The 72,089-nt window shown below is 35.4% G+C and overlaps 1 protein-coding gene across 1 annotated transcript; it reads right to left on the reverse strand.

Moving 5' to 3' along the window:
• Window positions 1-6,330: 6,330 nt before the first annotated feature.
• Window positions 6,331-48,440, reverse strand: pudp (pseudouridine 5'-phosphatase). Its single transcript, XM_056475105.1, has 4 exons — window positions 48,380-48,440; window positions 47,858-48,076; window positions 47,451-47,680; window positions 6,331-7,700 (listed from the first exon to the last, which is right to left on the reverse strand). Exons 1-4 carry the CDS (start codon window positions 48,432-48,434, stop codon window positions 7,524-7,526), a joined length of 681 nt encoding a protein of 226 aa, XP_056331080.1. The 5' UTR covers window positions 48,435-48,440; the 3' UTR covers window positions 6,331-7,523.
• Between the last annotated feature and the right edge of the window lie 23,649 nt (window positions 48,441-72,089).

The following is a 72,089-nucleotide window of genomic DNA, read 5'->3' on the forward strand; positions in this document are numbered from 1 at the left end:
AAGGGTTTTAAATAAAAAAGCTATTGTCTGTCCTATGTTGACATCCTCATCAGAACACACCATTTGGTTTTGTAGATTGTGGACATTTTTTAATGTAAAAAATTGAACACTTATAAGATTAGAATATTCTAACATTTCTAACATTCAATAGGACAGCTGTGTTACTTACTTTTGTGATGCAACATTATTGTAGGATCTAATATAGCTGGCACAGCACAGCTATACTGAAAACCCATTTGTTTTAAACCAAATCTGCAGTAAAATATAGTGAACAAAGAACCAAGTTCTCACTGAGGCGGTCTGGAACTGCAGTGCAAATAAAGTTAATCCACTTTTTCCTGATATCAGAAAGAAGGCAATTACTGTATTTTCCACAACCTTGTCTTCCAACATTGGCTCATTCTGAAAACGTAGCCCTATTTACATTTCTGGAAATCTGGAATTATGTAGCCAGAGGAAAGTATGGCTGCACTCCATCTTTAAAACGATTGCTACGGGTTGGTATGACACTGTTCCTTTTTGTGCTTACCAGCTCACTGCTTACCTCTGTGTGGACGGCTTTTCTGCGGTTACCAGTTTGTCCAGTGGCTCGCCGCATAAGTTGTAGGATTTGACAGGCAGAATGGAGTTGACAGTGATGACAGGGTTCGATTTTGGTGAAGAACGGTTCCAGAAAGCAGTTAAGACAAAGACAAAGACAAAAGCCAAAAAATAAAATAATCAAGCAATTAACAGGGTGAGAATGTGGTAAAATCTGAAAAACATGGTAAAAATCAGGCTGTCGCGAGGGCTTTTCTTCTTCTTCTTCTACTTTTGAGAACACTGTCAGTTGGTCAAGGGAAGTGGGTGGGTCAGTCAGTGTTTGTTAAAACACTATCGATTGGGTTTAGGAAAGGGGGTGGGTGGGGGTATTGGTCGGTTGATCCGTCAGTCAGTCAGTGAACAGTGGCATTTGATGGATTTACGCAAGAACAGCAGGCGCGAATCACACTTGCAAGAGAAATTTGAGATCTCAAAAAGCATACTCAGCAGCCTCTAGCAGATTCGCGAAAACAAAAACTGCAAAAAAAAAAAAAAAAAACATAACTTCTTGCCGCTCTCTGGAAATGTATATAGGGGTATGTAATCAGAATGAGCCTGAGTTGTTGTCTTCATAAACCAGATTTCAATCTTAAAATGAATCAACTCATTTCAAAGTTTGTAAAAAAAAAATTTCTAAAAAAAAAATCCCATTTGTGAATTAGTGTTTCCATGAAGTTGTTTATTGGACTTGAAGTATTGGTAACAAACCAAATGACAGCAAATCTATGCCCAAACCAACGTATCGCACTGGTGATTTTTAGGTATTCCATGAACTGAACAGATCTAGATGTGAAAGAACAGGAGTTTGTGACTTAAAACGAGTTTGGGGATTCCTGATCTTTGCGTCGTGGCAGTTCAGTTCACTGTAGGCATGGGCCGGTGTAAGATTCTGACGGTATGATAAAATTGGATAAAATTGTATAACTTTTTTCCGCTTTGAACACAATATATTTTGTTTTGAGAATCTTTTAAAATATTTTTGGAACATTAAACATGTCAGGCTAAATAATTCAAATGAATCATTGATTTCTGCTGTCTTCATTAGTTTCAAAAACAGCTTTTTTAGAATTTAAATCAGCATCTTTGGATATTTTTTTTTTTCTGCTGAGATACTGTTGTTCTAAAAAAAGTAAAAACAAAATGTAAAAAAAAATAGATAAACATACATATACTGTAGGTATGGTATAGCAGACAATTTTGGCAGTTTTAAGACCTTGACTTTACCAAACCGCGGTACCTTAAAAAACGGTTATCGTCCCATGCCTAGTTCACTGCATATGTAAACATGACCTGTGCATAAGGGTTAAAACAGGCTCACAGGCTCCGGTTTCCTTGCGTTTAGATCTGGTATACTCTCGTTGTTCAGGTCACTGCATGCGTAAACATCACCGGTTCTTTTTTGAATACATTAGCAAGAGCAGTCGTCAGAGGTATGGACATCTTCAGCTTTTCAACCAATGTTAAGAATTCTGTTACAAACATTCGAATTGTCACTAGTATTGGGATAACAGTGTATAGCAGATTTTGTTTTGAAGTGTGTTTCGAAAAAATCTTTGTGAGGGTCAGTGGTGTTTATGTACAAATGCACATCAGATGCTCCAAATAGAGAGAGTAACTGTTAGATATATAGTTGCTGATGTGCAAAAACATAATGTATGTTGTGCACACCTTTGCATTGCACATTGCTTTGCATTGCTGCATGGCCACATTTCAGTATATGCCCAGCTGTCAACATTAACCACTCAACTGTCATCCCACTTTTTGAGTTTTGAGAAATTGATACATGATTTAAAGTTTGCCATATTAAATTCAGATTTAGTATGGGATGGTGACAGTTAAAAGGACAGTTCACACAAAAGTGAATATTTAGTTCCAAACCTTTATTAATTTCCTTTATTCTGTTGCACACAAAAGAAGGCATTTTGAAAAATGTTGGAAACCTTTAAACATTGACATCCATAATAAAATAAAAAAAACTAATTCATGGAAGCCAGTGTTTACGTTTCTAACATTTTTTTAAATAACTTCTGTTCTACAGAAAAAAGAAAAAAAAAACACACTGAAAACAGCTGAAGGGTGAGTAAATGATGACATAATTTATATTTTATTGAGTGAACCATCTTTTTTAATAGTTAAAATATATAAAATACATTATTGTTATTATTATTATTATTATTATTAAAAACACCAAAACCAAGCTCACGTGAAGTCACAAGTTTTTTTTTTTGATCAATACATTTTGGAGATTTGATCTACACTCTCAGGAAAAAAAAGGTGCAATGTTGTACCAAAGAAGGTACAAACCCTTGTCACTGGTGCATTACCTTTTTATAGAACAGAATTGTTCCTTAAGAAAACGAAACACATTTGTACCATTGCAGTTTGTACATTTAAGGACATGATTTGCATTGTGGAAAACCAATATGTACCTTTGGTTTTTAAAACCTGCAGATAATATATTGTATACCTTTATCAAATGTACAAATCTGATTCATGAACCACAGTGACAAGACACTTTTTTTACCACATTTATTTTCAGTAGATATAAAACAATATTTTTAAACAATGCTTTTTTTATTTTATTTTTTTTGTGTGTAAATGCACCTTTTCCATTTACAATAAAGAATAAAAAATTATATTAACATAAATTTAAAAGATCTACTTTTGCTGAACATTTCACAACACTTGAATGTTGCAAAAATGTTGCAGAAATACATTCTCCTATGTACAATATAATAATATAAAACTTTTTTTTTCACATTTATTTATGTGGATGGAACATAAACAAATTAAGTTGTCCCAATGAAATCTCAAGAATTGTGTTGTTTCAGCTCATTTTAAATACGTAGTTTGAACGAGCACAACAAAATATTATTTTGAGGGTATATAAGGTATAACTTTAACAAAGGTACAAAACTGTTCCTTAAGGAGCATTATTTGTACCACCGTGTACCTTTTTTTTTTCTGAGAGTGTAGGGTGTCCAGATGTTCTGTTTTCCCAGGGAGAGACCCATATTTCACCTCCTTTTTAGTGTCACAACTTATTATGAATAAATCATGTTTTGTCCCATATTTCACCTTTCGTAAAAGGCCTTCACTGCTGAGCATTAGTCACAGTGTTTTGACAAACTAAAAAAGCCTGATCAGTGGTAGCCAGTCATGTCACAGCGGATTTTGAAAAACTAAAACCTAGATAAAACAATGTCACACATAAGATTTACCTGAGGAAAGCCATTCAGCATAGGCATTATATAGCAAGGAAAAAAGTCTCGTAGGAAACTTATGCTCACTAAAAGAAGTATAGTTTGCAGAAGAATCTCCATTAATATTGCAACAAAAGTTATTAACCATTTATAAGACAGATTTGGACATTTAAGGCATAATTTATTAATAGCCTAATTTCTCTTTTCTTAGTCTATTATATTTGAATAAGTATTAGAATAAAAACATCTAGAAAGGTTCATTTAAGATCTTACTGGACAAATAAAAATCACCTTAATATATACAATCTTCCATTTTTAATCAAGAGACCTGATTATAAGCTGTAATAATATTAATAATAATAATAATAATAATAATAATAATAATAATTTTAAAAATATAATAAAATAATAATAATAATAACAACAACAACAATACCATAATGAATAAATGAATGAATGATTGAATGATTGAATGAATAATTGAATGAATGAATGAATGAATGAATGAACGAACGAACGAACAAATGTCCCCCATCTCCTTAAAAGAGCCATTTTTCAAACTTCCATGAATATTGATTTAAAATGGATCAATGTCTCTCATTTTGACTATATTATTATTTTTATTATTTTTTGAAGAGCAATACTTAATTATATTGATTTATGTTGGTCAATATATCATTAAACATTTGACTTGCAAAAATCTATGCATGCAAGAACTTCAGTCAACACTTCTGAACAATGTTCTAAATCAATTGATGACTCAAATGGAAAATACAGAAATAATAAATAAATTACAACATTTACAATTTTATTGGCTTGAATATGTTTTAATGGATACAGGTGTCTCAAAATAACTACCGCAATTACAGCTAATGAAAGAGGTACCTTTATTAGTGCTAATAATTTTGTTACTACTACTACTGTTATCATTATTATTATTATTATTATTATTATAGCTCAGATTTACTAGCTCAATGTGTCATACTCCAATGTACATGATTCATATATTATTATAATCTCATGAAAGAGGTCAATGACATAAACAACTTCTTCAATTTGTTCAGCCTGACATTTACTAGAGAGAGAGAGAGAGACAGAGAGAGAGAGAGAGAGAGAGAGAGAGAGAGAGAGAGAGAGAGAGAGAGAGAGAGAGAGAGAGAGAGAGAGAGAGAGAGAGAGAGAGAGAGAGAGAGAGAGAGAGAGAGAGAGAGAGAGAGAGAGAGAGAGAGAGAAATAAAGTGTTCTTTGTTCAAGTACTGCATGCCTCTCTTTACAACATAGATGCACAGTCTAATATGCAAACATATGTACAGCATAGTATTCTCACAATTGGCATAGTAAATTCTGCTTCAAATTTGTTTAATATTTTCCTATAATCAGCAACCTAATGGAATTAATGTTATACAGTATAAATATTTTCCCTGGCAATGCATTAAATGCAAAAGTGCTCGTAACATACAGAACAAAGAAATCAGTTTGTGTGCAGCCGGGGGTCAATGAATACATCTTCATGATATTCCATCTACTAATAGTTTTGGTCTGTTATACCCTATACAGAGAGCAGTATATAGAACAGTAGATGTATACAGAGAGCTGTATAATTGCCATTAGGTGATTAATTGTATTTAAATTAATTATATTATTAAATGTATTCTATTGTATAAAGGGCAATTCACAACACAAAGATGAATGCCAACAAACAAATCTGTCGGATGTTGTTGGATCGGTGCGCCAAAAACATATGTGTTCGAACTTTTAACTGCTATGAGACTATGGCAAGCTGTTTTGACATTTAATCAATAGCCAGTACTATTATCTATTTTCATGTTACTAGTACCTGTTTTTTTAGATACTAGTATCTTTTCCATTAAGTTCTCATTCATTAGATACTAGTGTCTATTCTTTGGATACTAGTGCTGTTTAAAAATATACTAGTGTTTCCTTATTAGACACTAGTTCTTTTTATTCAATACTAGTCCTCATTCATTAGATAGTTAGTACTTATGTATTAGATACTAGTACTTATTCATTAGATACTAATACTTATTCATTAGATACTAGTATCTATTCATTGGGTAGTAGTACTTATTAAATAGATACTAATACTCAATTTATAATAGTGACTAGTAACTATTCTGTTGTTACTAGTAACAAATAAAAAATACAAAAAAATCCATTGATTTCTATGGGATCTGTCATTCAGCTATCAACTATTCAGTTTTAACTAGTATGTATTCTAGCTGGGACTAGTACATATTGTTATGTACTCGTAGTTAATCATTAGGTACCAGTATCTATTAATTAGATACTAGAACCTAATTAATATATACTAGTACTTCATTAGGTACTAGTACTTATTATTTAGATAGTATCTATTTAATAGATATAGTAACACATCAAACAAGAACTAGTATTTAATAAATGTGTACTAGTAAATTTTAAATAGTATCTATTTCAAAAGTACTATATAATTAATAAGTACTTGTACCTATTAAATAGCTACTAGTATCTAATGAATTCGTATCTAATGACATTTCTCAGATATTGTATTTTAAAACATTTTATGGTTTTTATGCATTTTCGTATGTCTCTTCCAAACTGTAATTCAGTCAAAACCTGCCTGGAACTACTTTATCTGTGTTTCCCTTAAAATAACTTCTTTGAATCAACCAATCACAGTCAAGCATTCAACAGCCCTGTAGTAAAAACAAGTATTTTTTTAATCCTTCGTAGAGGTTAAAATACCCAGAAATCAATTCCACCATTAGGAATATTGTTCTTTAATAAACAAAGTTCATTTCTAAGGCACACTAACACAAGCCCCAGTCCCTCACACCCTAAGCCTTAGATCCGTCAGGTGTGAAATGACATGTAAAAGCCCTTCTGGGAGTGGAAAGTCCTAAAGAAGGAAAAGCTTTCCAGATTACTCCATCTTTAAGGATGAAAGGACACGGCATATGCGAAGGAAGAAGTGGATGCTGGCATAAAAAAATCCCTTTTCTTTCTACCAGAGGGGAAGGCTGAAAGAAGACGGTCTTGAACTCTGTGAGATGTTGGACAGCGCTGAAATGAGTGAACATGCTAACTCCAGCTCTGTGAAGGCGGACACTGGAAGAAGATGAAAGACGACTGCGCTCTCCAATCCCCTTTATTGGATTACGCCACATGGTTCAAACTCAAAACTCGCTTTGGTATTTTAATAGACCTCTGTGAGGAGGAAAGGTAACGCTAATAGAAAACACGGCTGGTCTAGCTGGTTAGTTAAACCATTACATACTGTAAATTTAAACCATGACTGGAAAGTTGTGAGCTCTGAATTGGAGATTTATTTAAAGTGATGCAAACATTACAGCTTGAGCCACTTGCACTGGATAAAAAAAAAAAAGTATATAAATAAAGAAATGTCACACAGTAATTGGCTAAAACGCAAAATGTCAATAAATCCTAATGGTTTCACTGAGGCTAATTGAGCAGCATAATCAAATTTGTCTTGTGTCATCAGGGTGGTCAAAGGAAAGAGATTCAGTGTTGTGATTGGCCAAAAATAAAAAATAAAATCGAAACAATCAGCATTCCGTTGTGTCCCTGAACAGCAAATCCATGGCTGACAGAAATAATGGTAGAGATTAGTTTCTCCTGTTTTTGATTGCAGGAGTTACACTGCAGCCTGATTTCATTTTTCAAAAATTGACAGGATAAAGCGTAGTGGAACTGAAATCACTGTGGTGATTGCTGTCCTTACGCGTAGGCTGGGAGACCGAAGAGTTCTGGTCTGAAGTCTTCCATGTTTCTGAGCAGTAAGGTTGCTTCGTGGGTGAGGCTGCGGTCCAGGTTATCATCAGGGATCATCACCACCTGCATGCCAGCTGCCAGACCCGCCTTCACCCCATTTGGAGCATCTTCAAAAACCAAACACTGTGAACACATAACCAGAACAGATGAATCAATTAAAACACATCACTGCATACTGTATACCGTGTGTGAAAAAGTGTTTGCCTCTTACTGATTTATAATTTTTTTTTTGCATGTTTGTCACACTTTATCGTTTCAGATCATCAAACTAATTTAAATATCAGTCAAAGATAACACAAGTAAACACATCTTGCAATTTTTAAACAAATGTTTTTATTATTAAGGGTAAACAAAATCCAAAACTACACAGCCCTGTGTGAAAATATGTTTCACTTTTTGCCGCCATCACAGTCATATATCAGTGTGTGATAAGAGTACAGCTAATGCCAATGCCGGGTTTGCTGAATGGCAAGGTTCTTTATAAAAATTTTCAAGAAGTAAGTTTGTGTGGAACCAAAGTTGACATTAAACTTTACGACCCTGAAAAGTCAGTTTGCAGAAGGCACTTCCTTTGCACATCAGTAACCAAGACTACACTGGTGCAACAGTGCAACTAATCAAAGACAAATGACATTTGCACTCATTCACTTTTGACAAGTTAAAAAAAAATATATAATAGTAAATAATAAAAATAATAAAGTTGAACAATCGGTTCCCCTAGATTGTCTTGTACTTCTTTATTTCAGCCAGCACATATACAGTTAAATGATGTATTTTAAATAATTTAAATATCATGATTGCAATTAACAAGATAACATTTTGCAATCATTATGCACAGCATAATTGAAAAATAATGCAATGTACTGTATGTACACATATAGCTTATTAAATAACACCCTATAAAAAGTTGTGCAGTCTGTGCAGACGTGGACGAGGCACGAGTGATTTACATGTGAAATCATGTGAAGTGCGTTCGATGCACTTTAGACTGCAAAGGAAAGTGGGAGCAAACATCTAACAAACTGAGCAATGGAACAGACAGAAAAGCAGACAGCTTACAATGATGGAGACTGGTTCAAGGATGACAGCCGCTGGACGTGAGCGAATTGAAGGACATTATTTGTGCTTTACATGTATGACTGTGTGGTGTACAGTCACTGTATGGTGTGTGTCAAATCGATAGTTGACAAGAGTAAATGCAAGGGAAACCCTAACACATGTCCTATGTGTGAGGTACATGATGTCAGATGTTCCAGGGAGTGAAATCTGAGACCGAAAGTAAAATCATAGATACAAATAAGAGTTTTACAACCTTGCTTTGTCTTAATTCCTAAAGTTTTAGGTCTGTTTTAGATCTTGTCTTGACAAGAGACCAAAATAAAGAAGATTTATTTTCATGATTTTTGTCATTGTGCCAGATTGCACACCTTACATAGTAGGCTACTGTATGTGAGTAAGTCCACACATGCAGTAAAATCTCAAAACATAAATTTACAAAGAAAATATATGTTAACATTATATTGAAACATCTGTTTATATTTTCCAAAACAACTAACCACAGAGTTAAGGGATCAGAAAAATTTCAATCTGTAAACATTTTTTATATTTTAAATAGGGAAAATATGCATGCATTATGGATATGACGAAAAAAGTTAGCGAGTTAACAGTATACAACATACTTTGTAGAAATTCTGTAAACTAAACTGCACAACCCAAAATAAACAATGCTAATCATAAGGATAAGAGTCAGCTCTCTATTGAACAAACATGATTAATTTTATTTTATGTGACATTTTTTGCATTTATGAGAAAAAACCTCCGTTATGGATGTGTCATAACAGTGTTTCTGTTATGTGACAGAAGTGAAATTGGCACTTGTGTGATTTTGGTAAATCAAATTTAATTGTTTGAAAACATTAACAGACATTTTTGAGAATTTTTAAAGCAGTTTAAAATACTTGCTCACACAAAAAACGCGAAACGGTTTTAATATTTTGGCGAAAACCTAATTTTTTTCACCGCAAGGATGACATTTACATGGCATTGCTCGTATATATATATATATATATATATATATATATATATATATATATATATATATATATATATATATATATATATATATATATATATATAATTTCATTTGTCTGCAAAGGACACACATTCTATACATCTGATGAACAGCTTGATAGAGTAAATTAATTGAGTAAAATGATTCTATTTGAACTGTAGTGTTGCTATTCTTACATACCTTCAATCAACAAGGTGCAATTATGTGTTAATTCTGAGTAATACAATACATTTGCTTCAGATGCACCTCTTTCAGTGGTATTCTGCTTTGATGTCATCCGATATTCCATTATTCATGTAAACTGTCAAAACACATTTTAGTATAGTATAGCTAATTTATTATTTTACACTAATTGCGCATTACGTTTTTACTTAATACTGAGGCTTCCAGTATTTAATTAATTTAACGTTTTGTGCTTTGAAAAGTAAATGGGTAAATATTTGTATTTATTTTTAATAATTAAAAATAGCATTTTAACTGTAAATATGCATGAAAAAAAAATCCACTGTACCCTACTACCTGGTGGTAGAAAGATTATTTAACAAAGCCATATTTTGATGTGTCTATCATAGACTTAAACGATTCGCTTGTTCTTCTGCAGACAATTTTAAACAGGGCAAAGCAGATATCAAGGTTAAGGTTTGAATAAAAGCTTCAACGATTTGTTAAGAGTTTGACAGCAGCTGTCAAGTGCATTTTAGAAGTTTAAATGTCAGGCAATCTGTCTCTTCATCTAGATCTCTCCCTTTGGTGCTCTCAGTCATTTCATCATGGCATCCAAGTTCAACAAAACCACAACAAAATGAACTTCAATGAACCCCATTGTGGGCAGAAAGTTGTTAAACATCAGCCCGCAGTGTCAAAACTGTGCAGCACACGAGCACATCATCTTTTCACCATTTACCACTCTTTGATATGGATAATTTGGGACCAGACACAACTCGCTTACAACAAGCTGGAGTTTTCATTTTGTTAGTGGATGTTGTAGCGATGATGGGATTTGTTTGCTGTGCCATCCTTGTAGCTATTATCAGTCATGGATCATGCGGACAGCTCTGTCAGATGAGCACTACAATTCTTTATTGCTATTGCTGGCTTGTTATCGGCTTTCATGAAATCAGTAAAGAAAGTATGTTGCTGGTGCTGATATACAGTACATGCACTAATATATATATATATATATATATATATATATATATATATATATATATACACACACACACCACACACACACACACACACACACACACACACACACACACACACACATATATATATATATATATATATATATATATATATATATATATATATATATATATATATATATATATATATATATATATATATATATATATATATATATATATATAGTGCATATGTTAGAGGGAATTACAATGCTGAAAAGCTTTGATTCGAGCAAAACTGTCACAACAAGACAGACAGATATAAGTCATAATATGAATGTGCTACATCCACGTAATGCAGCTACTATCTCATTTAACTATAAAAGTAGTCTTATATGACATCTGAACAAATAAAAAAATTAGCAAAAGCACAAATAAAAATATAACTGAACCTTGCTCCTAATGTAAAATAAAGTGTTTAAAGCTTGCATATTTATGAGAGAGAAAGAGAGAGAGAGAGAGTCGAGTGAGAATAAAGTGAGAATTGATAACACTATAAAAAATATATATCAATTAACAGTTTCAATTAACATAGCTCATGCTTTATGTGTGTTTTTCATTTATTTACACATTCAAATTGCATTACAGGACCTTGATCTCTGCTCTAACAACTTTTTATGTTGCATGTTAAACAAAATGACATTTGTAGTATGTGAAATGATTTACTGAAAAAAGTTTTCTACTTTTGTGTGTCAAACTCTTTTAAAGGAGTTAAAAGTTTACTCAATGAATAAATAACACAATTACCCCATAATTTACTTCGTTTTAAGCCTTTTTTAAAGATAAACATGCTGTATAAGGGTGTTGTGTAGTACTAGTGACTAGGGCTGCATGAACTGGAGAATCTAATCGCAATTTATCTGATCAAAACTGCGATTTAAAATGTGATTTACTATGATTTCATAAAAGAGCTACAGGTTTGATGTGGTGATTTTAACAGCAACAAAGCAAGACCAAGAATAACCATAAAGTACACTACACTATGCTTTTGTTTATTTAAAACCATTTTTTCCCAATAAAGTTCTCAGTTGTCATGACAAATTAAGATAATAACTACAGTACTTTAAATTCAATTAAATAAATTGTATATAAAATATTATATAAAGATATATATACAACCTTTAAAACCATTACATTTAGATTGTATTACAATTTTTCATATTGATTTTTATGACAATGCTTTCCACACACAATTTTAGATTTTACTTTACAGGACAAGAATTCTTGTATTAAAATGTATAATTTTTAAGTATATTTATATATATATAATATATAATTTGCTTTCATTTCATCTCCACAGCAATGTAATAGGGGCTCGTGGGTTCTGCTGTAACAGTTGTCTGCTTTTTAAGTAACGTTAGTTAAATCGTTTTAATTACTCGCTCTCGCCCCCCTCGCCATAGTAATAATCAAAATAATTGCAGCTTTTTCGATTTGAAAAATCGCACCTTTTTAAAATGCGATTTTGGTTTAAAATCGATTAATCATGCAGGCCTATAGTGACCATTTTTTGAAGCTTTCAAATGGGCATAGTCTTTAGAAGTGGTTCAATGTGTTTTGTAACATGTAACATTTATCTTTTTATTATTATTATTATTATAAGACCATGATTGGAAGCCAATCACTGCAAGTGTTTTTTTTAGTTCTGAAACTTGAGTTTGAGAGATGACACCGGCGTGACACTGGCACAGCACATAAGTAGTGCCAAATTTCATTAACATTACATTTATTTAAGTTAAATTTTACTTCATGTTAACTGACAGTGCATTAACTAATGTTAACAAGCACAACTTTGGATTTTAATAATGCTTTAGTTAATGGTGAACTATGATTACTATATACTTTGCAAGATTATTCATACTTAGTTCATTTTCGTAAATACCTTAATTAGCATTAACTAATGAACCATTTTTCTAAAGCAGTGGTTCTCAAACTGTGATACGAGCACTACTAGTGGTGCGTGGGCTTCCTTCTAGTGGTACTCAGAGGAATCTCTATATAATAAAATAATAAAATGAAAACACTTTTAAAAATTAATCCACTTGGCGCAAAGCAAGAGAAAGAGGCGCACAACGCTTGCAGAGCAGATATGTGCTAGAGAAGTGCTTTTGCAGACCAGGGGTGCGTTTTCCAAACAACGACATAACTTACAGCTGAACTATCAAAGTATGATGCATCGTTTGGGAAAAGAACAGTGTAGTGACCAGTGTTTCCCAAAACCATAGTTTTTCTGTCGCAGATCTATCAATTGAACCACATTATTTATAACATAAAACCATCCACAATGATGCTCTAAACAGGGTGGAGTAACTACTTCTTTAGAGAAAACCTCCATAATTTTTTTGAAAATGATATTGTTTTACACACACACACGTAAAAAAAAAAAAAAATCCAGTATTAGTTATGATAAAAACATACACTCATTTTCCATATTAATTGAAATATAGAAACGACACATATAGGATCTACAAATGTTTCCTTTACAAATATTATTGAGAATATTCCATATAAAATAATACATATTCTAATCTCATATAAAAAACCATATAAATCATTATTGGTTGTATAGGCCTAATTTAAAGTAGGCTATTTATTAAGAAATGAAAAAAAAATATTATTCGTAAATTATAATAATAATTATTAATATCATTGTTAAGTAATTTATTTAATTTATTTTATTTTTGAAAAGTCTACTTTTACAATTTGACAAATTTAAACCACTGCAGAAATATTCCAACCAGTAGGCCCATGTCATATACAGTAGGCTACAGACACATTTCTTAATAAGTAACTTACAATAAATTAAAAGCATCACTGTATGCTATATATATATATATATATATATATATATATATATATATATATATATATATATATATATATATATATATATATATATATATATATATTTGTTTTCACAAGCTATGGAGATGTAACATGAATTCTGCTTTTAAATAATAGGTCACCAATAGCTTTCGTCATGAGCCATGGCTGTGTTCAAAAAGGCATAAATGTTAAATCTTACCTCAGATTTAGGCTAATTAATTTGGAAGTGATTCAAATAGTGGGAGACACAGAACATAGACTCAAGCAACTTTGCCATGCTTGAAGCTTGAGGTAGATTATAATTAAAGTTTCCGTGTGCACAGAAGGAGAAACCACGAACCGTACCAGAGTCTGCCAGAAAACAGTGGTTGGTGGGCAGTTAACGCAAACTTCACGATTTATTTAAGATGTGATCTCACTTGCACCAAATCACAAAAATGCCGCAGGTATAAATTTGTCAAGCAGTGTACAGTATGTATGCGTTAAATTACTCGCTTTTCTGACACACATAGGCCTACTTTAAATGACGAGCAGTAAGCAGATCTAATTTCTTTTTTCAATATGTAACTCCAAATCATATTAAAATACAAGTTAATGTTTAGATTTCAAAAATATACACATATATCATGTGTACATGTAACATATATTTCAAAATGGATACAAATTTAATATTTTTATATTTATATTTTATATAAATAACTATGACATACAGCCTATATTTATTAGGTCCATGCAACATTTCCAGGTTTTGATGAATAGGCTACTATACCTTAATACTTTACAAGTACAGCTGTTTTTTTTTTTACTTTTTAAGAACAGTGCCATTTTTTATTAACTTTTAAAAGCATATTTTAATTTAAACATGTTTTTTTTTTTTTCCTGCGAGCTCAGTTAATGTTCAAACTATAATGTTTAAAGTGGCTGACAATACTATATATTCTTAATAATATGAATTAATCTTTCTTGTTTTTGAGTTGTGTAGAGCTGTAGCTGCTTGATTAGGCCTACTACACTACTGTATTTCAATACTGGTCATTATGGTGGTACAGTACTTGGAGAGACTTTTTTTTTTTTGAGGTGGTACTAAAAAAAAGTTTTGAAAACCACTGTTCTAAAGTGTGTATCCTTCTGTAATTGTTAATATCTGAGACACATACTGTATTTGTGTTCATACTTGTTTCAAGTACAGAATTTAGCTTTCTTTTATGTGTACAAACAGTTGAAAATTACTTGAAATTACTTTGAATTCAGGAGACTATGACAGATATAATAATAAAACTGATATAAACTTATTTTTTTGATGGTAACAAATAAGACAAACAAAAACGTACAATTATTAAATTTAAAATATTTACAAAAATTGTAACAAAACATGCATTATCCAAAAAGACACCAGTGTCAGAGTGTTTGCGCAGCAGCCACCCAGTTCAAATAATTCACGATCAGGAACAGAGACTCCACATTTCCATCCACTCGTCATCAACATGAAAAAAGGCACTTGAGCTTTCATGAATGGTTATAATTGACTGATGTCACAAAGCCAGTTGTACAATGAGTGGAAGTGCCTCACAAAGACCAGCGGAAACATGAAGCTCACTTTGGAGAGTAAAGCTTAGCTAATTCCCTTGTACCGCAGGCACAATTAAAACTTCTAATTACGAAAAGAGCCCAACAAATGACCTATAATTACTAAGGCATGCATTTCCGTGAACATAAAGCCAAAAAAAAAAAAGCTTGAGGACAAAAGCTAAGCGTAGCACAAATGCTGCCTTTTTCTCTGTCAGCAATTTGAAGTGGAGCATCTTGTTGGATTAGAAACGGTCCAGGACATCTAACACAAGAGAAATTCAGTAATTAGTCTTAGCTAGTGAATGAGAAGGCTTAAGATTCACACGTCACTTGAGCAGACAGCTGGGGAAGAGAGAGTGAGACGACTGTCTCAAACACATCTAATTACCAGAGTGAATGAGCATTTTACAGTCAGATTTGATGCTCACCTCAGAATATGGGAGGATTTTTAAAAATATGCTTTTTACCAATTTCTTGAACCACATGATTTTAGGCCTGCGTAGCCAGGGGACTGAAAGTAGATGATCAAATTAATGAGAGAGAGAATGCTTGAACTTTAAGAGAGGACAAAAAGAGTGAAGTCATCCATGACCCACCTTTTCTGTCATGGATTATCCATAATACAGCAATGCTTGTAGTAAAGCTGTGGCTAAAACATCCCTGCTGAATACAAAGCAGCTAACAGTAGTCAGGCTGGGTTTAGTTGGTGTTCAGCATTGTTGGATTTAGATGGATTTTGACCTTGTTTGTTTATTTTGCAGGTGATCAGGTAGGTTGTGATTAAGGTAAGATACATGAGCCTAATTTATACTGTTTTTCACATGTATTAACTCTGAAGCAGGGATGGATGGATGGATGGATGGATGGATGGATGGATGGATGGATGGATGGATGGATGGATGGATGGATGGATGGATGGATGGATGGATGGATGGATGGATGGATGGATGGATGGATGGATGGATGGATGGATGGATGGATGGATGAATGGATGAACAGTTTTCAATTTTATAAATTTCCAAAAACGTTTCTATAAGTTTTTATTATTATAAAAATATTCTAAAATCAAGCACATTCTAATAGACAGAGCTTAAAATGCAGGTTTGAGGCTCTTGTTTTCATTTCAATAGCTTACTATTTGCATACTGATGTTCGCTGTTTATTATTATTATTATTATTTTAGAAATGTCGACAGCTTCTGTTTTACAATTGTTAAAATCAAACTGTGATATCAGAATCAACATTCATCCGTAATAAGTGTACTTTTTTAAATTATTATAAACAAACGAACTAGACTAGGATTTAAACTCAAGTCCACCTGTACTCCTTCACCCACAAACAAACAAGCAAACAAATAAATAAATAAAGTTGGAATTTGCTGTTGGATCTCTCTAAGCATGCCAGCCAACTCATATCTCACTCTGTTTAATGTGAGCTGACGTTGTACTCACCATCACAGAGAGTTTTTACAGTAATTGGCATTCATGGGGAAGAACTGTGAGGGGTCCTTACACAACAAATGTATTGCTAATAATAGTTATCTCCCACAGATAACAAATAACATAAGTGAAAAACAATTTATGTAGTAAACTGAGATATTCCAGCTTGGTAGATATTCACTTGTTAAATTTCAAATGCCAAGTAGGTGGGGTATGAACATAAAGTGGTCAGGATGACATACAAATGCTGGCTTCATATTTAGCACTTCTAGAGGATGCCCAAAAAAGTCTAGCACGCACACGCAAACGTGCCACACTTAATGACTAGACATGAATTCTAGAGTGATGCAAAGATGACCTGACACGGTGGAGTCCATCTACGGTCCAGCGCTCTGGGAAATGTCAGGGGCCAGATGACCATCTCGGCTAGCATCGCAGTGACTCACATCACGTGTTATACATGGATAACCAATGTGTTTCTTATGTGCAAAACACACACACAGCAAACTTGAATTCAACTCACACACTATAAAAAGTCTTATTACATTACCTATTCTTGTCAGATACCACAGGGGAAGAATGTCTATGATGCACAACACAGGTCCTATGAGCACTGCATGACGCAGCCCTAAAGGAATACATTAGCTCTCTACAAGTCCCCACAAGTCTGTTTATAATTGACAGGGGAACCTTTTCTTGTTTCCTCTGAGGCTTGCTGTAACAACAACAAATACCCAAGTACACAAAACTAGAGTTGTGTGTGCAGTTATTCAATCTTTAAACTTGCATCTTTATCCACCTACCATCCAGATTTATTTGATGTTAGAAGTACCACTATTTTATAATCATTCTTGGTCCTACTTTATATTAGGTGGCCTTAACTAATATGTACTTGCGCTCAAATTAATCCGTTGTTACAATATACTTATTGACTAAAAATGTTTTTACATTGTACTCAAGGTTGATTTAATACCTGCATGTAATTAAATCTACAATTAATTTCTATAATACATCACTGTTGTCCATCCCTTGCACCCTAACCCACACCACCAAACCCTACCCGTATCCCACCTCAAGAGCACCAGAAGTGTTCTGCAGTACATTATGAACACAGTAAGTATATTGGATTTGTTTGTTTTTTATTTATTTTTTAATTCTCTCTAATATAAAGTGGGATGGCGATGCAGTGTCGCAGTAGGTAGTGCTGTCGCCTCACAGCAAGAAGGTCGCTGGGTCGCTGGTTCGAGCCTCGGCTCAGTTGGCGTTTCTGTGTGGAATTTGCGTGTTCTCCCTGCGTCCACGTGGGTTTCCTCTGGGTCCAAAGACATGCGGTACAGGTGAATTGGGTAGGCTAAATTGTCCGTAGTGTATGAGTGTATTTGTGAATGAGTGTGTGGATGTTTCCCAGAGATGGGTTGCGGCTGAAAGTGCATCTGCTGCGCAAAAACGTGCTGGATAAGTTGGCGATTTATTCCGCTGTGGCGACCCCGGATTAATAAAGGGATTAAGCTGAAAAGAAAATGAATGAACGAATGGATAAAGAGGGACCTATTCGTTTTATCTCTCTTTTCGTGCAAATTATGCTTGTCATACATTTGCACCTTATTCACAATACTTGCTGTTTCACTGGCTAAATTAAAAATGAGCTGCAAACAACACTACACTTTTGAACATTTTGGGCTCTATTTTAATGATCTAGGTGCAAAGTCTTAAGTGCATAGCGCAAAAGCATTACATTTACATTTAGTCATTTAGCAGACGCTTTTATCCAAAGCGACTTACAAATGAGGACAAGGAAGCAGTTTACACAACTATAAGAGCAGCAGTGAACAAGTGCTATAGACAAGTTTCAGGTGTGTAAAGTCTAAGAAGCTGAGCATTAGTAAATATTTTTATTTTATTTTATTATTATTTTTTTTTTTTGTGAGAGAGAGTACAGTTTTGTTTGTTAAGCACAAAGATTTATTTTCAAAAGTATTTCTAAATTCAGTTATAATTTCCAGCAAATGAATAAATTAACAATCATACAAAAATGTCGTCAAAAAGCTGAGTTATATCCAAACACATGTCCTATTCTTATGCCTCATATGTTTTTGAATATATTTGCAAAACCCAAGAGGTGGACAAATCTAAAATTGCTTTAATTAAAACAAATATAAAATTGCATAATAAATAATACTGCAAATAACAATAACATTATACAAATGGAAATTGTCATGAATAAACTGAAAAAAGAAATTACATGTAAAAAGCATGGAGGGAGTGTTTTTTATTCATATGTAGTAAATAATAATTTTTGTAACATTTTAATCCTTTATTTATTTTTTTCATGTAAAGATATTTGTGTACTATTCACATTATTTTATTTTTTTTTTTCACAAAGACATACTCAGAAAAAGCATTTCAAATTCAATCACATTCATTTACTTCTTACATAAAGTTTTAGTATTATTTCTAGTCCAAATATCAAAAAAAGAAAAAAGAAATAAATTAAAAGCAAGAAGCATTTTCTAAACTCAGCATTAAAAAATAGTGTTTGGTTTTTAGAATTTTAAACAAAACTAGCTAAATTAAGTGTTTTCAGTTTAAAATACAACAATTATATCAAAATAACTGATTGTTTTGATATAACTGTTGTAATGTATTTGTGAAAAACAGAGAGAGAGAGAGAGAGAGAGAGAGAGAGTTTTGCTTGTCCATAAAATGCTATTAGATTTAGGAATTTTTAGATATTTGGTGGCTCAGTGGTTAGCACTGTCGCCTCAGAGCAAGAAGGTTCAAACGCCAGCTGGGCCAGTTGATATTTCTGTTTGGAGTTTGCATAATCTCCCTGTGTCCACTTGGGTTTCCTCCGGGTACTCCGGTTTTTCTCACAGTTCAAAGACATACGCTAGGTGAATTGAATAAATTAGATTGTCCATAGGGTATAATAAAATGAACAATTAATCTGCTTCACTGAATTGATTCATGCAAGCATTTAAAACAAGTAGGTTATAACTAAGGCCAGACATAAACTACTGACATTTTTGTCTAATTCTGCAGAGAATTTTGTAACAAATTAGCGGATTTATGCAGAATTATTTTGGGAGTATCGTAACTAAAAACCTAATATGAATTAAAAAATAATAGCTTTTTAACTTTTATATAATGTTTACAAAGCAAATATATCTAGATCCACTTATTTAGTAAACAAAGCAAATCTATAATATAATATATCTACTAAAAGACAGAAAATATTACAAACTGTATTGTAAATAAATCAAATATACACTTTCATATTAGTCAAAATTATTTCTGGAATTCATTTAAAAACTGAAGAAATATACATTTACACACATTTACACAAGTAAATAAATAGACTTAATGATGGGCTAAAAATCTGCGGATTTCTATGCGCACAGTTTCCGTGTGGGCCTAGTTATAAGTAACTGTAACTAGATTACCTAAAATTAAAAAGTAATACTTTGTTTTTTTTTCTGAAGATAAGTAATTTAATTACAGTAACTAGTTACTTTGTATCTAATTACACCCATCACTGTAAACAACACACACAAGTATCTAAAATTTAATTGCTCGGCACTAGATTCCTAAGGCTGTGGTCATTAGCCTAAGCCCATCTGCTCTGATTGAGAGCCAAAAACTCAGACATGACAAGACAGAGATGACAAAAACAAGGGAGAGATGCATGTGCTCATCATCAAGCAGCTGAGCGCGTGAGTCACAGAAGTGACGGTACATATGCCACGTGACTATAGGTATGAACATATGTGCCAGTAAACAAGGCTGTTCAATTCTGTGGAGACTTCTGACAGATTGCTGACAGCATCTTCTAAATGACCAGTGGGCCTGCGGCTGCCCAAACCGAAATGACGTGTAATGGAGAGAAAGCAGACTGATAACACCCACGCTTGACACAGAGCACTTTATTTGGTCAAGACGGCTACAACACCATTGCTACCGTTCCAGTGTAAAACTTAAGCATCATCGGGAAAAAATGCAGTCTTCACCCATCACCGCCTCTGCCTCAAATGGCCTGCTCTACCAAATACGAAAAATCATTTTTAATGGAACCCTCAGAGGTCGGAAAGGCATCTTGGTCAGCATTTTTATTTTTATAGACGACAGTTTAAATAGGCTTTCACCAAGTTGTGTGCTTGATGACAAAGTTTATTCAAAAAGTGCTTACTTAATTTCTCCATAGACATATCTGTACATATTTCAAAAGGATTCAGTGAGCAACTGGGGCCTGTCGCCGGATGATATATTTGGCCTAATCTTAAATTGCGTTTCTCAACACCCGGTTGGCATGTTCTTCAGAGGGACTTGAGCGGGTGATCGATACAGCAAAGCTCCTCAATAAACTCGCACACACTCCACTTCTTCAGCCCACTCACACTCTTCATGAGGTCTTGAACTCGGCACGGTCTCCACTCTGCACAAAGCTGTGGGTTGATAAAGTGCTAAGAGGGATTGTGAAGCACTTCTTGGTTAAGGAAGATCTTAGTATCAGGCTGGCACACAGACACAATCAAATAAACAAGCACACATGTGCACACAAATACACACACACACAGACAATACAATGCTGTATTACTAACTTAATCAAGTTAATAAATCTCTGTAAACAGTACAATAGATCAGACAATTAGTTTACAGTAGTCCCTCACTATAACATGGTTTACTCTTCGTAACCTGGCAATTTTGCAGATTTTTTTTTTTTTGTGCAATTAGACATGCTTTTTTCTACAGTGCGTTGTGTTCTGTGTCCTGATTGGAGCATTGTGTTGTGCACCCTTACTGGCTGTAGACCACTGTCAATCAATTTCCTCCGTGCCGTGTCTCCTGTACAGTACAGAATTATTAGTTGATCTATTTGTTGTGGAGCCTTTTTGCAATGATGATTCACACACAATGTCATTACAAAGTTCATGCACACACACAGACACACGCAGACACACGCAGACAAGCACGTTTAACTTTGCAATGTTTTTGCACGGAAAAAGTGACAGGATACACATTAATATCTACTGCTGTATAGATATATGTTATGTTAATGTACAAAATAACCCTGATTTACATCTTCAAACCAGGATTGAAGCATCTTCTTTAATAATTGTACTGACACTATATGCGGCTGTGGTGATAAAGATGGTAAAAATGCTGTAATTCATTACAAAAATGCACTGTTTTAAAAATGTTTTAAACTTGTAAAACTGATTCTTGATCACATTAGATGATGATTGATGATCACAGCAATCTTAGCAGATCTTTTAACCCCAGTTGCTTTGCGCATGTCCTGTTTTGATGATATTATTATATGCATTTCTACAGAGACATGTTAATATGTGGCTGTCAATCATTTCCGTGGGTGGGAAACTCCTACGTCTTGATACGGCGGGCCTCAAATGGGAGGGATTTAAAAAAAAAAAAAAAAAAGACTTGTTGTATTTATATCACCCCAATATGACTGTGGACACACTATACCTACACACAGTTCTGTCCAGACAGCTTTCAAGGGATCATTTTCATCATAGATGGTGCCCTTAAAGATAATTTCAGTAGTTTTACTGACTTTAAAATGCTGTCCATGTTCTATAAAAAAAATAAAATAAAATAAACAAAAAAAAAAAAAAAAAAAAAAAAAATATATATATATATATATATATATATATATATATATATATATATATATATATATATATATATATATATATATATGATATAATGGTAATATATTGTTATATAATATAATATAAATATAATATGGTTATATTTATTATATATTATAAATATTATAATAAATTATTATTTAAAATAAATATAACATGGTATTTTAAAAAAAAGTGGGTAAACAGTTTGAAAAAAATATATATTTATACTCAGAGTATTAAACTCTAACCAGATGTTAAGCACCATTAAATAAACTGCCAATATTTTATTTTGGTGTTTAATACTTCATTAGGCAAATAATATTACACAAAATGATAAGATTATTATTCTTTATAATGGTAGATTTTATTTATTTAAAAACATCACACAATTATTACACAATTCAAGAGGTTCATAGCAGAGATCAGCCAGTTTTCATTACAGTAACAGCAGTGCAGACTTGATGACAGACGTGATGACAGCTCTATTCATTGTTATTGCACTTTTTGTACAATTTTTATTATATTTGTTTTTCAATCTGCTAAGATGACTGCCATTTACACAATTCAAAGTGTAAAGCTTGTCACATTCTAGACGAGATACCACTTTGTGTCATGTCTTTAAAATGCTTTACTTTTTCTATGAGTGTAGCCTACATAAACTGTCAGCAGCACCCAGCAACTAGCACACCACGAGAGCACAAGCGTGATAGGGCACTTTTGCAGCGAGCGGAAGTCTATCAACTGCATTTAAATCAATCTAAAGCTTTATATTTTGAGTTGCTTTTGAGTGCAAATTTTAATAAAACACATAAATGTTCCCCAGAGGGAGGGGAACTTCAATGCCTTGTGGAAACTTCCACTATGGATATTTCGTCAGAAGCCAATCATCTGAAAGAGTAATAAAACGGGCCAATGAAATGCCAATGAGTTGTCGTCAGTGTGCACAGCTGACAGCAATGACAATCAATGATGTATAAAGATGCCAGCTGTGCATCACTGATTGACCTTTTCGCTTTCAGAGCCTTTCACGCTTCTGAGAGTCTTCGTAAGGGTTCCTCCAAGCTTCTTGACAGAGAAGAGAGAGAACGAGAAAGCAGGCTGCTTCTCCCGGTCCAGAGTGTGTGATTCACGGCGGCAGACAGTCGAGCAGGGTATTCTCCCTTGCCTGGTGTTCTCTGGGTCCGGTCCTTCAAGAGCGGTATGTAAAAGGACAAGTTTCCAAAACAATTGTGTAGAGTGTCTTTTAAAGACGGGGTTCCGACTGTGCATTCCCTGTCCATTGATGATGGGCACGAGCACCGTGTTGCATGTCTGGGTGTCCAGCATGTTATTGCAGAGCTCTCGGGCAGCGCATTTCATTGCTGCGTTGGCATGTCTGTTGCACAGCTAAGGTCGCGGCGCGCTCTTGCAAAAGGATTTTATGTATTATGTGGACCGTACTCAGAGCTTTAGATGCGGTGTTCCTCTGAGGCCCACAGCATCTGATTCAGCGGAGGAGTCAGGTGCTTGGCCTGTTACTTTGTTGGTATGCCCGCTGGTCAGCCCGCCTTCTGGGTATAGCTGCCTGCTATGTGCAATCCCCACTGGCGATCCTATATGCTTCACTCAGCCATGGTTTAGTCCCCCCTCTTAGGCAGGCTCGTGTCTTCCCTCGCCCCCAACCATCCTGCATATGTGTACTCCCCCTTCTCAGGGTTAGTCCACATGTCTTCTAGCCACCAAGTCTAATCTTCTGGGCAGCAGGTGGCCTCCGCAGTGTCCTTCCTATCGGGACTGCACGCTTTCCCAACATACTGTCGTTTCTTAAAATCCTAGAATTAACTAGGTGCATTTTTATGACTCCCAGAAAAATATGTCTAATCCTGTAAATCTTCTCAGGTAAGTGAGTTAAGTTAGGGCCAGGGGGGCACGTTGAAGGGCTGCACCTCTGGTGATGAGGTGCGCTCACACCATAGCCTGGCAAAACTCTCACCAGTGATGTGTAAGGTTCAATCACTGTGGCGTTTTCCATACATCTCCCCATAGTGGAAGTTTCCACATAGCATTGAAGTTCCCCTCCCGCTGGGGAACGAAATGGTTACTACATAACTTTCATTCCCCGAAGTGGTCAACGGAAATGCTATGTTCCTTCACCACAACGATTACCCCTTGGCTATTAGCTGTAAAAGGCTCTTCAGCTAGAAAAGGTAAATCAGTGATGCACAGCTGGCATCTTTATACAACATTGATTGTCATCGCTGTCAGCTGTGCATGCTGACACCGCCAACTCATTAGCATTTTATTGGCCCGTTTTATTACTCTTTCAGATGATTGGCTTCTGACGAAATCCCCATAGTGAAAGTTTCCACATAGCATTTTCATTCCCCCCTCAGGGAACGAGGGTTAAGTAGTAACCGTTTTGTTCAGCATGTCGTGAGACAAAAAAAAAAAAAAAACGAGTAACCCAGCTTTGATATATTTTATTTAAAAAAAATGTAAACAAAAAAGAAAAATGCCCTTTTTTCCAGTTGAACCCCTGCCCCTTAAAACGTCTCTGCGAGTCCCTGTTATGAATATTGAAAAACAATGAAGAGTTCAGATGCAAAAACATCAAAGTGCCATCCAGAATTTTCTTCTACAATAAGCTTTTTTCTCTGTCTCTCGTGTTTATGTTCAGTTATTTCATGCTAAAATCGATTAAAATAACCTATTAACCTAAATTTCAGATGGCACATATAGGTGTTTGCGTTTAAACTCTTCAAATTTGTTTATTAGGCTAATTATTCAGGGCTTCCTTTCCAGAACTAGGCAAACTGTCATGGAGACAAACCAGCAATATGTCAGTTTTAAAATGACGCAAATTTGTAGTTCTCGAGTACATCACACCACCTACAAATCCAATTTTAAATCCAATACAACACGACTTAAGATTGGATTTCCTTCTTTCAATAAACTATTTTCTCTGATCTTTTGTCTTGCTTCATCTCAAATTTGCTGGATTACTCCACTCTTTCTCTGTCATCATGATCGATAACAGCAAAATGTGACTTCCCTCATGTTCCCACAAGAACATGATCTTCAGTTCCTCTATGTTTCATTAATCTTAGCCATAGGAGTGAACTCAGGTTTTATGAAGCTCCACTCCCTTCTGCGCACTGCTCAGCAACAAGGGATGTAAAACGCCTGAGTTTTCCAGAAAGAGGTGGTCCACTTCCTTGCCTCTGGACACAATGGAGACAGATGACTGGGCATACATACATTACTCACATGCACGAGAGGGCTTTCATGCCTCTGGAAAGACTACTCAGTATTCATGTCATGCTGGCCTTCCTCACATCACCACGTGCATGCAATGGATAGAGATCAGAAAGTCATCTTTAAAGTCCCTGTATAATGCAAATTAGCTCTTAGCTAGCAAGAACTTAAAAAGGTTGAGCTGATTAATGGCCCTTGCCATGCCATGTGGTGATCAAGCCAAAAGCTATTGAAAATACATGGTTCTCTACGTGCTTGAGACTTATCAAGTCTGATCATGAGAAAAAAATACATCTAAACACTAAAGCAAAACGAGTGTTTTTTCAAAGGGAAGCTATATATTGACCAGGTCCAAGGCCAATGCATGCACAATGGAGAGGGATTAATTTTTGATCTAAGGTTCCTTTTGAAGAGCAGAACCCACATATATTATTGAAAGTATTCTGGTGAAGGCTGATGAACAGTCTGCGATCACAGACAGACATCCATGCTTTGAATTTTATTTATTTCTTCTTTTTTTTTTTCTCATTGATGCACAGACATCCCGCCAATGTTCTGAAACGACATGAATCACATTGGTTTGGTTCTAGTAGCTTCCATTACCTGTTTCGCCCTTGAGTTTTGATCAGAGATAAAATGTTTCAAATCAGCAGACTGTTTAAGAGAAATTTCACCTTTGCAACCTCCCATGTGAGATGACAGCACAATGTAATGATGCTAGTTCTTTGAATTTCAATGTCTTTTCATGGGGTTTTAAAGGTTGAAAGATAATTCAAGTGCAACTTCTGAACCGCTGACCTCCTGAAATGACAGCTACATTTGCAACAGCAATTGACATATAAGTGCCATTCTAGCATTTAATCTTGAGTTTTCACTTTACCCCAAGGACATGTCATCTACTGTGAAAACTACATGGCACATTATTAATCAATTGTATTTCAATTGCATATTAAGCCCTTAACTCTCAACCCAATTTTTTGAGTTTACACTTGAAAAGTAGATATGATAAATATATATGCTCTATCAAAAAGTGCCACCTGAAATATTCTTTTAAAATTAGCCTTTTTCTCAGGCTTCTTTGTGTAGAATTTTTTTTCTTGTGTGTTTTACTTTCATCGTGTCAAATAGGTTATTTTCATTGACTTTAAAGTGAAATAGCTAAACTTACATAAAAAGCTGAAAAGTGCAAATTTTTGAGGAACTACTCTTCTTCCACAGGATCTCTTCTAAATTTGACTATATTTACAGCTGGGCTATAGCCATTGCTGAATTAAAAACATCACTTTAAATCAAGTAAAGTATTTGAATTATTTCATTGCATTACGTAGAGCAGTGGTCACCAACCTTTTTAAGCCCAAGATACCCAACCTCTGCATTGCTGATCTGAGCAAAAAAGCACTCAACGTCACTCGTGTTTAATGTTTGAGCAAGACTTTTTGTTTTTTTAATACAAGCAGTCAGAAAACTGAACTGTAACTTTAATTTGACCTGCACAAAAAAAATTAGCAAATAAACAAATGTAAATATTAATCCATCCAGCTTTTTGAACATTGTTGTAAAGAAAGTTCTTACTCGCCTATGATTTGTCATTGTGTTTTAGCACTTAACAGAATGGGTTGTGATTGGCTCTAACTATCAACATTGTTCACATAGCAGTGACAATAACACTGAAGAACAACCATGACTAGCCCAGCTGATCCATTATAGAGGCAGTCGAGAAAACTCGCTCTGCAGACATGCGCTTGTCTGAATCCACATGTATCGCTGTAACAGCCAAGAGTAGAGATTAAATGAAATGGTTACGACGTATCCCTTGTTCCCCGAGGGGGGAAACGGAAATGCTATGTGGAAAAATTCCACTATGGGGATTTCGTCAGAAAGGCAATCATTCTGAAGAGTAATAAAATGGGCCAATGAAATGCCAATGAGTTGGCGGCATCAGTGCACACAGCTGGCAGCAATTACAATCAGCTGTGTATAAAAATGCCAGTAACGTGTTGCTTAAGCACCTTTTCCTAGCTGAAGAAGCTGAACTACAGCTGTCAGCTGAGGCGCAACCACTGAGGCGAAGGAACATAGCATTTCCGTTCCCCCCTCAGGGAACGAGGGTTACAAACAGTTTCATTCCCCAGCAGGAGGGGAACTCCAATGCTATGTGGAAAACTTCCAGTATGGGTAAATGTAGGAAAACGCCACAGTATTTGACATTACCATGTCACTGGCGAGAGGTTTGCCAGGCTCCAGTGTAAGCGCACCGTCGTCCCAGAGACGCAGCCCTCCAATGTGTCCCCTGGCAATAACTTACCTGTGAAGCGTTTAAGGCTTATTTATATTTTCGGAGAGTCATAAAACTACACCTTGTTAAGTTCTAAATTTCGTTGGGAAAGTGTGCCAGTCCTAATGGGGAGGATGCTGTGGAAATTTTGTGAATGTATTAGGTGTCGCCCAGCCCTCAGCTCTACAGATGTCCATTAGATAAGCACTACATGCTAATGCTCAAGAGGATGCGACATTACTACTGGAGTGCACTCTTACCGTTGGGGGATACAGCTCGCCCTGGCACTGATAAGCGAGGGAGATGGCATTCACTATCCAGCGGTCCACATAAAAATCACAGAGCACAAACGGGATGCAGCAAAGAAAGGGTTGGGTCTGCCTCCTCTGTGGGGGTAGGAATCTTGGTACTCTCAGTATAACGTGAGAGTAGGCCGACCCGACTTCCAGGCATGAATCACTGACCAAAAATTCCTCCAGGTCCCCAACTCTCTTGATCGATGCCAATGCGACTAGCAGAGCTGTCATCAGGGACATAAATCTCAAGGATACAAAGTCGAGTGGTTCGAATGGACCTCCGTGTAGGCTAGTAAGCACTACAGAGAGATCCCAAGAGGGCATAAGAGGTGGGCGGGTGTATTTATTCAGATAATGAGGTTATGCCTTCCCACCATGCTGCCATTCACCATGTCATAATGAGCGGAAATGGCAGTGATGTAAACCTTCAATGTGGAGGGTGATAGCCTCCGCTCCAACCTATCCTGAAAGAAAAAAGCACAACACTTATCTGACAAGTCCTGGGGTCTTCTCGGAGAGAAGCACACCATTCAGTGAATAGACAGTAGGCATGCCTCGTAGAGGGTGTTCAAGCCTGAGTAATGGTCTTAACCACTGCCGGTAGGTAACCTAATTCTTCCACGCTCTGTCTATGGACCACACATGGAGGTTGCAGAGACCTGGGAGTGGCTGCGAAGAGGCACCATGCAGGCACAGATTGACCACAATGGCACGCTCAACCAGGGGAATCACCTCGTACTCCCTGGCTGCTCCATCATCAAGGGTAGTGAGAGCAGAAGCACACGCAGATTGAGCAGAGAAAGGTGCCCTCCAGCTCTGCGTGAACTCAATGTGCACCTTAAGGAAGAAGGGGACGGGGGGCTTCTTAGCCTCCACGTAGCACCCATTTAGTCAGTCTGGCCGTGGGGTTGGGCAATGAACCATCTCCAGACCCACCACCAAAGCAGTCCGGGAAAGCACGGAAATTATATCTGCTTCTAGGTCCGATGCCTCGCTCACCACCCCGGAGGGAGGGAGCGTGTCCGGATCCTCATCAGATTATGACAGCCCACCCTCTGATGCAGTGATGGACATCTGGTCCTCTGTGTCATGGAGTGAGAGGGCGACCATCCGAGAGTATGGAGTGCTTCTCTCACTCGAAGCTAGGATGGAGCACGCTGAGAAGTGGGAGTTCTGCGAGCCAGAGGCCGACAGATTGACCCCCACTGTAACCCTCAGATCTGCCCGAGTGCCAACCGACTTGTGGAGGACAACAGGGGTTGTTGTCAGACATGCTAAATCGCAGTGACGGCATGCACTGCCAACGAGCACCGCATTAACATGTTTGACCCCCAGACATGCAACGTAGTGCTCATGTCCATCATCCGGGGACAGGGAACCACCGCATCGAGAAATGCACGGTCGGAACGACATCTTTAAAACGACGTGCTGCTCAACTGTGTTGCTCTTTTAGGGAAACTTGCTCTAATATACAAGCCGCTCTTGGAGAACTGAACCCGAGAAGCGCCCAAGGACGGGAGAATGGACCCAGCTCGACCACTGCTTACATTGTTGCTCGCTCTGGGAATGGGAGAAACCGCCTGTCTATAGTCAGCAGCTCTCTCTCTCTCTCTCTCTCTCTCTCTCTCTCTCTTAAATTCGGATGACAGCAAATACTCTTTCAGTTGTGTGAGGCTTCTGAAAGTGAAAAGGTAATCAAGGGACGCATGGCTGGCATTTTTATACACAGCTGATTGAGAAGTGTGCTGATGCCGCCAACTCATTGGCATTTCATTGGCCCATTTCATTACTCTTCAGAATGATTGGCTTTCTGACGAAATCCCCATAGTGAAAGTTTTCCACATAGCATTGGAGTTCCCATCCCACTGGGGAACATTCCCTCACAAACATTCCACCATGTCAAAGGTCCACAGTGGGAGAAAGAAACAAAGATGGAGCTTTACAGCATTCATTTCCTCCTTAGCACTGAAATTGTGGCTCCTGGATTCTACTGCACCTTCAGTGTTAGTGAAAGACTGTCCAGCAAACTCACAAGCAGTGAACAGTTGTCTGCTTTTTAAGTAGTTAGTGCATTTTATTGACTTCTCTCAGGGCATGTGACATATAACATAAATTACATAAATGATATATAACATAAACAATGTCAGTACATAATAACCACGTATGATCTATTACTGAACCAATACTGAATCGTCTGTGTCTGCATCACAGTGCATTGAAGAAAAAAAAATATTTTTTTTTTTTACATGAGTGACTACCTGTGTGATTCAGCAAACATAATCAGTACCAATGTGTAGGTCACACATGAGCACCCTTGTGCAGCTTGGTCAGGACCTGGGCTTACCAATAGGCATGGAAGTCCCCATGAAATGATAATATCATGATACTTGTGTTATAAAACATTAATATTGTCATTTTTAATATATTGCAATGTCTGACCTTTTCCCAACTTTCAGTTACATCTGCAAAGGAATTTTGGTAACAACTTTTTAACTCAGCAGAAAAGTTTGAATCTCACTTTTTGCAACAATTGTATTGCTGGAGTGCAAAATGGGATTATCAAGCAGGCAAACTAACCATCACTTTAACTAAAACATGTCATAGATTTTGTAAGCACCCTTTTGCAATGATGCCAACTTCATTGATGTAAAGTACTGCATGCTGAAGGTCATCCATAGTTTTCCCGACAAAGGTAACACTACAAGCCACAAGCCATAGACATTGCATCCTTGTGTTCTTGCTTACTGACATCATCAACTTCCAAAGTTAAGTCCAAAACTCAAGACAACAAGAACAGAGGGCGTGTGAAAGAACATGAATGTGTTCTTTTTATCAAGGATGCATCAATGCAGACTTTAGCACAGTACTCATCTAGAAGTCCCAGAAGTCATTGCAGCTGAATGAAGGAGGAAGGAAGCGCAGCCTTTTATACCTGTTTATTATTAAAGTTCAGAGATATAACTTATTTACCTCAGGAGTTTCCCTAAATGAGACGGTGAAAGTAAACATTAACATGAAAATCTTAAAGCTTTCCACAAGAAATCCACACGAACGAATTGAGAAACAGCCCTTTACAGCTCTATACTTCTAATTGGGGAAGTGGCCGCACATACAGATTATGCTCACTAATTTCAAAGTAAGTAAATTTGCCCATTTTAAATCAAGTCAGACAAATTGGTCTTCTAAAAAAATCCTAACTTTTAGGTCCAAGACATAACTCAAAGAGGCTGACTTAAAGGGAACTTCCTACAGCTTGGGGTGTCTAAAGCACACAGTATACTTTAGTAAGTTACATGAATACTTGATGGTTGCCTTGACCACGGTTTAATTTGACAGCGCCTTGCCATCATTAACATTTTATCTAAAGTATAGTGTAAACCTTTAACCAATCATCTTATTTAGTCCTCTGAAATAAATTATTACACATTTGAAATGACAGGAAAGTGAATCAACAATGAATAAACATCATTTTCAGCTTTGTGATATTTTTAATATAAAGTTATCTTGAGGACATGTAAAAGAAAAGCGAAGACAAACAGAAGCCTCTTCTGCATATCACTATTATTTTTTTTCCTGCAACTATTTTGACCACTCTCTTTCCCTCTTTCTTTGTCCTTTTCAATGAGTCTCTTGGATCCCTTCTCATTTTGAATGTTTCTCTTCATCTACTGTTGTTTCATCTTTTTTTCTTTCTCTCTCTCTCACACACACACACACACACACACACACACACACACACACACACACACAGGCTGAACATTTCAAGCACACAGTTTACTTCAAGGCAGGTGTGTGACACACCATCATTTACTATTCCCTTGATCAATCTGTCGATTCCCTCTCAGCACCACCTCCATTTCTTATCAGGGAAGATGGAGGTTTAAATTACAATTTAAGACCCAGCTTACTGGACCATGAACCTCTCAGGGAAGTTCCTTCACTCATCAAGAAGGAACAAAATGTTAATAATTTCTTAGCAAAGAATATATGGAATTTATTCCATGTGTTTGGAAATATCACAGTGATCTACAATATCACATACTTATTTTGTGGATTTCCAACCAGAAGTTCATATGGGACTGATGAATGTTTGATGATTACACTGTCAAGCACTGCAAAATTAGTTTGATTTGTCATAAATGATGACAGGGGGGGAGGTATTATATGGGAACTGCAAAATAATATCAACACAAGAAAGAGTTCAGAATATCATCATGCAGTGCACAAGGCCACAGGTAATCACACAAATACTTTAAAAAATATACATTTATTAAATGCTAAAACTCATCACCAGCCCACGAACACAATTCCATTACAGTACAAACAGAAGTGAAGCATTATGCAAAATCATCTACCAACTGTGTGCGAATTAAAAAACACAACCGTGACAGCTCATTTTTATAATGTTTTCATGATTACTTTCCTCGCTAAAATTATTGCTATATGGTAAAGAAATAAGTCAAAGCCTGCCAGAACTATTCATTGTCCTATATGTAATCTAAATTTCTCTTTATTTGCTCATTTATAAACAGAGATCTTACCCCTAGAATCAAAAGTTCCATATTGACCCTATTTGCAATGGTCATAAATATGAATGAGCTCTGCTTTGATGCTATAGCAACTCAGGACCTGCTCTCTCACACATGCACGCGCGCGCACACACACTGTGATGTACTCTGAAATAAACGTGCAAAAGAATCATACTTTATTTGTAAAAATCATATATACCTTATTAATATATAACATAAAAGTAATATAAATAATAATAATAATAATATATAAATTATATACCTTATTAAATATTTTCAAATTAAAAGGTAGAGAGGTTTTCCGTATTTTAGCAAGCTATCATTAATCCACCAGAAAAACTCAACAAATGGGAGAGACTTAATATTTATTAGACAATTTTTTTTACGTTTTACATATATGTAAACACAGCCAATAATTAATATGACCATCAGCATAAATATCAGAAATTAATATCAACATCATCATTATAGATTAAATGTAATAAAGTGTATAGCTGTTCCTTTACCCCAGAAAAATCTCAGTAAGAGCTGAGTGATATGAGACAATATACACAATAGATTATAAAATTTACAATTAAAGAGACCGTATGCCTCTTTGGGGTGGTGCTGAATAAATTTATAATCTGTATATCCTGCATTTTGGATTCGTACAAGCTGCAAACAGATGGTTGGGGAAGACATGTTTGTCTATCATCAATGCTTATCAACGCATATAAATTAATCTGTATAGACCATGTTGAAAAACACTGAGCGGCTGACTTTATTGGTCTCCCTGCATCTCTCATTTTCAAAATGAGTGTCCCACATGCAAAGTACTTAAGTGTGATATAAGCTTAAATAAACTACTAGCTAAAAGAAAATGTTTTCCTTTAAATAGCACATTGCAAATACAGCACAATCATGCAGGTTTGCAATTTTCAACATCAGAGAGATCAGACACTTCCTGACTGATCATGCTGTACAACTTCTGGTCCAGTCTCTTATCATTTCTAGGCTGGACTACTGTAATGCTCATTTGGCTTGACTACTTTCTTACACCCTTAAACACCTCAAATGATCTAGTGCAGTTCACTGCAACTTGTCTGGACTTCAATGAGCCAAAGTCGAACCTCTCTTTTTCTGTCTGTACTGGTTACTGGCTAAAGAGGTTAGAGAGGCTCTAAAATCACTTTCCAGAACCTTTTCAATAACTGTTCCACACTGGTGGAAACGGTTCCTCATCTTCCCAATCCTACATGGACTTCTAAATCACTGGTATCATCCAAATTAGAGTTTAGATTTTTTTTCCTCGAGCCTGAGCCCAGACTTGACCTGTTCCAACCTATGTCGGGCCGAAATTTCCTGCCACCGTCTTCAGCTCGGGCCAGGCCATGATCAAGCATTTTGTTTATTTTTTTGTCATTACTTAATTAGCCTAATTGCCAAATCTATAATGAAAGCAACGGATTACTTTCATACTGTTTGTGCTCATTTAAGACAAAATTATTTGTGCTTAAAATAAACACCAGGATAAACATGTTTACATATTATTAAGTGTATTTGTCTGTTTAAAAACATACCCAAATCCCAAAGCGTCCACTTTCTCTCATCTTCAAATCATGTGTACAGAAGCTGATCTGAGAACAGTGTCTTTATATGGAAAGCGTCTGTCAGTCACCTGTACGCAACACGTATGGCGAGCAGAAGCAGCGCCAGGCATTTGCCTTTCACACCGGCTGCGCCTGCAGCCTGAAGCTGATCGGCGGCTGCTGCACAGATCGATCAATCTCTATTCTATCTACCTATCTATCTGTATATATAAATACACTTTTTATTTTTACTTTTCATCTGCACCAAGGCCCGCAACTGCATGTGCGGTGTGAAACGTGTTACATGAATTGACTGATTTTGTGGTTGCATAGTGAATAAGGCCATTTTTATATTAATTTTGGTGTGGTTTCAAGCCAAAATAAAGCAAACGTGTAATTCTCTTGAACAGCTCTTGCAATTAAACTGTCATATTTAAGATTGGCTCTTTGATGCTACTTTCACTTTTCATAGAAAGATACGGGAAAACTCTTAAAAAGGATGATAGCAGGATAGAATGGTAAAAAAACGAGAGAATTCCGGTAAAAACAATAGAGTTGACAGGTATGCTGAATGGATGATAGTCAGACTTCAATGTCCTCCTTTGTCACGTCTTCAAGCATACCCCAGAGAGCGAGGTACGATAAATCTAAACTAATTTCTGTAGTTCAAACAACTCAGAATTGTAGTTGAAAATGTCTGTTATAACAGCCCACATATTAACAATATAGTCGAGTTTAAATTGGGCTAGGGCTCATACTGTAATTACAGTTAGAGTGTCAGACCGAGTCGAGGTCGGGCTCGGGCATAAGGTGCCTGGTCTCTGTTAGGGTTGAGTTTAATTTTTTGGGCTCAATCTAAGCTCTAATCCAAATGGCAAAAAAAGTAATCTATTCTATGAGGACTTGAGTACTCATTTAAAATTGTCCCCTCTCTCTCCTTAAGCCGTGGTCACATTACACTTTTCGCCCCATTGAGTTCCATTACATATGCATGTGAATGCTGCAGAACAGAAATGCAAGCTCATGCAGACAGGTTCTGCATGTCGCTGTCTTTCAAAGCTTGGTGAACTCTGACCTGCAAATTCATGACATGTGAATGCATAAGAGCAATAGAAGATCAAAACATGACCCTTCAGTACAGAAATTAAAAATATATAGCAGTCATTCGTTTTATCAATCACTTCATCTTGTTTTATCCTGCCCCTTTTCACAGCACTATCGACATAAGGTTGCATGTCGATGTGCAACACTACAGAACACCATCATATTGACTAAATGGTAAAGACCACTAAACGTGAGCTAATAAATAAGATGAAAAACTCCTTAAATCCAAAGAAAGCATAACATTGTAACCTGAGGTGACTTCTCTTCCTGAAGAAATCTGTCTGAAGGTCAGATTACTTGCTCAGAAACCAAGTTTGCACAGGGATGTTTTTTAAATACTAATATTCAGTTCTCACAATTTTACTTTATGAAAGGTTCACCAGTGGACTACTGGTAGTATGCTGTTTTTGAAGAGAAAATAGGATATCTGCATGCACAAGTATGTATAAATGTCTGCTTCAAACCCCTCAAAAGCAATTCCTTACGCACACTATGATCTTCTCCTTTTTGTATATGTAAACATGTCCCCGATGAATGTCTGACAGTTGTGCCCAGATCTACACGTGTGTGCATTTACAAGAAAAGAAATCAAGTAATATGACATCTAATTATGGCAACATTAGTGGTGAAACAACATCTCAGTGGGCAGTGCAAGTGCTATCTGCTAGTACATTGCTGTTTGTCGGTGTATATAAATTCATTGCAGTCTTCAGACAATCATTGCACCAAAGGGACAGACACAGTGTCGAAATGAACCTATGTAAAGGAAACTACAAATTCAATTTGCTTAACTACTCAATCCCTGTGTGGCAGGAGTTCTAAGATTGCACAGATGGAAAAACAACTGATCTAACAAGAACACAATTGGCCTCTACCTGTGAGTCAACTCCCACAGATAGTCGATCATTATTCAGTTCGTGAATCAAAAGGATTAACAAACCCTTTAGTGTCCACTGTAAACATGAACAGTAAAGACTGCTAATTTAAAGAGATAATGTAAAACAAGTGCATGAATTTAAAAGGGATAAAAATATTAACCAGTTGAATATTAGAGGAGCCTTTTGGTAAATTTCTTATTAACTGGAAGCTACATCAAACTTAAGAATACCCAAAATATCTTTGTGCAAACCATCAATCTATTACAGGGCTAAATCAGTATTTATTGACTGAACACCATTGTCAATAATGATTAAAAAAAAAGTTCAGTATGAAGTTTCGGTATGAAGGCTATAGTTCTATTAAAATGTGAATGCCTTGGAAGCATTGGCAATAAGCTTAGGGTGTAAGTTTGTCATTTCCATAGGAGGCTTTTGCAAATGCCGCGAGCGCACCACGATTCATTTAAGTAGAACTAACCAATTTGCTTCACACTTTGTATACAATATTTACTGTACATTTCAGTGATAACGGTAGACTAATTACCTCAGACAAACACAGCGGACACAAACACTGCAGTGCTTTTTACTTTTCTCCATAAACTTGCATCTGAGCTGCAGTAATCGTCTGTCTGTTTGTCATCCACAGAAAAAAACGGTTAATAGTCGCCTAGTTATGAGAGATGCCATAGAAAATGGTGAAAGAAACGATGCGCTCATGCTTGTCACTTTAGACAGACTATAGAATACACAAGATTAAAGAGCATAGAATCACCAAGAGGCGACACTCTAGTGTAATTTGGGAAACAGCCACCAGATGGCGCGGCGGCCATTTTGGAATGAAAACTCCAATAGAACAACAGCATATTATAAGTCTTTAAAATAAACCATTAAAAGTGCTGATGATTGTGATAGTAACTGTTGTATTGTCGTCTTTCAGATTGTATCCCAGCTTTAATGTGCTTTTTAAATAAATAAATAAAAAACAAAGCAGCTGCTTGCAATTGTGACAGCAATAAGATCCAATGAACGGCCGATCGCTTTCACTCTGAAACGGCGGAATCCAGGGCTGTTGCTGGGCGCTGCTGTTGTTGTATCTTCGTGTTGTAACTTTTGCTTTTTGTCGCTAATAATACACTCACTGCGGGCTACACATAGAACAACTTTATTCTCTCCAACAACACCAGTGCGCACACAGGCAAAGGCTACATCTTCAACTACACACACATACATCAGGGCCATAACATTACGTAAACTGCGTGGGGGGTAAATCTGGACTGAACCATTAACTGCTTATACTACGCTTCGCAAATTTTGCAGAGCTATAAACAAGACAGTTTCTTCCATCGTGGCTAGTGTGGCACATTTGCTAAAACCCGCGTTTATGCATGCATCGTAAATTGGACGGCAAATTTAAAGACATGAATTGGATATGGGTCACAATTAAAAGAACGTATAAACGGACAGACAAAAAAATCTGATATATCATATGTATACGGAATTGGGCATCAAGACCTGACAGTGTAAACGGGGCTTAAGTTTGTGCGGGGTAAATTTATTTATATAAATTTATATATATAATATATATATATATATATGCTTTTTTGACCTAACGTACGCTGTGTAACGTTATGTACTGTTTCGATGGCTTTAAATACCTGGCTAAGTTGATTAAAATGCTTTAAGGTTAACAGTAAATGATAAAGTTTACCCCACATTAAACTTATCTTATATAAATGTCCTTATCCTTGGCTGCATTAACAGTTTAGCTTTCATGGTTTCTTCACATTAATGTTATAGTTTCTGCTCCTGCTGACCCTGGAATTAGGAGACCTTCAAGTGATAATCCATTTACACTGGCAGAAAAAGTAAAAATGAACAAAGAAAGGAAAGATGAAAGCCACAGGGCCGTTACAAATTTTATTGTTAAAGGTTTGCTGCCTTTTTCTACTGTGGAGAAAGATTAGATTTACTGGATATGCATTTTTTAATGCCTAGAAAGGAAACAAAAACAGTCAAAATAAGTCCATGCGATATAAGTGGTTCAATCATAATTATATGAAGCTGCGAGAATACCTCTGTGTAAAAAGTAAACAAAAATAACTTTATTCAACGATTTATCCATGGGAGGATCAGAAAGCTCCTGGATTAAATCCAAAATATCTTCATTTATAGATAATTAATGACAGAATTTCAATTTTTGGGTGAACTAAACTTTTAAGCAGCAGTAAGCATCACAAATGCTTAAAATTGATTGACTTAAAACTGCTTGAACTTTATTAAAACTGTTTGCACTAATATATTGTGTTAACTACACTTTGTTCATTTTGTGCTTTTGTTCCTTTGTTTATTGGTCTTAGAGATAAGCCTGCTGTGAAAAGTGTCACAAACATCCTGAAAAAATTTTCTTGTTAAAATATATTTCTTAAAATAAAAGTATCGAAAAAAGTATCGTTCGGAACCGGTATCGAATTCAGGGTTTCGGTATTGGTATCGAAAATTTTGGAACGATACCCAGCCCTAATAATTGTCCTTTACTTGAATGCTATGATTTGATTATCATAATTTGTTTTGTTTACAGAGTTTGAGGTTTACTGTATCATTATTATTGTTATTATTATACCTTTACCATTGCACACACCTTGAAACATTTTATTTATCAAGTCTCTTTAACACTTATGTTTATTTCATTATAAGAGATGAGATATTTTGTTTCAATATTTAGTTTTTGATTAAAATAAAGTAAATTAAAATAAAGTGGTTAAATAAATAAAAAAATAAAATATTCCTAAATGTATTGTTAAAAATATTCAATAATTATCGATATCGAATTATATGAAACATTTTTTTTTGCAATATCGCACAGCCCAATCTATTATTTAGTTAAAAGTACACAATAAAACTTTATCAAGCAATTTGATGAGTTTTGGACATATCTAGTATATAAAGAGAAAAGGAGAAAAAAATACTAAACATTGGGCATTATCTTACCATTATAAATTCCATATCACCATAATTAATTGCACATGAAGAGTTCAGATGCAAAAGCTAAAAGTGCCAAATGTTTTGTCTTTACTTTCTTTTCTAAAATGAGCAATTTTCTCAGGCTCCTGTTTGTGTTTTTTTTTTTTTTTACTTTTATGGCAAAGAATATTTTTTATCATAGTCTTTAAAGTTAAATAACTGAAAATAAACATACAAGGCTGAGAAAAATGCTCAATTTAGAAAAAATATCAAATGGCACATAGAGGTTTTTTAATCTCTCCAAATATTAAATTAAATTGTGATATATGAAATTTAATTCAGTTAGCGCATAAATCAATGATTTGTCAATAATAAAAATATTGTAATTTTAAGATGCAGAGACATAATTCAATAACTCATGTGAAGACACATGCTGATTGCTCCTTTTTACGTAACACATTTTATCCAATAAATTATTTGTCCATTAGGTCAGATTGACTTAATCTGTCTTAATGTTCACATTTAAAAATAACGCAACAGGTTCCAAAGCCTCAACATGCTTTCATACCTGGCTTGTTGTTGTTGAACCTTTTATAATCATACTCTTTGGGTATATGTGAACATTTATTCATTCATTTTCTTTTCGGTTTAGTCCCTTTATTAATCTGGGGTCGCCACAAAGGAATGAACTGCCAACTTATCCAGCATATATGTTTTACCCAGTGGATGCCCTTCCAGCTGCAGGGGAAACATCCATACACACATACACTACGGACAATTTAGCTTACTCAATTCACCTGTACAGCATGTCTTTGGACTGTGGGGGAAACCGGAGCAACCCGGAGGAAACCCACGCTGCTCCACCGTGTCACCCTTATGTGAACATACCAGTAAAAACCAACTGAGATTTGATAGGAAGAAGATTCCTGAACAACTAGCCAAGACATATTGCAAAGCTCTGATTATTGATCAAAATGATAAGGTAATATTGTAGCATCTATTTAGAAGCCACAATAAATCTGATGACTGAAATGAGTGGAATACTGAAACAGGTGAGCCTCTGATCAATCAAATGATTTTTTTTTTAATCAATTTAAAAATGATGCCTTGTGAAAGCGAATCAAATGAAGAATAAATTACAACATTGATTTTAACATTGTAACAGTTGCAGTTTCAATAACTTTTTCAGTACAAAGAAAATACATCCATGTGTGAACATGCCCTTAGAGTGAGTGATCTAGCTGTAAAGAGGAAATGTATAAAAATACAACATAGAAAAAGGACACTGATACTCAAATATAGAGAGAAACCATGTGCTACTACAACCTGTCTGTAAAATAGCTTAATGATTTAGTTCACCACCAATGACCTTATGTTATTATTTATTCATGCTGTTTCAAACCTGGCAACGAGAGCTTTCAAACCTACCAAAAAGGAAAGATGTTTCTTACATAGATGTCATATAATCTAGGCTAGGGAATGATTTCAAGGTGCATGCAGATGTAGTGTATGTGTAACATAAATAAAGCAAATAATGTAGCATGGAATGGTCTTTTTAATAATAAAAAAAACAATGAAAAAATGTACAAACTGCAGCAAAAACAATAAAATTAAATAAAAATCCATTCAGTTTTCTTTTAAACTGCACCAACAGTGAATTATAAACAGTATAATAACTCAAAATATTGATATATACAGTTGAAATCATATAATAATTATTAGATATATTATTAAATATTAGATAATTATTAAACCCATTTAGATTTTTTTTTCTTTTTTTTTTTATATTTCCCAAATTCTGTTTAACATAGCAAGGAAATTTTCACAGTATGTCTGATAATATTTTTTTTCTTATTTGTTTTATTTTGGCAAGAATAAAAGCAGTTACATTTTTTATTATCTTATTATTAATTATAACTAATTTTTAAATCAATTATAAGCCCCTTCAAGCAACTTTTTTTTCTACAGAACAAACCATCATTATACAATAACTTGCCTAATTACCCTAACCTGCCTAGTTAACCTAATTAACCTAGTTAAGCCTTTAAATGTCACTTTAAACTGTATAGAAGTGTCTTGAAAAATATCTAGTCAAATATTATTTATTGTCATCATGTCAAAGATAAAATAAATCAGTTATTAGAAATGATTTATTAAAACTATTGAGTTTAGAAATGTGTTAAAAAATATTATCTCCGTGACTTCAACTGTAATTTAAAGAAAAAGTGCATGAGAGAGCAATGAACATTTATGAAAAAACTTTGGGGAAAATTTTAAATATATTTAAATAAACGTTTTGGCCAAAAATAAAAATGCATTTAATGTATTTTGTAAAAAGGCACTGTATTCTTAAACCCTTATACGAGCCCATGCTGGTAAACATCTTTCCTAGATTTGAGCACTGTCTCATGGGATCTCTACCAGTCAATTGTGCTGTAAAAGTCAATGGCAGTGGAGCATTAGATCTGTATTTTAGCGTTGTGTCTCCAGTGACCCTGCCGGTGGACTGTGATGATGGAAGAAGCTCAATAGAGCTAGTCTGTGGGGGGTTTTTTTCTAACTTTTTTTTGCCATGCAGCACCTTACCTGAAATAAATAAATGTCAGCCATTAGCTAATCCTACATTTAACTGAAGCAACTTGGAGTGCTTGTTAGAGATGTCATGATACCAAATCGGCCACAAAACACAAGTTGATTTTTTTAACTTTGTTCTAAAAAGAAAAGAAAAGAAAAGAAAAGAAAAGAAAAGAAAAGAAAAGAAAAGAAAAGAAAAGAAAAGAAAAGAAAAGATAATTATGGCTTGGTCATAGATATTCTGTTTGAGATTGACTTCACCGGAGTCAGCTTAAGTGTTGTTTTTTTTAGTATTGTTACTTTGAAGTAGCCATATTACAGCTATTTACTTTAAATGATGGCTGTTTTTAAGACACTGCCAGAAGACCCTTATTGTCTTTCGTTCAGCTGTATCCTGTGAGACTCTCAACTGGAGAGGCTAAACTGATGTCTATAATGAACAGGACCAAAAAGTGTTCCTGAAAATTACACTATATCACCAATCACAAAGCTAAAAATAATCTACAATTTGCTGTGTTTATAGCTATAGCCTGTTGTAAATAAAATAAAATATTTATATCTGTGAACAAAATAGATACAGAATATGTATGTATGTATGTAAGTCAGAATTATTAGCCCCATTTATTTTTTTCCCCAATTTCTGTTTAACGAAGAGAAGATTTTTTTCAACACATTTCTAAACATAATAGTTTTAACAACTAATTTCTAATAACTGATTTATTTTATCTTTGCCATGATGACAGTAAATAATATTTTACTAGATATTTTTTCAAGACACTTCTATACAGCTTAAAGTGACATTTAAAAGCTTAACTGGGTTAATTAGGTTAACTAGGTAGGTTAGGGTAATTAGGCAAGTTATTGTATAATGATGGTTTGTTCTGTAGACTATCGAAAAAAATAGCTTAAAGAGGATAATAATTTTGATAATAAACAAGTAAGACTTTCCCCAGAAGAGAAAATATTATCAGACATACTGTGAAATTTCCCTTGCTCTGTTAAACATCTATTAGGAAATATTCAAAAAAAAAAAAAAAAAAAAAAAAAAAAAAAAAAAAAAACATCAAAGGGGGGCTAATAATTCTGACTTCAACTGAGTAGGTCATTAATTGGACCGGACATGAACTTACACAAACAAAATGAATGTATGAATGAATGGACGAATGAATGAATGAATGAATGAACTCTCTCCCACACAGACACTAGCATTATACTTGAAAAAGAAACACAGCTATTGAAGTACATTGTCAACCCAAAGTTTTTTGTGCTTGGACTCTGATTATCGCTGCTTGTGGCTATGATTGTGGATGTTTTTATTATTTCCCCCTTTACTTTCTGTAGCTGCTACTTTGTAAGGAATGGTAGGGCTTTGACAAAATTTTAAGAAAAGCTTGAGAAACTGTTTAAATTGCAGAATAATTGCCCAGTTTTATCAAAAAAATGTCTTTTGTGCTTCAGTGCTTGACATAAAAATATAACAGAGAACAACATATACTGAATAATTCTGCGGTGTACAAAATATGAACAGCAAGGTGCCTGAAATATAAATAATTCTCAAGTGTGACCTCTGTTTTCAATTTCGAGCTCAGGTCCTTATTTCTCCCTTATTAAGGGTATTACTGTGCTAGAGGCAGTTGATCCAAGAACAGAACAAAATAATAGTAATAAAATAAACATTTAAATATCATTTCCTCAAGGACAAATGAAACAAGTCAATTTAAAGTCCTGTATGTCCTTTCTGGCACGCTCTTCCATCCTTTCAATGCCCATTTTTACCCTTTTTTCCAGGGACAAGTTATATGGCAGTATAAAATGAAACATTCATCCTAGTTAATCCCTATTTGTGATTGATTATTTCCTGCTAGACGTTGTTAGCAAGCATCATGTGAGGCAATTAAAAAGAAAATGAGTGGCTTGCTACTTACAGGAACAGACAAGTGGCTTGAAACTGTTTGTCTCACTATACAGATTTCCAAATAAAATGAATGGTGCTATCATTTGCATTTTAATATTGAGGCATACAAGAATGGAGTAGGCAAACATTCAGTTGGATTGTGCTGGTTTCAGAAAGAAAGAAAAAATTCTAGCTAATTCTCTCATACCGCAGTCGGGTTTAAAGTTGTTAATTAGCTGCTGATGACTTGCAGAAGAAAGTAAAAGATTAGGGAAGAGGTGCATCAACTACTGATTTTAAACAACTAGAATTGTAAACAGATGAAACCGTTGTCTGCCACTGAGGTTAATTAGATTTTGGGTGATGTCAAACAGAGACCACTGAATTTGACTTTACTAATCTTTTTTGAAATATCTAATGAATTTAGATCTAGTTCTCGATGTTCTTGAAGGGCTGTTGACTGAAAAAATGGCCACACGAAGACAGTTTTTATTCAGCAAGGACATATTAAATTAATCAAAATTAACAGTAAAGACCAAGTCTCTTATAATGAGCGATGCTTTATTTGATAAGAAATAAAAGTGCGAAATTAAAAGTAATGACAATATTTAGTATTATTTTTTTTTTCCACATTAGATATTATCTGTGTATGTTATTCATAAGTTTGTTTGTTTGATTGTATTTCTTTAATGAGAATTAATAGAAAGATGAAAAAATAAATTTATCAAAAATAAATAATATAAAATAAATAATATAAATGTCTTTGATGTACTTTTTAAAATAAATTCCATGCATCGTTAGTTAATAAAAGGTTTATTTTACTCACCTCAAACTTGAACAGTAGTGCATAAGATCTTACTCACTAAGTCACTCCCTGATTTATCAGGGGTCACCACAGCAGAATGAACCACCAATTTCTCTGGCACATGTTTTATGCAGCAGATGCCCTTCCAGCCACAACCTAGCACTGAGAGTACACTAATTTGTGATGCATAAGATCTTTCAATTATTTTAACCACACTTCATTACGCAGAACAACCAGCAGCAATATACAGTTTCTTAAACCAGCTCAAAAATCAATTCTTAACCGAGCTTGTGAGGAAACCAGAGCTTCAATTAAGCATCCCATAATACTTCAGGATGTCAGTAAACTATTTAGGTATGCTCCTGATGTCCAAATCTACTCTTGCTAGGCAGTTGCCTTTTCAACAGCAGCTACTGTTTGTACTTGATTACGTATTGTCAAAAATGAGGTGGCAGACAGCATGCCAACTTGGCAGCGTGGCAGCTTCACTCCTGTGAATAGAAATTAAGGAAAATAGAGAAGCCTTTCTGGAGCTCACTATATAAAGTGCTAGATTATTCTAGTCATTCACACAGACATCCTGAACTTGCAAATAACATACAGTATTTAAACAGCTTTTTCATGTGTGTGTTTTTATATTATTGACATACTCCATTTTTTGTAATTGGAGATTAGCAGTATTTTAATTGTGTATTTAAAATATACAATAAAATATTTTAATTTGTAAATCATTGCTGGAAGGGCATCTGCTGTATAAAACATCTGCTGGAATAATTGGCGGTTCATTCCACTGTGGTGACCCTTAATGGATAAGGTACTAAGCTAAAGAAAAATGAATGAATGAATTAATTAATTTGTTAATCATTTTGTAATTTGTATTGTCCTGGACCAAATTTAAAAAAACATTGTCCTATGTAATCCGTAACTATACCTTGATAGACTGTATTTTGTTATTTATTTATGTATTTTTGTTAATTATGTTATTTTATGTTATTATATCCTCAAATAATAAAAAAATTTTGATCACCAAAGTGATAGTTCACCGAAAAATTTAAATGATCTACTCAACCTTCAAGGGCGTCGCACACCGGATGCGCCTCTCAGCACGGCACATGACGCACATGACAGCTGGAAGTATCGCACACCAGACACCAGCACATTTGCATGATATTTAAAATTAAACTATTCAGGTGGCACTCTGTGGCATAGCAGAAATATAAGTGAAGTTTCACAAACTAATTTCGAGAGGAGCACGTGATATGATTGACCGCAGCTGGCCACTCATCTACATTCACTAGTTAGCCAATCAGATTAACCCCAACTCACTATAAGTAGCCTAGCTAGAACTACTCTCTTATCTTCGTTTTCCGAAGAAACCCCACATCCACCCCTTCTCCTCCTTTCTTCCTTTACCACAGGGAGCTCTCGAGAACCACCTGATCTCGTACTCCCCTCATATGCTCTATGGACCAGGTGGGAGCCCTGGGCTCAACTATCTCCGAGCTCAGGTTTCTCTCCCGGGACAGCATGCCAAACCTGCTAACAGTTGTCAAACAATATCTAAGTGTGAACTCTTGAAACAGTGTCGTGGCTGGGCGCCGGAGACAGCCGCCGACCTGCGGTGCTTGTGTGTGTACTCTGATAGAAACCTACTGTATGCTTAAAATTCTAAAATGCATGACGCTGTGTGGCACGTCAGTGAGTGGCGCATCTGCTGTGTGACCCCCTTCACTTGTTCAAAACCTATTTGAGTTCCTTTATTCCAGTGAACAAAATAAATAGATCTGGGACCCATTGACTTACATTTATTTTTATTTATTTATTTATTTTACTAGAGTATGGATGTTGATGGGTACCAGCAACAAGCATTCTTCAAAATATATTCTTTTGTGTTCAAAACCACGAGTGAGAGAAAATGATGAGGTAAGATCACTAAATCTAGTTTTGGCTATTAAATCACACGACAAGTCCTTCTGTGCTGGTTGAGAACTGGAATAAACAAAGAATCTGATTTAGAACTTAAAACGTAAAACAATATACTTGGTGAGTGCTATTATAAAAAAAACACAAAAAAAACACAAAAATTAGCAACATAGCTGTGATGCTCATAACTTGCATAATGTTCTGTGCTAGTTGATGAATGCATTTAGCTTGTTAGCAATACTAGCTACTGTATGTGTGTATCTATCGACATTAGATGATTTAGCAGCTAAATATGCTTTTGCTAATTAAACTTCATAGTTGCCAACCAAAATAGCGATTCACACTTTTTTTAATTGTCAACCGACTGTACATACACACACGCACACGCACGCACACACACACACACACACACACACACATATTTTAAAAATTGATTCAATCTGGAAAGTATCTGCGGTGTTCAAAGATCTGATAAACATATAAAAATATCTCCTTTACAAATATTTATCTCATAAACATCTCAAATGCATATTCTAAATCTCCCGTATACTGTTTATGACAAAGTAAAGCTTAAATTGTTCGACAACTTGAGAAATAAAGCATTGAATCTGCAATAAGAAGTGAAAAAGTATCCGATGCAGTTCCTATCTCTGTCCAATAACAGCCAAATGCAGAATCACAGATACACCAGATGTGAAGACTCTCATCATTATAGCATCATAAACAAAAAAGCAATGATACTGCACAGTGCACACTGCGTATCTTGAAATAACTGCTTGTAAATTATATTTATATATATATATTTGTTTTCTTTTACAAATTACATGTATTTTAATCAAAGCCTACACTTCACAAATCCGCATTTAGTATTTTATTTAAATAAATTTGATAAGCATGTATTTGTAATATGTAACAAAATACTTCATGTTGTATTTGTGCATGTCTTTGTTTATATTACAGATATATTTATCCAAAAATTATCATGTACAGATTGATTCCTCGAGTTTGTGCGTTTTCTGGACTGCATACATAAAAAGATTAGACTAGACTGAAATAGAATAAAATAGCTGTACAGTAGCTTCATCCTACCTGTTCAGGGTTGGCTGGGGGAGAGAATCTTTTGGCACACACCAAAAAAGTGTCAGGGAGTGGCTTGCCATTTTTTACTTCCGGATCATCCCCAAGCACAATGTGACTGAAGAGGCTGAAGAACTCTTTATGACGGCTGGTCTTCATCTCAAAGGTCAGACCTGCTGAGCTTGTGCCAACAGCAATAGGGATGCCATGCTTGTGTAGATGATTGACAAGCCTTTCTACACCTGAAGACATTACAAATGGACACCAGAATTTAAAACCAACAGAGTGACCTGACTTCTTTTAATAATATGGTGAGTTTGATTCAAACATGTGGTCAAGATGATGCACTACATGAGACCCTACATCTGCTTCTGTTTCAAAATCATCTTCAGTCATTTTCAAGCCTACATGGACATTACCTGGTAGTAGAGAAGTTGTGGGGAACAAACGCTCCTGAATTTTTCTGGTCTCTTCTAGGAGCTCTTCAGGGGTCATAGGAAGTCCAATTTTGTCTCTTATAATCCTGGCAGCATCCAGAGCCTTCTTGCCCATCACAGAGGACTTCACTTCCCAAGTATATTGCTTATTAAACCTGTCACAGACTTCCTGGAACGAGACTGTATACAATCTTTCTGTATCTGCAAGAAACAAATGCATTAAAACATATGTATTGCGGTGTATAGCTATTAATAAAATGGAACAATGCGGACAGTAATAATTTATAGCCTACAGAAACTGTTGGTAAATTAATGTGCTTTGGAGTGAATTACGTATGAAAATGAATTTAATCTAAATTAATTTCATTTGAACTGAAACAGACTTAGTCAATGTGGTCAGTTTTTTCTGATTTTGTTCCAGGCAACTTAACAGACAAGCAAGCGCTCAATAAAAAAAAAATAAAAAATGCAAAATAATTTTATTTTAAGTAGATTCTCACCTACCGAGTAACAACCCGTCCATATCAAAGAGCACGTGTGTTACTGGTTTATAAGACATGTTTTACGCTAGCTCGACTGTGTGACTACCATAGACTGTAACACGGAAACTTCACTGACATTGGAACAGAGAAGCGAAAACTGCTGGACGATCAAAGTTACGCTGAACATAGATCAACATGGTCGAATTGAGGAGAACTTAGTTTCATATCTTTATTCAATATATCTCAATGTTTAAAGAAGTGTAAGTGTTTTTTAAGAAAGTGTATCAGCCGCGTCTAGCCTCCTTTTTTATATGCGATGCGCTTTTGAGTGGTAACTCAGGACAACCTTTAACTTGCCATGCGTGTTGCAAAGGTTTATGGGAAATGTATTTTTTAAGATATGTTCTGAAGCTCCGCGTTTATAACTTTGACAGATAAAAATAAAGGAACAAGAATAATGTGAAACATATGTGGGTAAACCTTTAACTATATCAAAGTTACACTTTTATGTCCTTTGATCATACGTCCAAAGCTATTTTAATCTTTTCACAATAAACTATAGAAATATAATTTCCACCACTGTCATTTCCATCACATTGCCTCCTGTGGTGAAAAGACAGCATCATGCTGCATGTGGTGGAAAGTACACGGGATGGACAATGAAACTGAAACAAGCCAATTTAGTGAAGGTTTCAAGGCTAAATTTGAGCAGCTGGTGGCCAGTCTTCATTGAATGCACATTCCACCAGTAAGAGCAGAGTGTGAAGGTTTAATTAGCAGAGTAAAGCTGTGGTCACACTGAACTTTTCTCCCCATAGACTTCCATTCATACGCATGCAAATGTGTCAGACCGGAAACGCAAGTTCATGCGTCAACTTTCGCAGTTTGCTGCGTTGCAAAGTTCAAGCTTGATGAACTCTGACCTGCGAAATCGCATCACTTGACTGTGTGAGACCAATCGAGGAACAAAACATGACCTCTCTGAACAGAAATTTAAGATATGTCTAATCATCTTGTTTAATTCCACCCCTTTTTGCAACGCTGTACGACAGAATTTCGCAAGCTTAAACTCTAGTGTGATCGCAGCTTTATAGCACAGTTTTGCTTATTGCAATGCACACAACATTATGTTATATGCTGAGTTCAAAAGAGGATAAATTGTTGGTGCGCGTCTCGCTGGCACATCTGTGGCCAAGACAGCAAGTCTTTGTAATGTATCAAGAACCACAGTATCTAGAGTAATGTCAGCAAACTATCAAGAAGAAGAACGCATCCAACAGGAGAAACTATGGAGGCAAGAGTAAGCTGTCTAAAAGGGATGTAGGGGTGCTAACATTGATGGTATCCAAAAAACATAAAACCACAGCTGCGCAAGACGCAAATGTGCATCTAAATGTGCACCTCAACTCTCCTGTTTCCACCAAAACTGTCGGTCTGAAGCTCCACAGGGTCAATATATATGGCCGACTGCTATACTCGTGCCAATGCCAAACGCCTGTTTCAATGGTGCAGCAGCAAAAATCTTGGGATGTCGACAACGTAAAACCCGTATTGTTCTCTGATGAGTCCACCTTCACTGTCTTTCTTACATCCGGGAGAGTTACGCTCCAAAAAAGCATACCACCCAGACCGTTGATACCCAGAGTGAAGCATGGGGGATCAGTGATGATTTGGGCTGCAATATCATGGCTTTCCCTAGGCCCAATATTGGTGCTGGAATGAGCATCACTGCCAAAGACTACAGAAGCATTCGGAAGGACCATGTGCACAGAGTGGTTCAAACATTGTATCCTGAAGCTGGCGTGTATCAGGATGATAATGCACCAATACACACAGCAAGGCGGTGGCGTGTATTAGGATGATAATGTACCAATACACACAGCAAGACTGGTAACAGAGTGGTTTGATTAACATGAAGGTGAAGTTGAGCATCTCCCATGGCCTGCACAGTCACCAGACTTAAATATTATTGAGCACTTTTAGGTATTTTGGGGAAATGAGTCCAGTAATGTTTTCCTCTAGCAGCATCACATAGTGACGCTGTTCTGCAAGAAGAATGGCTCAAAATCCCTTTGACCACTGTGCAGCACTTGTGTCATTCCTGAGATTAACTAATGATATATTGTTGGCAAAAGGAGGCTGACACCATACTAATGAATAATTAATTCGTTCATTCATTTTCTTTTTGGCTTAGTCCCTTTATTCATCAGGGGTCGCCACAGCAAAATGAACCGTCAACTTATCCAGCATATGTTTTACGCAGCGCATGCCCTTCCAGCTGCAACCCATTACTGGGAAACACCCATACACTCTCATTCACACACATACACTATGGACAATTTAACTTACCCAATTCACCTTGGAAACCCATGCCAACACAGGGAGAACATGCAAACTCCACACAGAAATGCCAACTGACCCAGCCAAGGCGAGGTGAGGTGACATCGCTACCCACTGCACCACTGTGCCGCCCCACTAGTGAATTATTGTGCTCTATAACCAGGCCTTTCAGTTTCATTTTCCAACTCCTGTTGATGTGTAATACATTTTATTTTAAAATTAATTTATATAATATTTGAATGATAATCAGTTATTCACAGTATGCTCAGTTACTGTTCGTGTTAGACAAATTTTACACATGTAAAAAATGTGTGGTAATGCTTAGTAATTTTGTAAATTGAGTTTATTAAGTGTGAGTTTAAGAGTTTAATAATGTTTCTAATATCTAATGTTTCTGTACATTAACACTGATTCATTGTCATTTCCACAGCACCCTGTCATTTCCATCACCGCACACAATTAAAAAGAAAATTTACACAAAATGTATTCACAATTTATGAGTTCATGCTCTATTTAATATACAAATTCAATTTATTTATTTTTTAATAAGCTCTTAACCATTTTAGAGTGTGACAGGTGTACAATTCAGCATAAGAGTCATAAGAGACTAATTTATTTAACTGACAAACGTATAATTATTGTATACATTGTGGAACAATTGGCTAAACTAGATACAAAAAGTATCTTAGACATAGTTTGACTGCCATAATTTATTTAATTTTGAAATGAAAGCTGTATATTGAGATGTGGTGGATATGACATTTGTTTATTTCATGATGGAAAAAAAAAATCTATTTTAACAATTTCTCTTCATATCTATGTTTGTCCACTTACATATCTTAAAACTAGACAATTTGTTTAAACTTATGCGGCTTTGTTACGTTACTTTTGAACAAGTTTTTTTTTTACTCAACTTCACAAGGCTAAAAGTGCCTGTATTTGAAGAATTGCCCATATATCAATATTATAGTCTTATACAATTGCATTCCTAATGATGAAATGAAACAGTACATGATTTGTGGGATTTTGTTGTTAATTCTGTGTTTGTAGGCTGAGAATCAACACCGTGTATATTATGTCCAATAATTTATACTAACCCTATTCATTGATCTACAGCTTTGAAACTGCTTAGATTGATCATAAAGGTACTTTTTTTCATTCAAAACACTGAAAGAAAGAAAGAAAGAAAGAAAGAAAGAAAGAAAGAAAGAAAGAAAGAAAGAAAGAAAGAGATTCTTCACTGTTTCTAAGACGTTAATCAGATAAGAATATTTGTGACGTTGCCATGTTATCCAATTTGTACTAAAGGTCAGTCTCCTTGCTTCTACTGAAGCAAACAAGATGCTCTTTACAAAATCATGCTGTGTTAGCATGAATCATCAGGTTTTTATACAAACATCCAAGTCAGTTTGAGTCAAGCGGAAACTGCAAAAGGGAAACCAAAATTGAAAAAAAAAAATTATAATTATGTTATTACATTAGAGGGGAAATGCAAAGGAAATTAAAACAAAAATAAATAAATAAACATTGTGAATGTTTTGATGTACTTAGATTATTGTGCTTAATGAGTGTTGCTTCTGCAAGATTGCTGTTACAAAAGAAATTTCCTTGAAATTTCCTTGAAAGTTGTATGATTAACAAAGTCCCCCGAAGGCAATGTACAGAAACCCAAGGGCAGTTTATTATGTTGCCCAAAAACACACACTAAAAAATACAAGAACACCCTCACCAACAGCAGAGTTACAGGAAACAATGCTAGACAAGAAATAAAGGAAACATGAAGGATATAAAAAACATACCATCACATGACATGACAGAACCACAGAGAAACAAGACACATGACGAAGACAATCAATGAAGAACGAGAAACATGATTAAATCAACCAATAAAAACATGACACTCACACAAAAGAGCACATAGGGGGAAACAGGGCTGGAAACAGAAAGACAAAACTGAGGCCATCTTCATACATATATGGGCATTTTTAGAAAGAGAGTTTTCTCTGCTTTTGTTTTAAAAAAGATTTGAAAACACAAAAATTATCTGTAATGCATATTAAGAGCACGCTGAACCAACAGGTGGCTATATTGACACCTTTATGCTAGGTTCATACCAAATGGCGAATTAAGTAATTTTGCAAGTATGTTGTATATGTATATATATAAGTAAGTGAGAACAGAGGTGGATTACCGTCCCACGGTGCAAACGACATGAAATATGCAATGTATTTGGCACGAACGTTTAGAATTGGCCTCATTTGCATCTGCATTTGGTGTGACCCCAGTCATGTTTGCCAGTCAGAAAGGAAAAAACAGCATGACGTTATGAGGAGTTTTTGGAAAATCTTCAGTTCTCAGAAAGTTTCAGTCAATCGATACTGCGTTTTTATGTGGACAAAAAGCCAAACCTCATAGAAATAAAGTGCAGTTTTGAAAATGTCACAATTTATGGCTTATGGTTTTATTATTGTTATTATTATTATTATTATTATTATTATATTGCCCATAAAGAAAACAATACATTGTTGTAAGTCATGCTAATTATTATTCTGCTAATGTTTTCTGCATGTGACCCATCATGCATGTTTGTGTTTGAATTGGTTCCACCAATTGTGCAACTTATTGAGCTGTTTGGATTATTTTCTCACAAATGAAATTAACATATCAATAAGTCACACTGTGTATAGTGTTAAATTACAGAAATGTGTAAAACAGATTGATTATTTGATTTTGTTTCACACCATTTGGTGTTACAAACCAATACATGGTTATATTTAATGAAAACATTCAAAATACCTCTGTTAAAGTAATGCTATCAAATTAACAACAGTGGCTTTTACTTAGATGTTAAACCGAAAACTTGAGATTTGCATCCAAGATGGAAGTAGAGACCTGCTCCTGCCCACTTCCGCAAGGTTTTATTCTGCACCCGGCTGCTCCCTCCATATATTCAGCCTTTGTTCACCCGCAGCCCAACCTTCCCTGTTTTCTACCTGACCCAACAGTTCCCTCTAAATTTAGTTTTGGTTTCCAAAATCTCATGTTTAAATTGGGTGCTACCAAAAGAGAGCGATAATAGATTAAACTGTAGGTTGTGCAAGGATTGTAGGCTAAATGTCAGTTTTGTTTGCCCCTTTTTGATGAAACATGAGTATCACCTTAAACCTGAGGTTCCAGTCGTGTGACTGCTAAAGGGTAAAACTTTGAGGTAGGCCTATAATCACATAATGCAAAGGGTAATTTTTTTTGCAATTGCATCTATGCGGAAAGCACTGGTCGTGCTCCCGTGCTCAATAAGAATGAGGAAATCACAGATATGCTGTTCAGAAATAATTTTAGGACTCGTGAGCGCTATATTGTTAGACCTCCCGCTCCCGTTCAAATACACTGAGTTACCTACTGCTACCGCGTTTTATTCTGAAATTTATTCCCGCACCACAAGACATTTGGTCGGGTCCCGCAGCTCCCACGGTACAGCCACAGGAATGTAGACCTCTAGATGGAAGGATGTTTCCCACATAAAAAAAAAGTTTTTAACAGTGCTTCTTTTTATTTACACCTTTTCTCATGAATTTGTGTTTGGTACTGCGCATTTATAACAGTGTAGTGATAATTGGATTTATCAAATATTAAAATCATTATTTTGGTATTGATATTAATATTGATATTTTAACCTCACATGGGGGCACCAATTAATGTAGAAATAACAGATAAATAACTCCTTTTAAACGGGCACCAAACAGCTTTCCATTGTCAAAATAATTAACAATAAAATATTGTTAATTAAATTATACAAATGAGGAGTTTATTATCTGGCCAAATCTGAAGGATAATGAGATCATGTGACTTGTAGAGCCTTTTTCTGTATTATCAACACAAGGAAGACACAATTGTAATAAATGTGTATTTATTAACAAAATAGTAATCAAGGGTAACTACAATTACTAAATGTACAATAAATGAAGTGCATAGGCAAGTTATGAAGATGATTAAGTCAAGGTAAGGTCAACCTTATTCTACAATAACAAAGAAGTGAGGAAGTTTTTGTTATTAATGAATATCAGTTATAAACATCTAATTAATTAGAATATTTTATACTGAAAGACACTATGCCAAGGTCTAATTTAGAGGGTTGGAAAGTGGAATATTTACGTTTCTGCCTTTGATGCAGTGGTTGGAAAAAGTTGGATCTTCTTGCAGATCTTGAAGCATGAAACGAGCAGACTTGGCTCTCTTGAGCTTTGAGAAGAAGAAATCTGTAGATTCTGGAACACGCAGAAATTGGAGATTTCTGAAGGTGGTGGTTCGATGTCGGGGACACGCCGACGTCTTTATCCTTGAGCATAGAAATCTGTATATTCTGGAACACGCAGAAATTGAGATTTCTGTAGGTGGCGGTTCGATGTCGGGGACATGCCGACGTCTTTATCCTTGAAGGTAGAATTCCTGGAAATCTGGGACACACAGATTTCTGGAGGTGGTGGTCATGAAGCTATGGTTTCAGACACCTTGGAGAAAGCACTGTGAATCCAATTACCAAATCCTTGCTGGAACACGCAGCAAAAGTTCTGATACCACTCACTGTACTACCGCGCTTCTGCAGCACTCTTGCTCTGAACTGAACCACACTTCTGAACCACTTTTCTGAACAGAACCACCCTGAACTGAACAGAACCGAACCCCTCTCTTTGTTTGAGAAAATGTTTTTAATACTTTCTCTGGAAGGCAGGATTGAAAGGATGTCACCTTTCAAATCCAGCATTGTGATTGGATGATCCTATGAGTTGATCACTGGGAGGTTTCATCCATAATGTGGCCTGCATTTGCATAGTCATAGTCCACCGGTTAACTATTATAATATTTAAGAGTCTAAATATTTTCCTATGCATAATTCACTTTTCAAACCACATCTAATTTACCCAAGGCATTATTTGCAATATATAGAGTCTAAACATCACTATGTAATGTTGATCTTTACCCAAGCATTCAAATATAAACCTTAATAAGCAAAGTTTCATACAGTGGAGTATTTCAAGTATTTCTTTTGTGAAATGGAAGTTTTCTGATCCATGTGTCTCTCTGTGTCTGAGATGATGTTGAATGTTGATTGGATCAAGAAGCTGTTTTGCAAGTTCTGGGCTCTTAACACCTTTGTCTTTCAGATAAACAAATGACAGATAGTCACTGGCTCAATTGCCACTTTCTGATGAGCTTAAGAAAAGGATCAGAGTTTAGAGTAAACTCTGCAGCATTTGTTTATATTGGAAATTAATTTCCACAAGTTCCTGGCTTTACCACTGATCACTACAACAGGAAGTAATGCAAAACAAGATGTTTTCGACAGGTTTGTGAAATGGGGTTCAGTTCAGGTTTAGATTATTGAAAGTCTTTGTCTCATGTTGAATGAATGACTGTAATGTAGAACTGGAGATTGCAGTCTGTGATAGTGTAAGATCCTTGACAGAGGTGGAAGCGCTACTGCAGAGTAGGGGCTGAACTGAAAACTTTGGAAAATGTGTTTATTGAAATGGGGATAATTGAGAGTTTATTTTGATTTTGTTGGTATTTTATATTTATTTTACCCACAATGGCAGTACTAGACTGTGGGAAGAGTCACCTTAGAGTACTCAGTGGGGAATTTAGTAGGTTGCTTCTCAATGTGTAGATTCACTTGAAGATGACCAAGGAGCAAATAGAAGTTAAGGGGGGGGGGGGGGGGGGGGGGTGCTGATTGGGGAGTGCACAAATGACCGACAAGATCCCTCATTAGAATAAGTCGAAAGCATTGATTAATGTTAGTGAATGTGTTGAACTGATAATGAACAACACTAAAACAGTACAGCACACTTTAATAACAGTTCAACATTTACTAATCAATTGTTAAAATCTAACTAGTTAACATTAGTTAATGCACTTTTTTACATTAAATAATGTTAACAAAATGAATAAATACTTTAATAAATGTACTGTTTATTGTTTTGTTTGTGTTAGTAAATAAATGAACTAACAGAGCCTTATTGTAAACTTATTTCTGCTTTGGCTGCAAACCAGCATCAGTAAAGGTCGTCACATAAGCAGACACCTAGACTCACCCGCCATGCAGGCCCGGACACCATCCACATTTCACAAGGTAATTGGAAGCTCAATATAAAGTGAGAGAGTCTCGTTAGGAGCAGAGGTATGTTTGGTGAGTGGGGTTTTCCTCCAGCATGGGGCAGCTAATGAGGCTATGGATTCCAGATCTAATTGGGTGTAGCGGAAAGTAGCACCATTTTCCACTCTGGCTTGGCTCTGGTTCTATTGTACCGGCTGCATGTTGTGTCACAGTCGTACCCCAGCCAGACAAGACCTGTCCTTCATGGATATACACAATCAGAGTGTGCATCCAATGAAGTACACTGTGCTATTTTCCTATATCACATGGGGGTTATATTTTGATATAGCAATGTGAATGTAAGGTTCTTTTTCTAACCCCCTTAAACATTCTGGTGACTATATGAGTAACTTTGCAACTGCAGTTTTAGTGGAATAAATCGTTGTGTACATGTAAAGTTACTTTCTGTTAGCATGTTTGATCATCAAATTATCATAAGCAAATATCTATCTATCTATCTATCTATCTATCTATCTATCTATCTATCTATCTATCTATCTATCTATCTATCTATCTATCTATCTATCTATCTATCTATCTATCTATCTATCTATCTATCTATCTATCTGTTTATACAGTATCTCTCTCTCTCTCTCTCTCTCTCTCTCATTATTAACAGTTTAAACATTATATATGTATCAACAATGTAAACATGACATATTAAACTAAGTTAATCATGTTCTAACTTAATTTTAACAGTTACACAAGCTGTTTTAAGTTAGTTTAACATAATATAAGTTCAATGGTCTCATAAGGTTAATTCGATTCAGCTTAAAAATTTAAGGCAACCAGGATTTTTTTTTTTCACAGTGTAGGCAAGTTAGGTCAATTATGCAAGTTATTGGATAACAATTTGATTTGTAGACAATCAAAAACATAAAATAAATTATGGGGCTAATAATATTGACCTAAAAAATAAGCCAAACTAAAATAAATAAGACGTTCTTCGGTCACACTTTATTTTGATGGTCCGTTTGTTATATTGCATCTACATGTCAGCTAATTCTCATTAGATTATGAGTAGACTGTTAGGTTAGGGTTAGGGTTAATATAAGTTGACATGTACTTATGAAGTTTCTTATAGTCAGTTACAGTTTTTAACAATTGTTTTGCCACAAATTTCAGAACTCTGCTGTCAATTTTCAAAACTCTAGACACAAAATTCACAACCATTGTCAAAATTGTATGTTTTTCAAATGCTTGGATACAACACACACAAGTCAAAGATACTTTGTTCATTGAACTAAGACCACCTGTTCAATATAATACAATTAAACATCAAATTGATCCCATTTCAAAATGCAACTCAAACATTACATTTAAAATAAAAGCGCTTTCATTTACTTAACATGATGTTATTATCAACTGATCCAAGCACTCAAAATGATAAATAACTGTTGCATTACTCATGATGCATGGAAACTGATGTACAATATTACATGTTTAGATGATGAAAGTTTTAGGATAGTTACCACAGAAAATCACCCAACTGTACTACATTATCTATAGATTTCATCTTTATTCATCCTTATTCCATATTTATGGTTTCTTTGTTCCATCCATGTACCACTTTTACAGACAATGTTTTCATATTTGACATTACTGTATGTAAGAAAGCCCAATCACAGCAGACCAATGTCAGGCATGGATTCACACTGACAGAAGGTTCTTCTAAGATTTTTGAGTAATGAAAACACCACAGTGTTTAGAGGAGAACCTGTGACCAAATCAACAAGATCAGACTGATGGAAATACAGATCCCAAAATAGAAATCTGATTTATATAGAAATATATGCAAATTACATATGTGACATAATAGTTCATGTGTATTTTACATATATAAAATATGTCATACATGTCAAAATATTGCCTAGAATTACAAATACGTACATTTATGTTACATAAATATATTATCTATTATGTTATATATTTACCCCTACAAATATATTACCTATAATTTGTAAGTGTCCATATGGCTGTATATGAGAACACACACACACACACACACACACACACACACACACACACACACACATATATATATATATATATATATATATATATATATATATATATATATATATATATATATATATATATATATATATATATATATATATATATATATATATATATATATATATATGATATGGTTGAAAAAAAATGTAAACAGTAAACAGTTTGCGCTATTTTGACAAATTATTGACTATTATGACATTTTATATACAGTATGTGGAATCCAGTTGTAATTTGCATATGTTGCCATATATCATGCCATATTTCAGCTTTCTATTTGGGGATGTGAAGTGAGAAAATAATGACAGTAAACATACATTATGATGGAATGAATAAAACTAGTTCAGTGTATCCACTGTCTGTACTGTTCCCTCTACACTTATGTATAAACCATAATGAAACCTGTATCATATATTTAAACAACAATATTTAATGATTGTTAAAGACAAACATAAACTTCCTTTGGGTAGAGCTGTGCACAACTGTAAACAATATTGCAGTACATATTGGAACTGAACCTACAACATACATACGTAGGTCTGTAAATCATTCATGAAATTGTTCATTTATAAGACATTTTCAGGAAAAAAAATTGTTGTGCAAATGTAAATAGTGTTGTGAGAAATGCACCAAAGTGACTATAAAAATAAGCAGACAGTCTACTATCACACAAATGGACCATCAAAATAAAAATATTTATTTATTTATTGAAAAAACATAAACAATATTAAAGGAAATACTGTGAAAATGGCATTGTCTATTAAACATCACTTGGTAAATATTTGAAAAAAAAATATAAGAATTTCACAGGACGGCAAATAATTTTGACTTATACACAATACTAAACATTTTAGGTGTGAATCAAACACAATTTAAGAATACTTAAAAGAAAATCCACTTAATGTTAAAAGGATACCAAAGCGTTCCACAGTGTTCATTTAAATTTACACATTATTATGAATAAGAGATTGATCTGAAAAATGCTAATGCAGGATTCTCACAATCAGTCTCTCTTATAATATTGTACAAACAGTACAGTAATTCAATGAAGCAACTCAGTTGTACTTTATTAATTCTAAAATAAAGTTTTTAACTTGTAGCAGACACTTGTGTTCACTGTTAAACTATCAATTTGAGATTTGATTCTGTGACGAAAGGTAGTTCACACCAAAGGTTATTTTCTTCTCATTTATTTACACATTTGTCTTGCTGAACTGTTGCATAAATGATGCAATATCATGCTTGTAGCTGTTTGATATGCCCCTGTATCATACCGAACTGTATGGCTAAGGATGGTCATTCAACAGGCATATTGTTCAAATTTGCACGCATTCACATTCCACTTACTCTTCTGGTTCTGGAATTGCACATTACATGTTGTAGATCATTCATGCTCTACTATACATCCTTCAAGCCTCTTTTATTGGCTGCTTATCAATATTTGTAAACACACACACTACACTGACATGATGTGTGATATTGACATAGTCCTAACTGATTACAAGACCATCAGTCTTTGGATAAACAAACAGCATAGATTTAATCTACAACGTTCCATCATGTTGAAAAACTGTGCTGTCAGTCTGAGACGTGCAAGACTGTGCCGTTACACTCATTTCTATTTTTAGATGAACTCTTCTGTAACGAGATATCGCTCAGTTTGTCACCCATGAGCATATTATACATTTGTAGGAATTATGAATAATTGACCTTTAAGGTAAACACTTTCTGTTTGACATATCAGTCTATGGTGCTAATGAGTATTTGTGTGTAAAGGTCAGAAGTGACATGCCCTCATCCATTAGTTGACAACTAAAAATTACAACAAGCACTGCATCGGAATAAGGTCTGAGGTAGTTGCTCGTGTTAAGCAAATTTAAAATGTGTATTGGTAGGAAACAGAGCTAAATTGAAAAACAAATGTACAAGAGCATTCAATGGAGCTGAATGAAAGGTAAAAGCAGATATGAGTCATGGTGGAATAAGGTGAGACTGGGATTTCCAACCCCAAATGAAAAGCATAAATGAGTTTAAAAAATTGTTTCTGTTTCCACTCACACATATATTCTGAAGCTAAATTGCATTTATAAAATATACATATTAGATCATATGGATATTAAAAATAAATAAAAGGATTTGTGGAACATATAATCAAAGTTCTTGTGCGGCAGAGAAATGTTTCACATTTGAAGCTGTAAGAAATTAAATTTTGTTTTATTTTCTTACTGCATTTCAACACAGAAGCCTTCATCAGGGGCCTGTGTGTTAAGTCTTAACCTGATGCACAGCTATAATTTGCAGTGTTGGAGAAAGTTACTTTTGAAAGTAATTCATTACAATATTGAGTTACTCCCCCAAAAAAGGCTAATTTGCTCTTTAAATCGTAATATAGCACACATTACACACATTGATTCATGTCTCTCTGATAATCTTGTGCAAAAACACAATGAATAAAAAAAAGTCAACATTTATTTCACTTTATTTTATAGTATATATTTATGTATATATGGTGACAGTGAATGAATGAATGAATGAATATATACAGTGCTCAGGCTAATTAGCCAATTTGGATAGTAAAAAAAAAAACAACCTACAAAATTTTAAAAATTTCTTTGCTTCTCTTGATTTTTCCTCTTTTTTAAATTTGTATTTTATATTTTTCTATAACATATACATTTTGTGCACTAGTTTTTGGACCGTTATCGTAAGTTATTTTGTTAGATAAGCTCCAGATTTGGCTTCAGTACTGACTAATCTAATGTATATGCACAAATATAATATGGTATAGCTTCCTATTAAAAAGATAAATTTAAAAGATAGATTTGTGAGCGGCAGCGTCGCAGTCGGTAACACAATCGCCTCCCAGCAAGAAGGTCACTGGTTCGAGCCTCAGCTGGGTAAGTTGGCATTTCTGTGTGAAGTTTGCATGTTCTCCCCGTGTTCGTGTGGGTTTCCTCCGGTTGCGCCAGTTTCCCCTACAGTGCAATGACATGCGCTATAGGTAAATTGAGTAAGCTAAATTGTTTGGCGTGTATGTGTGAATGAGAGTGTATGGGTGTTTCCAAGTGATGGATTGCAGCTGGAAGAGCATCCGCTGCTGGATAAGTTAGCAGTTCTTTCCGCTGTGGCGACCCCTGATTAATAAAGGGACTAAGCTGAAAAGAAAAATACACAATACTATCCTATATATAATACACAAACAGGAATGTATTTAGCCATAAAGCATTGTAATAAAAAACTAAATGACAGAAGCAACAGAGAACAAAAAATTAACTAATTATCCTGCAGAGGCTGCATCATTCCAAATATCAAATGCAAAAAGTGTTATGGAATGAATGAAATAAAAGTTAAGAAACAAAACAAATTACTTAAAGCTCAAAAGGAAAACCCACGTTGTTATTTTTATTAAGTACAATTGACTTTTTATGATTTGAGTGTAATCAGCTCATTTCATGTAATTAATTTCACTGTTCAGTTTTACTGTTTGCATTATATAAAATGTTTTGCTTTTGGACTGTTTCAATTGATTCACACTTCTTCAGTAATATGGCAAGATGTTTCTCCAACACATTGACCAACTCATATTGTTAGCCTCTGTGTTTTCTACCCTTGCTGTTTTCATGCTGGTTGATAGTTTGTTTGCTGGAAGTGGGTGTTTTGGTGGACCATCATAAAGTACGATTGCATGCTGGGACAGGGTAGAGATACTGGGGTCTATGTTTTACATAAAGAATGCCACATTATGCAGATTACATTAAATGGTTAAGTCCTCAGTTTAAATGTGTGATAAATAAGCTAAATTCTTTGATCCTCAGAAACAATTCAACAGTTTGAATAGTTGCTTTTCTTTAGAGATAGCATTAATTATAAATAAAATCTTAGCTTAAAGGGATAGTGCACTGTGACAAATGAAAACTTTCTCACTGTTTACTCTCTCTTGAGTGGTTCTAAATCTTCATAAGCTTCTATTTGTTGAACACAAAAGAAAATATTTTGAAGAGCTCTGAAAAGCTGTAACCACTAACTTCCATAGTAGGAAAAGTAACTACCATGGGAGTCACTGGTTACTGGTTTCCAGCTTTCTTCAAAAGTTATTCTATGTGATCAACAGAAGAACCAAAGATTTGAAACAAGTGAAGGATGAGTGAACTATCCCCTATTATTATTGTTATTATTATTATTATACTGTCAACATTGGAAGCAAAATAAATTTCTAGTTAGTATTATATAACATTGTCACCTTAGAATTATTAGGTTCTATCTGACATTTTTTTAAAATTGACAATGTGTACGTAACATTTATCTATCAACAATATACAGATGGATAACATAAAGATCTTTGGGTGTCTAGCCCAAAATTAATTAGCAAATGCGCTTCATGTCCATGTTGACCAAACACTCGAAAGGGATTGTGCTCTGCTTGACTCTCTCTCTTCATATTATTACCTCTGCAGTCCATTGACTACAAATGATGTCAAGAGTAAAGCAATTAACTTTTGTCTCATCCAGGAGCACTATATGGTCACTGTGATGACATTTTTGGACATTTTCTGCTTCCACTATATAATATTGTTGATAAACACAGACTGAGAGGATTTGCACTCATGTCAAGATTTGGTCAGTTATCCATATACAATATGCAGACATACTAGCAATGTTCGGATGTAAACAACAGTATGGAAAGCATGGTTAATGTACTAATGAATTGTAGTATTTGTTCTGCCTATTTATGCTATTTAAACTAGAAAGAAATATTTGTAAACTGCTAAATCATATAAAATAACCTAAGCAGGAAAGGGTGCAATATTTAGAATTTATTCATTCATTCATCCATTCATTCATTTACTCATTCATTTTCTTTTCAGCTTAGTCCCTTTATTATTCTGGGGTCGCCACAGCGGAATAAACCGCCAATTTATTCAGCATATGTTTTACACAGCAGATGCCTTTCCAGCTGCAACCCATCACTGGGAAACATCCATACACACCCATTCACACGCATACACTACGGACAATTTAGCTTACCCAATTCACCTATACTGCATGTCTTTTGACTGTGGGGGAAACTGGAGCACCTGGAGGAAACCCACATGAACACGGGGAGAACATGCAAACTCCACACAGAAACTCCAATTGACCCAGCCGAGGCTCGAACCAGCGACCTTCTTGCTGTGAGGCGATTGTGCTACCCGCTGAGCCACCGTGATGCACCATTTTAACTTTAATAGGTGGTAAAAGACATGTATAAACAGTATTTATTTATTTAGCTAGCTAAATAAATATGCATGGATCTTGGATTAATATACACGGCCCGAACGCAGCCAAGACGACATTCATACAAAGAAGAAGACAGTCACTGACAGGAAATATGATTTGACAAATTGTGAGCCAAACACAACATACTAGACAAGACAGGACTAGTGTCTGGACTCTGCCACAAAAACAAGAACTAACAAGACCAAAGTGGCAAAATCTGACACTAGCCCCCACAAAAGGGATGCCACTTGGCAAAACACGATTAACATTCATCCATTCGTTCATTAATTGTCCTTCGGCTTAGTCAGGAGTCACCACCAAATGAACGGCCAACTTATCCAGCATATGTTTTACACAGCAGATGTCCTTCCAGCTGCAACTCAGTACTGGGAAACATCCATATAAACTCATACACACACATACACTACGGCCAATTTAGTTACATACCTATAGCATATGTCTTTGGACTTGTGGGGAAACCGGAGCACCCGAAGGAAACCAATGCAAACACAGGGTGAACATGCAAACTCCACGCAGAAACGCCAACTGGTCCAGCCGGTACTCGAACCAGTGACCTTCTTGCTGTGAGCTGACAGTGCTAACCACTTAGCCACTGTGTGGCCCTTACGTTTAACATCATGATATCAATATAATGTCAACATATATAAGTTGATGGTTCCCCAGACATCCTATTAGTTATTTAACAGATTGTATGATGAGAGATTATATATAACTTTAAGGTCAGCTTAATCTAGTAACCCTAAAGGCCAATTTTCACCACACAAAAAAACCCCAACAAATAAGTTGACCATTGTATATAGAGTGTGACTGTCGGGTTCACATTGCTCCAGCACGTGCCATGCACAATAATTAATAATTAATTAATTGACCTTTCTTGGGGCTTATAAGACATTTACATGAAGACTATCGGGTCACTGGTCAGGATTGAACAAGTTCAGTTGGGTGAAAACAAACTCCAAACAACTGCAACACATGCTGACACACTGGTCCAACAAACTATTAGCAATTTGTTTGTTGGTCATTTTTTCTGTGCAATGTGCAATGTGAATTGTCCTTAACAGTCTATTGATATTCTTCTGAGTATATATGTGTATGTGTGTGTTTACACATGTTTGTTAAATTTGACAATTATAAATCAATCAGTAATTGATTTGATATCCTGACACCAAAAAAATTACTGTAAGAAGCATTCTACAAAATGTTGTATTGTTTTGACACCAAGTGCACAATGCTATTTATAAACTGTGTCTCCTACAGCTGCAATTGTGTCACCTTCTCAAGTTTCAGACAGAAATCTGACTCTGCATTGCTATAACACATATTTAACTCAGAGCCTGGTCTTCATACTGAACATCAGTCAATCATTCTCAGCCTTTTCTTAATTATTTCTCAACATCATAACAGGGGAAAATGCATTCAGCCTTTGCAAAAAAATAAAATAAAATAAATAAAAAAGTGGAGCAAAGCCGTTCATTAAAAAAGGTTTAGCCAATTCAGTATGACAGCTTCAGTGTAATGTTTGAAGAGCGATCAGGAGTGAGTCAAATCATGTATGAAGGTGTGGATGTTCTTGGAGAGGGATTAATCAAAGACTATGGTCTATAGCAAACAGATTAAGAACAAATTAGTTGAGCTAGTTTGATGAAATTACTAACCTGGTAAGTTTGCAAAGATATCTTACCTCCTGAGCTGACATTGTTCTATACCACACACATACATATATATATATATATATATATATATATATATATATATATATATATATATATATATATATATATATATATATATATATATATATATATATATATATATATATAATTATGTTCCTGTCTGATTCAAGAAGTGTGAAGAGAAGAAACGTTTTCTTACATCCAATTTCCATAAAACAGAAGGCAATTAACATCTGAACTATTTACATAATGCAAATGTGCTCATTAATTTGAGTACCTGATTTGTATCGCTACTTCAGCAGTTGTTTCTAGACTTGTGAAAGGTATTGGCAATCACAATCTCTGTGGAGAAAAAGTAAGGTGAAATGCTAATTCAGCAGATACAATCAATATGAAGAGCCAAAGTCAAGAGGGAACATTGCAAATACCACCCCAGTGAGTCCTTGTGAAGTGATCTCTCTCTCTCTCTCTCTCTCTCTCTCTATCGCTCTCAGTATGTGTGACGTATTCGTCATGTTTGAGGACCAGTAAATATGAGCAGGTTTTCACTTCATTATATAGTTTCTGATGAGGAAAATGGCTCATCAGTTATACATACTGATATATTTTGAAAATGTAAAACTGCAGAATGTTTTAGGGGTTGGGGTAACGGTACAGAATACACAGACTGTACAGTATGAAAGTCATTATTCATTCATTAATTTTCCTCCAGCTTATTCTCTTATTTACTAGGGGTCGCAACACCAGAACAAATGGCCAACTACTCCGGCACATGTTTCACTTAGCGGATGCCCTTCCAGCAGCAACGTTCACACATGCCCTCATACACTATGGCCAGTTTAGTTCATCAAATTCATCTATACTGCATGTCTTTGGACTGCGGGTGAAATGGAGCACCCAGAGGAAACCCATGCAAACATGGGGAGAACATGCAAATTTCACACAGAAATGCCCACTCACCAGCCTGGACTCAAACCCATGGCTTTCTTGCTATGAGGTGAAAGTACTAACCACTGAGCCATGGTTGCAAAAGTCCAAAAGTCACTATTATCAAACTATGAAACGAGTGTGTGTGTGTGTGTGTGTGTGTGTGTGTGTGTGTGTGTGTGTGTGTGTGTGTGAGTCCTTATGTAACACTTACTATACGGACAGCATCAATGCACCTTCACATAGATCAACAGAAAAGTGGTGAAACAGCAGTTTAATACAATGCAAATGTCAATGTCATTATTCAGATCAGTTTGTTGTTGATTCAGTTCAGTTCAGTTCAATACCAGGGTCAGTGTTGTATGGTGTGATTCAGCAATTCAATTTCATGAAAATTGATGGCAAAAGATGGCAGTAAAGAAATAGACCACTGACTTTTAAACAAGTTTACTCTTTACAACAATCAGCATGTATGCATTCTTTTTGTATGGAGTCAATGCAGTGTTGACAGAACCAGGCTAATGTGGTCATACTTCCTGGTTATAATAAGCACTTTATCTAGATCAGGGATGCGTGAATTAACTTGTCTGAGAGCATAATTTAAACTTATTTACAAATTTAAATTAAAAGTATTTTAAAATGCCACTATTGAGGATTATAAAAGGTTCAAATTATGTTTTGAGGAGTCCCCTAACAGCAAGCATGCAAGGTCAAAAACATTTTCATTTTCTTTTTTTCATTATATTTCTATTTCATTAACGCAATGATTCTCATTTAATTTGTTTATTGATTCATATTTCCAGACCCTACCTTTGTGTGGCTAATCTGCAGTGACTGGCTTCATGACCGAGTCTGTTGTGATTGTTCTACTTCATGTAGCATGTGCCAGAAAGCAAAACCCATCACCATTACTGGATTGTGGCTTAAGTGTGAAACCAGCATACATGGTACATGTATGAGACCAATGCAGGTATGTATTTATAAAGCACTGTATTTTGTACATATTGTAAGTTATACTATTTCAAACTTTGACCGCATCATGCGTGCAAGCTTGTTGGTGGCAAAGAGTGTTGGAGGTGAGGGTGTTACATGTGTGCTTTCAGCTCGTGCCTTTTAAAAGAATAGGTGTCATAGTGCTTTCCATCTCTGCTGTGGCAACCACTTTACCTGGTTGAACTACTAGCTGTACGAAGAAAATACAACCCCCACAAGTAAATTCAAATTTTGCATGCTACAGAGAACAAAAAGGCTTCTGTATCTCAAATGGAATGCATTTTAAATGTGATCAGAGGAAGAGGAATGTGTCTGAATAAACTAGACACTAACAAACTCCCTGTCAAGGTCTGAAAATGTCCCACATATATTGTCATTGGTACTGATCCTTCTTTTAATGACAACCGGCCTGCATGTGTTGTAGGAGAGGTTGCTGTAGCAGTCATCAGTAAAATGATAGAGATAGTGTCAAAGTTTGGGCTTTACTGTGGTATTGTTGTGAAAATGCACAACTGATTCCTTACACCCTTGGTCTGTCATCAGCAATTGCTTCAGTTGTCTAGTTTCATTTCGACGGCTTCCAGCCTTGCTTTACTTCATACTACCATGATAATAAGTTACAAATAATTTAGCTAATCTATTAACAAGATTTCTACAGTACTTCTGTAGGACATAATGAAGACGACAACTCATACAATTCAACAATCAGTTTTGGCATAATCAAGCTAAGCCTTTTTTTGTGAATATATGCTCTCTAGGTGCAAAAATTGCATACTGTGCCTTTAAGACACACTTGCATGCTGCATTATGAATCAGATAAACATGCCTGGTCGGGAGCATGAAATTGTCTAAAATGGAGGGTTATCCCAATACTTTTCTCAATATGGTGACCAGTAGCAAGTTGTTTGTCATTTATGTAGCATACATCAGTTTAAACATGTTCTTAAACATTATGTTGAACAAAACAATGTTTACCACTTGGGCAGTCCTTGGCCAGTAAAATCATTAATGGATTATAAACCTGTACCTTAAGTTAAGTGCTGGGTAGGCTAGACTAGGAAAAATCAAACACTGTGAATAAAATGTCATCGTGAGCATGTAGTAGTCTCTAAAAAAACTGTAGAAACAATGGACCAGACAGATTAGATGGTTTTATATGTATACCACAATATATGTCTTATCACTTCTACAGCTGTTACATAGCTCATCAGGAGCCTTCTCTTTGAAACATGAGAGCTTGAAATGCATAAGGTCCTTAGAGTGAATTGGAACAATGTTTTTTATTAATTGGCAAAAGCTAAACAGCAAATGTCTCTAAATCCATACTTGTGCCAAGCATATTTAACAAAACAGGGTTTTAAACACCCTGGAGACCAACACATTGGGTTTGCACTCAAAAAAAGTTGGAATATCAGATCAATACTTTTTGCATAAAATAAGAAATTGAATTAATTGTATTTTCAAAAGTATGCAAAGTTTACAACATAGAATCTTTAAAAGTCACCCAAGAGTGTATTTCAAGGCACTTGGAATACATAGAAACATTTACTACATTGTAAAAAGTAAAAACTACTGCCTTTACATGCACATGAACATTAAGTACACATCATTAATCACAATCTTAATCTTCAAGATTTGATATGGAGTTGGCCTACAGCTTCAAATTCAGTCCCAAAACTTTTGCCTATGCCTTCAGTAAAATTTAACTAAAAGAAATAAAAATAAAAATATATGTATTATATTAAATATTATAATATACAAATGTATTGGTGACAAAGGGCAGCCCTGCCGGAGTCCAACATGCACTGGAAACAAGTCTGACAAATCTTCATACAGGGACGAGACAGCCCTTAACAGAACACCTCTGACCCCATACTCCCAGAGCAACCTCCACAGAATGTCATGAGGGACACAGTCGAATGCCTTTTCCAAGTCCACAAAACGCATGTGGACTGGATGGGAATACTCCCATGAACCCTCGAGCACCCAAGTGAGGGTATAGAGCTGGTCCAGTGTACCACGGCCTGGATGAAAACCACATTGTTCCTCCTAGATACTAGGTTTAACCATCAATCATTTTAAATAGTAATTTTTAAAGAGTCATTTTGAATAAACTTTACATTAAAAACACTACTTAGTGGTCAGTTCAAAATAGTAACCTGTGATTATCTATTGAAATGTAAAGAACTATAACACACCAAACCTTGTCTGGTCTATTTTACCTGACATCACTTGGCATAAGTCATACTGAGCCATAAGGGAGAAACATATTAGAATGGCTTACAATTTAAATGTGTTATATCTTGATGTTTCATTAACTGTCAGCACATTTCTGCTTTGAGAAAATGAAATAGTCATAATCTGATAACCACGCATAACCTCTTCTTTAATACAGCTGTTCAAGAAGCCATCATTACACACGGGCCGATAAGCAGAATGGGAGTGTGACAGGAAACAAACAGTCATTGGGCACATGGGAAATCACAGGCATGTCAGATACGCCTCATACCACATCCAGAAGAGAGTCAAATCATAAAAATGTGAGGAGTTAGGCCTTAATTCAGTATATGAGAGAACAGAGAGGGCAAATGACACGTGACCTACACATATTAAAAACTGCCGGTGCGTTTAACAGTCATCTCTCACTGCGACAGATTAGAGATGCAGTAAGATGTTCTGGGGAATGTGTGTTTTTATGTAGTTTGTACACACACAAATACAAACTTGAACCAAACATGATTCTGATTGGGTTGGATTTTTAAAAAGCAGGTCTACTTCTTCTAAATCCTACACAAGCCAGACATTTGCAAACACACATGAATACACGCACGCAAACACACACTCCTTCAGACTAATTGAACAGACGGAGGTCTGCAGCACTTGAAATTTAAGAGTACTTTCATCTCTACACTAATGATAATAATGGTGATTATGACTCTCGACTGTGGCTTCTCTTGATTTTTAATTACAGACTCTCTTCCCGCTTAAACAACATGGAGGAGAATGAGGCAAAGTGTGAGCTGAGTTAAACAGCACTGGGGAGGAGTGTGAGGTGCTGCGATCTCCGAGACTGTGTTACAAGACATGAGCTCACATGGAAACAAAAGTATGTTTAAATCACAAAGTATAGTGTATGCAAACTCAAAGACTTAAACTGTTAGCCCCCCCCCCCCCCCCCTTACTTCATCAAAAATGTGAACTTACATAAAAATGTATTTGGAAATAAACATCTGAGGGCAAAAATATCCAAAGACTTAAGGAGATTTCTCTGCATAAAAGACTTGCGAATGGCAGAATAACCCGCTGCTGCATCTTCAATAAGGCTGGTAATTAAATATCAAAGAAACGTGGATAATGTGACAAGATGATTGACAGGGGACATAACTAAGCAACATAATGGTCAGTTTATAAAGAAACAGTACGTCCAAGAGCTTGCATACTCTCCTGTTTTACACAAAGGTATGTACTTTTTCTTCAGAAAAAAGTACAAACTTTAAGGACATAGCATGCGTATGTAAAATGGGATGCTGTAATAACTTTATTTCAGACAGTCTTTAAAAAATGAAATAAACATACAGAATTTTGTAGGGTAAAATACCTGGCTCTCCCACTTGCCGGGCAAAGTGAGATCTTCACAGTCTAGTAACTCAGACACATTTATAGGTTGTGTTACTAAAAACATCATAATTTAGGTTAGTATAAATAAATTACAACAGACATTCAAAGCTTGATTATAATATACCAATGGACCCTTTTCACAAGCCTGTTATGACGCGTTTAACGGTCATCAGCATTTAACATTTCTTAAAGTTTTTAATATTTAGAATTAGTAAGAAACATATGAACATGTATATGTGTTAATGTACGTATCATACCATCTTTGCTTTAAATTAGAAAAATGTAATTACCGCTTGTGCGAGGTGTTTCTAATGCAGCGCTTATGGGGCAGGACAGTAAATTTGATGTTATTCGCTCCTCTGGTTGCTGTCATCAGTCTCACACATTTTTTTTCCTTTTTCTGAAAGTCTTGATAACACCATCGTGGAGTTTTTCTTTTATTATTTGAGGCAATGAGATTGTAAAAAAAAAAAAAGGTTGTATTCTCCCATTCACTGCACTCTACATTTTCCCATTTATGATGACTTCCACTACTGAGAAACTCGGAAACGTGAAAAGGGTCTATAGAAGCTTTTACTGTAAATATTATGAAACAATATGACATAATATATGAGAATCGTCAGAATCACCACTATGACTATTATAGTAGCTATATAAAACAGCAACACAAACATAGGTGCAACACTAGTGCCTCTTTATACATTGCAATGTAAGAAGATTAAAATGATAAAAAA

This window comes from Danio aesculapii, chromosome 1, assembly GCF_903798145.1.
Source record: "Danio aesculapii chromosome 1, fDanAes4.1, whole genome shotgun sequence".
In the NCBI taxonomy this organism is placed as follows: Eukaryota; Metazoa; Chordata; class Actinopteri; order Cypriniformes; family Danionidae; genus Danio; species Danio aesculapii.

Coding starts and splice junctions, on each gene's coding strand:
- pudp (XM_056475105.1), bottom strand. CDS start 48,434: ATGTCTTATAAACCAGTAACACACGTGCTCTTTGATATGGACGGGTTG. Junction 48,077..48,379: donor TATGGACGGGTTGTTACTCG/GTAGGTGAGAAT, acceptor TGTTTCTTGCAG/ATACAGAAAGATTGTATACA. Junction 47,681..47,857: donor CACAACTTCTCTACTACCAG/GTAATGTCCATG, acceptor TAATGTCTTCAG/GTGTAGAAAGGCTTGTCAAT.